Consider the following 72,089-nt stretch of genomic DNA (forward strand, 5'->3'; position numbering starts at 1 on the left):
TGCAGCACCATACCACTATGTTCAAGAACAGCTGTTTTCCTTCAACCATTCAGTTCTTGAGCTGACTGTCCCAACCCTAATCATTACCTCTATGACCACTTTATTCACTTCCCACTTTGTTGTAATTGGGGTGCCACAGTGGCAAAAGCAGTTGGCATGATGGTATTACAGCTCAGGGATTCAGAGTTCAGAGTTCGATCCTGATGTCCTCCTTAAGGAATCTTTGTACGCCCTTCCTGTTAGTTTTCTCCGGTTTCTTCCCCCAGTCAAAAGACGTACCGGAGAGTAGGTACATTGGTCATTGTAAATTGTACCATGATTAGGTTAAGGTTAAATCAGGATTGCTGGATGGTGCAGCTCAAAGGGCTCCAAATATTTTTTTTAAATTATCTTTTTCTCTTGTAAAAACTGTGCATGCTTGCAATTATGTTCTTCTTGTGAATATTGGATATCTGATCCAAAGCATCTGAGATCTCCTCCTTCTTGGATGTTGCATATCTGATGATTTGTGTCTGTGATGCTACTGCAAGCAAGTTTATCATTGCAACTGTGCACACATGTACTTGTGCATATGACAATGAACTTGACCTCAACTTTAAAATAGAAATGCATGCATGTGTAGTACTTTGTTTGACTGCCTGCAAAATGCCAATGATATATGTGAGACTGGCCTGGCGTGACCCTTCACACATGTGCACCCTCCAGCAGCGAGTAACATGAGAGCAGTTGACAATCAGAGTACTGGATGGTCTCTGTTTTCTTTCTCTTTCTCCAAGTGACGGTGGCCAAGTATAACAGCCAGTTCAGCCAACAACACACACAGCAAGCTGGTCATTCCAGTGAGTACGTCTTCTCTTTTCATGGGATGCATTTACCCAACAGAACTTGAAAAATAATCATATCTATTTGGTATAAGCTTGTATTATAAGCCAGTAATATAAGGTTGGTGAATTAAATTTGCCGATAACATCATTAGATTATGATGTGCAACCAGTAAAAGAAACTTAGCTCTAAAAGAGACTTGTCCAAATATAAAATATTATTTTTTACTTAACCCCATGACTCCTACTGGGGCATAGGCCACCAAAAGTCGCTCACTAAAGTCCTGCGTCCTTGGCCAGTCTTTCAAGTTGTCCTCAGGTGCAGCCCATCTTCTTGGTGCATCCTTCCTCTCCCAGGGATGAGGTCTTTGGAGCTTCCCTTGATGTTTTTGTAGCTCTGTGTTTTTATGGGTTGTGTTACTAGGTTCATGCCCAGTGGTATTCCTTTTGCAGCCAGGCCTGGGACCATGCAAGGTGGAATTATGAAATATTCACGGATACTAATATATAAGAATCATAGGAAAAAATAAGGAATAATAACAGTATTAATTCAAGGGAACATTACAGTACAGGAGAGAGAAGATTCTGAGAGCTATGAAATGGAAGAGAGAAGACTAGTCCAACCTTGTAGACACTACAGCCAAGAAAGTTCACCAGCACCTCTGGTTTGTAGATCTTGGTGCTTTAGTGACCCTGGGGTATGGAAGTCAGGAATGAGGCATAGAATTTGTTCCCTACAGATGTTTTATTGAGTGTTAGAAGAGCAGAGAATGAACAAAGGGAAGTAGAGAAGAACAAAGAAGTCCTGGAACCTGTGTGTCAGAGTGGAGATACGTCTCTACCAACGGAGGTGTAAGGTGCTCCTTCCCTCCACTAGCCTGCAGGTCACCCTTGGGCAAGGTGTAACACCTGTTTAGCTCCCTCCCCGATCAGGGTTATGTGAAGCCATGGGAGCAGGTGGTGGATGGTCGTATGAGCAGCTGGTGCATATCACACGTCCTGGTTATGCGACCACTGACACCAGGCAGACAATCTCTGAAGAGTATTGATAATGGCTGAGGCTAGCCGTCTTGTAAAGACACAACCCAGAAGAAGGCAATGGCAAACCACTTCTGTAGAGAAATTTGCCAAGAACAATTATGGTCATGGAAAGACCATGATCACCCATGCCAAATGATGTAGCACATAATGAACATTTTTAAAAACTTTTAAAAACTTATAGAAGGACACTAAGAAAGTCATTAGGAAAGAAAAGATGAATTATGAAAGGAAGTTGGCAATTAACATAAAAAGGATACTAAGAGTTTTTTTAAATATATGAAGAGTAAAAGAGTGACACAGGTAGATATAGGACCGATTGAAAATGATGCTGGAGAAATTATAATGGGTAACAAAGAGATGACAGAGGAACTAAATGAGTATTTTGCATCAGTCTTCACAGTGGAAGACATTTACAACATACCTGATAGCCAGAGGTCTCAGGGAATAGAATTAGGTGCAGTCAAGATTACTAGAGAGAAAGTGCTTGGGAAGCTAAATGGACTAAGAATAGATAAGGCTCCCAGACCGGATGAGGTACACCCACGGGTTCTGAAGGAGGTGGCTTTGGAGATTGTGGAGGCATTGGAAATGATCTTCCATTAATAAATAGACTCTGGCATGGTTCCGGAGGACTGGAAGGTCGCAAATGTAGTTCTGCTGTTTAAGAAAGGAGGGAGGCAGCAAAAAGAAAATTACAGATCTATTAGTCTGATATCGGTAGTTGGAAAGTTATTAGAGTCGATCCTCAAGGACGAGGTTATGAAATACCTCGAGGTGTATGACAAGATAGGCCCAAGCCAGCATGGTTTCATGAAGGGAAGATCCTGCCTCACCAACCTATTGGAACTTTTTGAGGTAACCTCAAATAAGATTGACAAGGGAGAGGCTGTGAATGTTGTGTATTTGGATTTTCAAAAGGGCTTCCATAAGGTGCCGCATAAGAGGCTGCTTAATAAGATGAGAGCCCATGGAATTGCAGGAAAGATATTGGAATGGGTGGAGCATTGGCTGATAGGCAGAAAGCAAAGGGTGGGAATAAAGGGATCCTATTCTGATTGGTTGCCGGTTACTAGTGGTGTTCCGCAGGGGTCGGTGTTGGGGCCACTTCTTTTTACAATGTATATCAATGATTTAGATTATGGATTAAATGGTTTTGTGGCTAAGTTTGCAGATGACACAAAGATAGATGGAGGAGCAGGAAGTGTTGAAGAAATGGAAAAGTTGCAGAGAGACTTGGTCAGTTTAGGAGAGTGGGTAAAGAAATGGCAGATGAGATACAATGTGGAGAAATGTATGGTTGTACATTTTGGAAGAAGAAACAATCGGGCAGATTATTATTTAGATGGGGAGAAAATTCAAAAATCGGAAGTACAAAGGGAATTGAGGGTCCTCGTGCAGAATACCCTAAAGGTTAACCACCAGGTTGGATCAGCAGTAAGGAAAGTGAATGCTATGTTGGCATTCATTTCAAGAGGAATAGTGTATAAGAATAAGGAGGTGTTGGTGAGGCTCTATGGGGCACTGGTGAGACCTCATTTGGAATACTGTGTGCCGTTTTGGGCCCCCTATCTTAGAAAGGATATACTGATGTTGGAGAGAGTTCAGAGAAGATTTACGAGGATGATTCCTGGAATGCAGGGGTTAACATATGAGGAGCGTTTGTCGGCTCCTGAACTGTATTCATTAGAGTATAGAAGAATGAGAGGGGATCTCATAGAAGTATTTCGACTGTTGAAAGGGTTGGACAGAGTAGATGTGGAAAGGCTGTTTCCCTTGGTGGGTGAGTCCAGGACAAGAGGCCACAGTCTTAGAATTTGAGGGTACCCATTTAAAACAGAGATGAGGAGATTTTTTTTTAGCCAGAATGTCGTGGATTTATGGAATTCATTACCACATACAGCTGTGGAGGCCCAATCGTTGAGGGTATTTAAGGAGGCGATTGATAGGTATCTAATTAGTCAGGGTATCAAGGGATATGGGGAAAAAGCCGGAAATTGGAACTAGATGGGAGAATTGTTTAACTCATGTGGAGTGGCGGAGCAGACTCTATGGGCCAAATGGCCTATTTCTGCTCTTTTGTCTTGTGATCTTGTGAAATCATCAGCAGGTCTGGCAGCATCCATGGAAATGAATGAGATGTCGAGGTTTCAGGCAGAGGCGCTTCTTCAGGACTGGAAAGGAAGGCAGCAGAATAAAAAGTTGGGGAGAAAGAAAGGAGAAGAATAGAAGAATAGAGTAGTACTGCACAGTACAGACCCTTTGGCCCACAATGTTGTGCCGACCCTCAAACCCTGCCTCCCATATAACCCCCATCTTAAATTCCTCCATATACCTGTCTAGTAGTCTCTTAAATTTTACTAGTGTATTTGCCTCCACCACTGACTCAGGCAGTGCATTCCACGCACCAACCACTCTCTGAGTAAAAAACCTTCCTCTAATATCCCCCTTGAACTTCCCACCCCTTACCTTAAAGCCATGTCCTCTTGTATTGAGCAGTGGTGCCCTGGGGAAGAGGCGCTGGCTATCCACTCTATCTATTCCTCTTAATATCTTGTACACCCCTATCATGTCTCTTCTCATCCTCCTTCTCTCCAAAGAGTAAAGCCCTAGCTCCTTTAATCTCTGATCATAATGCATACTCTCTAAACCAGGCAGCATCCTGGTAAGTCTCCCCTGTACCCTTTCCAAAGCTTCCACATCCTTCCTATAGTGAGGTGACCAGAACTGGACACAGTACTCCAAGTGTGGCCTAACCAGAGTTTTATAGAGCTGCACACATCAAAGTTGCTGGTGAACGCAGCAGGCCAGGCAGCATCTCTAGGAAGAGGTACAGTCGACGTTTCAGGCCGAGACCCTTCGTCAGGACTAACTGAAGGAAGAGTTAGTAAGAGATTTGAAATTCTTTTCAAATTTGAAAACCAAGCTTATTGGTGCCCCTGGGGTTGTTGTAGGTTAGGCCACTGAAGATTGCTCGTTGTAATTCAGCATCCTAACCATGACTGTATCTTGTACAGCTTACACAAACCTCAGGCTAACCTTGAACTGTGCCTGATCATCCCTTGACGTATATTGCACCATCTGAGATATCCATACACTTCACATCACGGGCACTGTAACATGATATGAAAAAGGCAAATGAAAGCAGGGCATGTTGAGGGCCAAATTCTGCTCCAGCACTTAAGTGAGTTTTAAAAGCAAATAAAGTTCAAAGCTTTGAGTTTGGCTGTTTCTTTTTTTTTTCCTTAAATAATACCTTTTTTTTGAAAGGTTGATGAGGATGTCAGGCCCATTAATGGAAAACTTGGCGACATAAACACTGGCTTCAATCGGAGCTGAGAATAATGTGAGCTCTCCCACTCCATCCTGCAGTCGTTCAAACGCTTTAGCTTCAATGATTGTGGTGCACATCAGTGGAAAGGCCACACCCTGAACAAAATTACAGCAACACATCTGCAGGTCCACAGACGACCCAGCTCTGCAGCGCCTCCTTTGGGTATAGTGCAGTGTTGCATCACTGCATCAGAGACCTTGGTTTAATCCTGGCCTCGGGCACTATCTGGGTGGGGTTGGGAGTTCAACAGCAGCTAACATGATACTTCACAGCACCAGTAACCCAGGATCAATTCCAGCCACAGTCTGTAAACACCTTGTACGTTCTCTGCAAACACCTTGTACGTTCTCTGCATGGGAGAAAATGAAAGAGGAGAGGGAACAGAGTGGATGCAATAGACAGTTGAAGAGATGGGGGGGGGGCGGGTTGATCGGACTGGGGAATGAAAGAAGAGGGAAAGGGCACTGGGAAAAGTGACCTCCGGGTGCTCTGGTTTCCTCCTACATTCCAAAAGCTGAACAGGTAAGAAGCTTAATTGATTACATGGCACACCAGAGAGAGGTGATAGGCAGGTGAGGGATTAGAATCAATCCTGGTCATTTTTACCAGTCCCCGTTCCCTCTTCTTTCATTTACCACCCCACTTACCTCTTCTCTTCAATTATCACCTCCACCCTGTTTCCCCTCCTCTTTCCCTTTCTCCCATGATCCACGCTCCTCTCCTATCAGATCCCTTCTCTTTCAGCTCTTTACCTTTTACACCTATCACTTCGCAGCTTCTCAATTCATCCCCCTCACCTGGTTCACGTATCACATTCTAGCTTATATCCCTTGTCCTCCTTCCACCTTCTTATTCTGTCTTCTTCCCTCTTCCTTTCCAGTCCTGATAAAGAATCTTGGCCTGAAACATCGACTGTTTCATGTTTAAGTTCAAGTTCAAGATCATTGTCATTCAACCATGCACATGTACACCATAAAACCAAACAATGTTCCTATGCACAACACAGTACATAATAACACACACACAACTCTTAAAATAATATTACCACAAATAAATTAACAAATATTAAAGTGCATTTACAACACAAGTTATGAAATAAACAGCATATGCTTCTGCAACACACCCAAAATGTTGGAGGAACTCAGCAGCCCAGGCAGCATCTATGGTCTTGATAGTCCTGATGTAGGGTCTCGGCCTGAAATGTCAACTGTTCACTCTTTTCCATAGATGCTGCCTGATCTGCTGAGTTCCTCCAGCATTGTGCGTGTATTGCTTGGATTTCCAGCATCTGCAGATTTCCTCCTCTTCTTAAGTATATGCTACTGACCAGGGAGTTCAGTAGCCTCACAGCCTGGGGGAAGAAGCTGTTCCCCATCCTAACAGTCTTTGTCCTGATGCTATAGTACCTCCTGCCTGATGCCTGATGGTAGGAGGACAACGAGATTGTTGGATGGATAGGAGGGATCATTAACAATGCTAAGGGCCCTGCATGTGCAGTAGTCCTGATAAATAATCCAGATGGGAGTTTATACCTCTCCATAGATGCTGCCTGGCCTGCTGAGTTTCTTCGGCATTTTGTGTGTATAACAAGGGAACCTGTTGTTGGGGGTGTTTCCCTAAGCATGCTACCCTTGGCTTTCTGCCTGGTGGAAGTTGCATTTTGGGAGGAGCTTTGGCAAGTGAATGGACATAGACTGATTTCAGGCACAAGTCAGAATCAGAATCAGGTTTATTATCACCGGCATGTGACGTGAAATTTGTTAACTTAGCAGCAGCAGTTCAATGCAATACACAATCTAGCAGAGAGAGAGAAAAAAAATAAAAATAATAATAATAATAATAAATAAACAAGTAACTCAATTACGTATGTTGAATAGATTAAAAAACATGCAAAAACAGAAATACTGTATATTAAAAAAAGTGAGGTAGCGTCCAAAGATTCAATGTCCATTTAGGAATCAGATGGCAGAGGGGAAGAAGCTGTTCCTGAATAGCTGAATGTGTGCCTTCAGGCTTCTGTACCTCCTGCCTGATGGTAACAGTGAGAAAAGGGCATGCCCTGGGTGCTGGAGGTCCTTAATAATGGACGCTGCCTTTCTGAGATACCGCTCCCTGAAGATGTCTTGGGTACTTTGTAGGCTAGTACCCAAGATGGTGCTGACTATATTTACAACCTTCTGCAGCTTCTTTCGGTCCTGTGCAGTAGCCCCTCCATACCAGACAGTGATGCAGCCTGTCGGAATGCTCTCCATGGTACAACTATAGAAGTTTTTGAGTGTATTTGTTGATATACCAAATCTCTTCAAAGTCCTAACGAAGTACAGCCGCTGTCTTGCCTTCTTTATGACTGCATCAGTATGTTGGGACCAGGTTAGATCCTCAGAGATCTTGACAGCCAGGAACTTGAAACTGAAAAGTAATGAAGTAATGATTTGTGTGGAAGGGATGCTAAACTGTTTCCCAGCAATAGTAAACCAACTTAACAACCACCATCATTGAAAACAAAATATCCAGTCTTAAGTTACAGACAGTTTGGACCTGCCTCTCAATTGCTCCATTTATGCTACAAGAATATTATTCCTTCAATAGTTAAGAGCGCTGCTGATTCATTTGTTCATTATGTGCTATGTCGTGTAATATAGACGATCACGGTCTTTTCTATGACCATGATTGTTCTTGGCAAATTTTTCTACAGAAGTGATTTGCCATTGCCTTCTTCTGGGCAGTGCCTTTATAAGATGGATGACTCCAGCCATTATCAACACTTTTCAGAGATTGTCTGCCTGCCTACCTTGTGGCGTCCATGGTATATAGCAAGACTTGTAATCTGCACCAGCTACTCATGCAACCATCCACCACCTGCTCCCAAGGCTTCACAAGACCCTGATGAGGTGGGGGGTGGGGGCGTGCAAAGCAGGTGCTACACCTTGCCCAAGGGTGACCTGCAGGCTAGCGGAGGGAAAGAATGCCTTACACCTCCTTTGGTAGAGAGGTATCTCCACTCCGCACCCAAAATCCCTGATTAGGATATAAATAAAGTACTTGAAATTCCATAACAGCTTTGAGAGGCACACAGCCATTATAACTGTAGGGAACACAGCATCCACTTTGTGAAACTCCCATGAACAATAATCGGCATTGGGATTGGTTCATTATTGTCATATATACCCGGAGACAGAGAAACGCTTGTCTTGCAATACTAAACTAGAATAAGGTAAAACAATAGCAATGCAGAATAGAGTGTAAAAGCCTCTGAAGGGGTGCAGTGCAGGGAGATAATCAAGTGCAAAATCATAATGCAAAAGCTCATAAGGTAAAGAGCTCATCTTATTGTCCAAGATGTCTGTTCAAGAGCCTGATAACAGTGGGATAGAATCTGTGTTTGGTCACCTTCAAGGGAAAACATATTTCCAGTGCCAACAGCTTCCTGAGCCAGACCTGCAAGCCTTTGGAATGTGGGCAGAAATTGAAGCACCAGGAGGCAACCCATGCGTTCATGGTGAGGAATGTACCAATGCCTTACAAACAGCATCAGTAATTGAACCTGAGTCGCTGGTGCTGTAAAGCACTGTGCGAACTGCTATGCTGCCATGCTGCTTTAATGTTTGAGAGGGAGAGGGATTTGATTGTGCTGTGTCCAGCTTTGAGGAGAGAGAGTTCCTGCTGGAACAAGCGGGATGCAGCAAACAAAATCCCACGTCAGGACCACCAAACACAAAAACAATTACTTTCTCCAAGCAGTAAGGCTGACCACACCTCCACCCACTAACCCACTCCTCCCACACCCCCAATCAGCACTACTTTATCATTTCCTGTCAGATTCGCCCTACATACAGACACTACTGTGCCTAGTGTCACTTTATGGACATACAATCAATCTATGCACATAATCTATCTTATATATACTGTATACTGTGTCCAAGTGGTTAAGGCATTCGACTAGCGACCTGAAGGTCGTGAGTTCGAGCCCCAGCCGAGGCAGCGTGTTGTGCCCTTGAGCAAGGCACTTAACCACACAATGCTCTGCGACGACACCGGTGCCAAGCTGTATCGGCCCTTGCCCTTCCCTTGGACAACGTTGGTGTCATGGAGAAGGGAGACTTGCAGCATAGGCAACTGTCAGTCTTCTATCAACCTTGCCCAGGCCTGCACACTGGAGAGTGAAGACTTTCCAGGCGCAGATCCATGGTCTTGCAAGAATAACGGATGCATTATTATTATTACATACTGTATATAAATTGCTTTTTTATTATTGTGTTCTTCATCTTTATTATGTCATTTTGTGCTCCAGCAGATCAGGAGTAACAATTCTTTCGTTTTCCTTTACACTTGTGTATTGGAAATGACATTAAACAATCTGCTCAATGTTGGGGTATCACATTCGCATAGCGGTTAGCGTGTTGCTATTACCACTTGGAGCATTCCAGAATTTAGAGTTCAATTCCAATGCTGTCGGTAAGCAGTTTGTACATTCTCCCTGTGGCCACATGTCTCCAAAGATGTAGTAGTTAGTAGGTTAACTGGTCATTGTAAATTATCCTGTGATTAGGCCAGGGTTAAATAAGTAGGCTGCTGGTTGGTGCAGCTCGCTGGGCTAGAAGGGCCTGTTCCACACCGTACCTCTAAATAAAAAATAAAATAATCTTGAATCTTGAGCAGAATTTGAAAAAAAATAAACGACCTATTGCTGTTTAATGGAAAAGAATAAATCTCAGTTACACCCAAAAGGTTCCCCACAGCAGCGTGGGGAGGTGTAAGAACTGCAGAAGAAAGTGCAGGCTCCGAGCCAAGTTATTTCCTTTCTGCAGCCCACGAGGAATTTAACAATTACCGTGACATTGCTGCTTTGAGGCGAGGATACTGTGGTCACTGTTATTAGTCAGATGATCTGTGGGGAGATGTGGAGGTGTAACACTGGAAGCTCTCTATACCCTTGAGCCCATGTTCAGGAAATCAGATTTACAGCATGGAGCTGTTTGCATTTCCTTTGGAAGTATCGGTGTGTTCAGTTGTCAGATATCCAGCAGTCATTCAGAGGATCGCACTGCTGGTCCATCTGTGCGTAAATATGTGTGTGCGCGCGCGAGCACGTGCGTGCATGTGTGCACATATAGGTGTGTGTATGTGTGTGGGAGTGTGTGTGTGTGTGTGTGTGTGTGTGTGTGTGTGTGCTTGTGCATGTGCACCCATGTGTATGCATGAGTGTCTATATCTCAATCTGCATGAATACGTGTCTGCATCAATGTGTGTTTGTGTTTGTGATCACGTTTGTGAGTGTGTGTATGCCTGTGTTTGTCAGAGTCGTAAAGCACTATAGTACAGAAACAGGCCCTTCAGCCCATTTAGTCCATGCCAAACTGTCATTCTACCTTGTCTCATCAGCACACACATGGACCATTGCTCTCGATATTCCTCCCAAACATATACCTTTCCAAACTACTCTTAAATGTTGCAATTGTACCCACATCCACCACTTCTGCCTGCAGCTCGTTCTACACTTGTTTCCCCCAATTCCCCTTAGACATGTATGCATGTATGTTTGTATCAAGGCGTGTGTGTGTGTGTGTGTGTGTGTGTGCACATGCATATGTCCTTGAAAACAACGCACTACCAAAAATTGAAATTCTTGTAAATTCCAAAAAGTCTTTGTTAATCCCAACATCTTTATACCCTACTCTGCCTCAATCTCCAGCAGTTCGGGTTCGATCCTGGCCTCAGGTGCAGTTTATGTGGTTTTAGGTTCTCCCTTTGACAGAATCGACTTCCTCCAGATGGTCTAGTTTCCTCCCACATTCCAAAAGCGCATGGATTGATTGGTTAACTGGATGCTGGAAATTGTCCCAAGTGTATAGGTGAGTGGTAGAATCTGGGAAGAATTGATGGGAATGTGTGGAGAAAGAAAACAGGTTGGTAAGGGATTAGCTCAAAGTTCAAAGTAAATTTATTATCGAAGTACATATATGCCACCATATAAAACCCTGAGATTCATTTTCTCGCAAGCAATCACAGTAAATACAAGAAACACGATTGACTCAATGAAAGATTGTATCCAACAATATACAAGGAAAAACTTACAAACTATGCAAATACAATAATAATAGTAATAGTATAAATAAGCAATAAATATTGAGAACATGAGCTGAAGAGTCAAAAGTGAATCCATAGGTTGTGGGAAGAGTTCAGTGATGGGGCGAGTGAAGTTAAGTGAAGTTATCCCCTTTGGTTCAAGAGCCTGTTAGTTAAGGGGTCATAACTGTTCCTGAACCTGGTAATATTGGTCCTGAGGCTCCAATACCTTCTTCCTGATAGCAGTAGTGAGAAGAGAGCATGTCCTGGATGGTGAGGGCCTTAATGATAGATGCTGCTTTCCTACAACAGCTCTCCTTCCAGATGAGCTCAATGGTTGGGAGGGCTTTACCCATGATGGACTGGGCCGTATCCACTGCTTTTTTTTGGCATTGATGTACAAGGGGATTGGTATTTCCATACAAGGGCATTGACATTTTCATACAAGGGCATCATACAACCAGTAAATAAACTCTCCACCATACATCAATAGAAGTTTGTTTAAGTTTTAGGTGGCATGTTGAACCTTCAAAAACTTCTAAGAAGTAGAGGTACTGCCATGCTTTCTTCATAATGGCACTTACATGCTGGGCCCAGGACAGATCCCCTGGAATGATAACACCGAGGAATTTAAAGTTGCTCACCCTCTCCACCTCTGAGCCCCTGTTGACAACCAGCTCAGAGTCCTCTGGTCTCCTTTCCTGAAGTCAATAATCATCTTCTTGGTTTTGCTGATATTGAGGGAGAGGTTGTTCTGGAACCATTCAGCGAGATTTTCAATCTCCTTCTTATATGCTGATTCGTCACCACCTTTATTTTGGCCAGCAAATTTAAATACAGTATGGCATTGGAGCCTCAGTCATTTTTATAAAGCAAGTACACAACTTTGTGGTGCACCTGTACTGATGGAGATTGTGAAGGAGATGTTGCCAGTCTGAAATGACTGAGGTCTGCAAGTGAGAAAATCAAGGATCTAGTTGCACAGCTATATTGAGACCTAGGTCTTGAATCTTATTGATTAGTTTTGAGGTGATGAGAGCATTGAATACCGATCTGAAGTTAATGAAGAGCATCCTGATGTATGAATCTTTGTTATCCAGAGGTTGTAAGATTGAATGAAGAGCCAATGAAATGGTATCTGCTGTTGATCTGTTGTGACGGTAGGCAAATTGGAGTGGACCCAAGTTGTTTCTCAGGTAGGAGTTGATATGTTTTATCACCAACACCTCAAAGCATATCATCAGAGTAAATGTAAGTGCTACTGAATGATCGTCATTGAGACAGGTTACCACGTTCTTCTTGGGCACTGGTATAATTGAAGCCTGACTGTAGCAGGGGTGTACCTCTTACTGCTGAAGTGAGAGGTTAAAGATATCAGTGAACACTCCAGTTTGTTGATCAGCAAATGGCCAGGTACTCTGTCCAGGTCAGATGTTTTCTGTGGGTTCACCCTCAGAAGGATGCTCTCACATCAGCCTGAGAGACTGAAGTCACAGGGTCATCGGGGACTGTGGAAGTTCATGATGATTCCTCCATCTTTTGATGGTCAAAGCAAACATAAAAGGTATTGAACTTATCTGAGAGCGAAGCCTTGTTGTCAACAGTATTACTTTAGTGTCACTTTGTAGGAGGTGATAGCATTCAAGCCCTGCCACAGCTGTTGATCATCCTTCAGTGGTTCAACTTTGGTCCAGATATCCACTTCACATGTGAGATGGTTTTCAGGAGATCGTACCCTGACCACTTGTATTTAACTTGGTCGCCAGACCTGAATGCCACTGATTTGGCCCTCAACTGTTTGTGAACATTATGGTTTGTCTGGGGCCTCTTGTTGAAGAACACTTTGAATGATTTTTTGGGGACTCACTTGTCTATGATTGCTTTAACAAAGTCCATGATACCTGCGGTGTATTCGTTCAGTCCTTGAACACAGCTCAGTCTACTGACTTGAAGCAATCCCATAACCATTCCTCGGTCTCCTACAACCACCTCTTTTTTGTCCTTATCTCTAGAGTCTTGCTCCTTAACCTTTGCCTGCATGCAGGTAGGAGATGGACAGCTAAATGATCAGATTTCCTAAAAAAGTGGTCGAGGCGTGGAACAGTAGGCATCCCTTATATTAGTGTAACAGTGGTCAATTGTGTTGGGACACTTGGTGCTGCAGGTGATATGTTGATGATAATTGAGGAAGAGATTTCTTCAAACAAGTCTAATTGAAGTCCTTGATTTAAAAGATGTTGGGGTAGCCTGTTTCTTGTATGTTAATCAGAACACTCTATACATAAAGTGCTTTCTTAATATCTGCCCTTGGTGGTATGTAAGCTGTGGTAAGGACCACAGAGAAGAATTCTCTTGGTAAGTAGAATGGTCGGCACTTAGTCATCAGATGTTCCAGGTCAGAGGAACAAGAGTGTGACCCAACTGCTGCCTCCCAACACTGCAAATTATAAACACAAGAGATTCTGCAGATGCTGGAAATCCAGAGCAACGCACACAAAATGACAGAGGAATTCAGCAAGTCAGGTAGCATCTATGGAGATAAATAAACAGTCAATGCTTTGGGCCAAGGGCCTTCTTCAGGACTGGAAAGGAAGGGAGAAGACACCAGAATAAATGTGGGAGAAGGGGAAGCATAAGGTGCTTGATGGTTGACGTGTTCAATCGACTGAAGGGCCTGTAAGCTCTGACTATCTATGATATTAAAATTTATAAAGGTGTTAAAACAAAAGTTACATGCACAAATTAATTCAAATCAATGCTAATTCTATTTAGCTGTTACTTTTCTGTTGGAGTTTAGAAGAATGAAGAGGGAGCTCATTGAAGCCTACCAAATTTTAAAAGGCCTAGATGCAGTGGATGTGGGGAGAATATTTCCTATAGTGGGGGGGGGCACAACCTCTGAATACAAGGACATCCTTTGGAACAAAGATAAGGCGGAATTTCTTTAGCCAGAGAGTGATGAATCTCCAGGATTTATTGCCACAGATGGCTGTGGAGGCCACCTTATTGAATATTTCAAAGTGGAAATTGATAGGTTAATAAGGAGGTCAAAGGTTATGGGCAAAAGGCACGAGAATTAGATGAGAGGAATAATAAATCAGCCACAATGAAATGGTGGAGCAGACTCAATGGGCCAAATGGCCTAATTTTCTCCTATGCCTTATGATCTCCACATCCTCCCAAAGAACAGTTTGACTGAAATTGGATCATCCAAACCTGACAACAATTTAGTGGAAAGGTTTCCATAAATGTCGGGAAATTTGCGGATGTTCATGTCCCTGTTCTGGAACATGGAGCCCACTCTGAAAGCCACTGGAGATTAGCTGTGCGGAAGTTCAGGAGTTTGGCACTGAAGTGGGCTCTCTGCTTTATGGGAAACATTGAAACCTGTTTCCTTTAATTGAATACACCGCAGAAGTTTAAACGTAAAACAAAATGAATGGCATCATTGTCAGGCTGTGACAACTACCCATATCATCTATGAAGCATAATATAGGTGCGTATCTGGTGACAGGCTAATCTTTGAGAATATGTTGTTGTGTTGTTAATTATACATTAGTCAAGATTTTAAAGATTCCATATCCAAGATTGTTTAATGTCATTTCCAGTATACAAGTGTAAAGGAGAACAAAATAATTGTTACTCTGGATTCAGTGTGGCTCGGATGTCCATAGAGCTGCACTAGGCACAGGAGGGTCTGTATGTAAGGTGCCTCTGGCAGGAGATGATAAAGTCGTGGTGGTTGGGGTGTGGAGGGGTAATAGAGTCACTGCGGAGGGAAGCAATCAAAAAGGAAATCCTAGCAGACTGTGGTGGTCTAATCCTAGAAGGCTAGGTTGACACATGCTTGCTTCCTGCTCCGTGGTAGGGGTATTTTCAAAACCAGCAACAGTCATTTCCCCCTCAGTGGTGGGCGGATGGACGGATGGCCTTGAGATTGCCGCACAGATGGTTAAAGTGTGCGGTGCTGTGCGTTGGAAAGTGGATGCAGGAAGTCACGGCCGGGAGTTGAGAGAGGATGGCAAGGTTGTCCTGGATTACTAATTGGGAGTGTCAAATATCTCACTGGGGATTCAAATTGGGCGTAGATCTTTCTTTCATTCAAATCTACAGGAAATCCTGAACAATCAAGTTTGCAAGTTGGAATGAAAAGTTCAGCTCTTGGTTTTTTTTTGTAAATTTTTAAATTTGTTACAGTTTTCTACACTGTTTTCTTTGTACCACTGATTGAATCAACTGTGCTAGCTCCTTCAAGATTCAGGACTCAAGAATGTTATTGCCATTCTTCAGTACACAAGTCTAAAACAGAACAAAATTATTGTTACTCTGGATCTCATGCAGCACAAAAAACACAATAAACATAAAAAGCATAATTTAAAGAAAAATTTAAATAAAGAACCTAGAGGAATCCCATTCGGTCATAGGGAGGATGTGCAAACTCCTAACAGATAGTGACAGAATTGAAGCTGGGTCACTTCTTCTTAAGCCCTACAGGTGCATAGGCTGCCAACAGGTTTGCACGTTGTCACCTGGCATAGCCCATCTTCTTGGTATCTTTCCTCCCATAGGGATAGGGTCTTTAGAGTTTCTGTTGGTATTTCTGTAGCTTTGGGTTTTTACAGAATAAGGTTGCTATCCACATGGTTAACCCTCCTCCTTTTGCAGCCGAGCTTGGACTATCCATAACAGAATTTACCAAGGTCGTTGCAAAGATATTGTAATTACATTGCAAAGATATACGCTACAATGCTGGTTAGGCCAATGGTTATTGCACATCTGAAATATCCTTTCAGGGAGGTTTGTTAGTGCTATTGGGGAGGCTTTAAACTAGATTTACAGGGGGATGGGAACCAGAGTGCCAGAGCTGACAGTATGGCTGGGGTGAAAATAAATGATGTTGAAAGTTTAAGCAAATCCGCTGATAGAAAGGTTGTGAGTGGTGGTAAAAATCTTCTGAGGTGTATATATTTCAATGCTAGGAGTATTGCGGGGAAGGCGGATGAGGTGAGGGCGTGGATTGACACGTGGAATTATGACGTTATAGCAATTAGTGAAACTTGGCTACAGGAGGGGCAGGACTGGCAGCTTAATATTCCAGGGTTCCGATGTTTCAGATGTGATCGAGGCAGAGGAATGAAAGGTGGGGGAGTAGCATTGCTTGTTAGGGAAAATATTACAGCAGTGCTCAGGCAGGACAGATTAGAGGGCTTGTCTACTGAGTCCTTATGGGTGGAGCTGAGAAACAGGAAAGGTATGGCCACATTGGTGGGAATGTATTACAGACCACCCAATAGTCAACGAGACTTGGAAGAGCAAATCTGTAGAGAGATAGCAGGCAACTGCAGGAAACATAAAGTTGTGGTGGTAGGGGATTTTAATTTTCCATACATTGATTGGGACTCCCATACTGATAGGGGTCTAGATGGTTTAGAGTTTGTAAAATGTGTTCAGGAAAGTTTTCTAAATCAGTATATAGAGGGACCAACTAGAGGGGATGCAATATTGGATCTCCTGTTAGGAAACGAATTAGGGCAAGTGACAGAAGTCTGTGTAGGGGAGCACTTTGGTTCCAGTGATCATAACACCATTAGTTTCAATTTGATCATGGACAAGGATAGATCTGGTCCTAGGGTTGAGGTTCTGAACTGGAAGAAGGCCAAATTTGAAGAAATGAGAAAGGATCTAAAAAGCGTGGATTGGGACAGGTTGTTCTCTGGCAAAGGTGTGATTGGTAGGTGGGAAGCCTTCAAAGGGGAAATTTTGAGAGTACAGAGTTTGTATGTTCCTGTCAGGATTAAAGGCAAATTGAATAGGAATAAGGAACCTTGGTTCTCAAGGGATATTGCAACTCTGATAAAGAAGAAGAGGGAGTTGTATGAAATGTATAGGAAACAGGGGGTAAATCAGGTGCTTGAGGAGTATAAGAAGTGCAAGAAAATACTTAAGAAAGAAATCAGGAGGGCAAAAAGAAGACATGAGGTTGCCTTGGCAGTCAAAGTGAAGGATAATCCAAAGAACTTTTACAAGTATATTAAGAGCAAAAGGATTGTAAGGGATAAAATTGGTCCTCTTGAAGATCAGAGTGGTCGGCTTTGTGCGGAACCAAAGGAAATGGGGGAGATCTTAAATAGGTTTTTTGCGTCTGTATTTACTAAGGAAGCTGGCATGAAATCTATGGAATTGAGGGAATCAAGTAGTGAGACCATGGAAACTGTACAGATTGAAAAGGAGGAGGTGCTTGCTGTCTTGAGGAAAATCAAAGTGGATAAATCCCCGGGACCCGACAGAGTGTTCCCTCGGACCTTGAAGGAGACTAGTGTTGAAATTGCGGGGGCCCTGGCAGAAATATTTAAAATGTCGCTGTCTACGGGTGAAGTGCCGGAGGATTGGAGAGTGGCTCATGTTGTTCCATTGTTTAAAAAAGGATCGAAAAGTAATCCGGGAAATTATAGGCCGGTGAGTTTAACGTCAGTAGTAGGTAAGTTATTGGAGGGAATACTAAGACAGAATCTACAAGCATTTGGATAGACAGGGGCTTATTAGGGAGAGTCAACATGGCTTTGTGCGTGGTAGGTCATGTTTGACCAATCTGTTGGAGTTTTTCGAGGAGGTTACTAGGAAAGTGGATGAAGGGAAGGCAGTGGATATTGTCTACATGGACTTCAGTAAGGCCTTTGACAAGGTCCTGCATGGGAGGTTAGTTAGGAAAATTCAGTCGCTAGGTATACATGGAGAGGTGGTAAATTGGATTAGACATTGGCTCGATGGAAGAAGCCAGAGAGTGGTGGTAGAGAATTGCTTCTCTGAGTGGAGGCCTGTGACTAGTGGTGTGCCACAGGGATCAGTGCTGGGTCCATTGTTATTTGTCATCTATATCAATGATCTGGATGATAATGTGGTAAATTGGATCAGCAAGTTTGCTGATGATACAAAGATTGGAGGTGTAGTAGACAGTGAGGAAGGTTTTCAGAGCCTGCAGAGGGACTTGGACCAGCTGGAAAAATGGGCTGAAAAATGGCAGATGGAGTTTAATACTGACAAGTGTGAGATATTGCACGTTGGAAGGACAAACCAACGTAGAACATACAGGGTTAATGGTAAGGCACTGAGGAGTGCAGTGGAACAGAGGGATCTGGGAATACAGATACAAAATTCCCTAAAAGTGTCGTCACAGGTCGATAGGGTCGTAAAGAGAGCTTTTGGTACATTGGCCTTTATTAATCGAAGTATTGAATGTAAGAGCTGGAATGTTATGATGAGGTTGTATAAGGCATTGGTGAGGCCGAATCTGGAGTATTGTGTTCAGTTTTGGTCACCAAATTACAGGAAGGATATAAGTAAGGTTGAAAGAGTGCAGAGAAGGTTTACAAGGATGTGCCAGGACTTGAGAAACTCAGTTACAGAGAAAGGTTGAATAGGTTAGGACTTTATTCCCTGGAGCGTAGAAGAATGAGGGGAGATTTGATAGAGGTATATAAAATTATGATGGGTATAGATAGAGTGAATGCAAGCAGGCTTTTTCCACTGAAGCAAGGGGAGAAAAAAACCAGAGGACATGGGTTAAGGGTGAGGGGGGAAAAGTTTGAAGGGAACATTAGCGGGGGCTTCTTCACACAGAGAGTGGTGGGAGTATGGAATGAGCTGCCAGACGAGGTGGTAAATGCGGGTTCTTTTTTAACATTTAAGAATAAATTGGACAGATACATGGATGGGAGGTGTGTGGAGGGATATGATCCGTGTGCAGGTCAGTGGGACTCGGCAGAAAATGGTTTGGCACAGCCAAGAAGGGCCAAAGGGCCTGTTTCTGTGCTGTAGTTTCTATGGTTCTATGGTTCTATCTTCTTTTCCATCTCAGATTGTCCCTTTAGTGCAGAGAGATCAGACAGCCGCTATGAGTCTGGAAAAAAAGGCAAAGTTAGGAGGTCAAAGTTAATGTCAAGTTTATTGTCAAAGTTCAAAGCTCAAAGCACATTTATTATTAAAGTACATATATGTCACCATTTACAACCCTGAAATTTATTTTCTTGTAGGCATCTTCAATAGATCCAATACCATAATATAATTTTAAAAATACAACTAGTGTACAAAAGGGAACAAACTGTGCAAATACAAAAAGAAAGAAATAACAATAAGATTGATTTAAGAGTATATTGCTTAAAGGGGCATTATTTGCTGCACATTGCTGTGGGAGTAATTCAAAACAGGTATACTTAGAAATATTGCACGTAGCCTGCAGAATGCTGCTATGGTTCACTGATGCTATTGTGTACAAGTACATGTAAAAACTCACTTGCAATAAAAAACTTACTGCAGTAGCTTCAATTAGCTTCAGATAGACAGCATTCACAAGAAAAACACAAGGCATTCTTCAGATGCTGGAAATCCAGAGTGAAAATTATGTTTAATTTATGAAGTGGATTAAAAAGTCAATGTTTTGAGCTGCAACTCTTCATTAGGGCTGGAAAGGAAGGAGGCAGAAGCCAGAATAAGAAGGTGAGGGGAGGTGGGGGGATACAATCTGGCAAGTGGTAGGTGAGACCAGGTGGGAGGTGGGGAAGATGGGTGTGTGGGGGGAAGAGGAATAAAGTATGAAGCTGGGAGGTGAGAAGAGGTAAAAGACTAGGTGGTAGAAGAGGTAAACGGCTAGGAAGGGAGAAATCTGATAGTAGAGGAGAGTAGACCATGGCAGAAAAGGAAGGAGGAGGGGCACCAGAAGGAGGTGATGGGCAGGAGTGGAGAAGGAAGGCGCAAGAGGGGAGCCAGAATGGAGGATGGATAAAGAGATTGCTGGAAGTTAGAGAAATCAATGTGCCCTTAAACGTGGTGGTGTGTGTCATGATGTGTGCTGGTAATATCAGAACCCAAGTGCAGAAGAAAGGTAGACTCTGATGTGGAGACGGCGGCAAGAGTTTATTCATAATAATTCTGAAAGAACATCTGTGGCTTGGCCGAGCGACACCACAAGAAGTAACTTCCTCTAAACTAGGACCCTGTGATTCGTGCTAATCAGGCAGCCACTTAAATAATGCATGTATCACGGAATCCCTGAGCCTATCAAATTAAACTTAGCATGTTTAAACAGAGAGCACCAGGAGATCGCATTACACAAAACGGAAAAACACAAGGAACTCTAAGTGATCAACAACTCTCGTTAAACAACAATTAACGTGCTCTAAAACCCTTGGGGCGAAATGCTCCCTAGCACCCTGCACAGGATCGAAGAGCGCATTACAATGTGCCCTTAAGCTTTTCTATCTTCTACCCAATGGAAGGGGGCTGAGAAGAGAGCACGAGTGTAATGTGCATTGTTATTAGGACATTAGGCTTTTTCTTCCACTAAACTCACTTAACCTGTGAGATCTTTCTATGCAAGTAACATGCACTCCTAGCAAAGTGATCAGAATACACTGGACAGTGCAGTGAGTGCAGATATGACTGAAGAAGATTATGGGATATCTGGGGCGGGGGGAGACAGTGGGGGGACAATCTTGAGGGAGTTTGCTTTGGTCAATATTTTACAGCAAACCACTGTAATTCTTGTTCCTTCATTGCTGACTCTGCAGTGGAAGCCTTCATGATACAATAATACGAATGAAGACCTCGGCACAACTCTGTCGCAGAAATGGAAAATCTTCTCACCCGCAGCTCTAACAACTCTTGCCATCATGAGAGAGAAAAACAAAATCCCACAATTAATTTTCCAACCTGATAAAAGGATTTTTAGCTTCAAAGGGACCAAAATGAAAACTTTTTAGGATTGTTCCTTCTGCAAGCCTAATATTAAAAAGGTTAATTTTGACAGAATGCTTTTAGCCCATAGATTCCCATTTGGATTTAATTCCTGGGTCTGGCCTAAGGTGGCTTTGATTAGGAGTGCCACATGGTGTAAATTAAAAAAAAGTTTGTGAGTGTTGCTCAGACAGGCCACATCTCATGAATAACCAGATGAGGCAGCACTGCTAATGTCTATTTGCTCATGCTTTCAGAACCTCCATGGCACTTAATGTAGAAACGGGAACATTTCCCATACTGGATTTGTTTCTGTGTTTTCTGTGATGGTTTGGCTGGGTGAAGTGCGTAATAAGACCATCAGATTTCAGATTGGTCGTCAAGAAAAAAAATTCCCAGACTGCAGTCACAGACTGTGATGTAACCAAGGTAACAAACCCATAAACTACACAGTGCGTATTATATTTTCCTTCTCTTTAAAAATTAATAAGACCATGAGACATAGAAGCAGAATCAGGCCATTCAGTCCTTTCAGTTTTCTCCTCCATTCCATCATGGCTGATTTAAAATCCCTCTCAACCTAATTCTCCTGCATTCTTCCCATTATATTCAGAGCCCTTATTAATTAAGGTGGGCAGTAGCAGTCTTTTTCCCCAGGGTAGGGGAATCCAAACCTAGGAGGTATAGGTTTAGATTGCAGAAGGCAGAGGGTTGTGGTGGAAGGAGTACATTCAGGTTGGAGGATTGTGACTAGTGGTGTCCCACAAGGATCTGTTCTGGGACCTCTACTTTTCGTGATTTTTATTAACGACCTGGATGTGGGGGTAGAAGGGTGGGTTGGCAAGTTTGCAGACAACACAAAAGTTGGTGGTATTGTAGATAGTGTAGAGGATTGTCGAAGATTGCAGAGAGACATTGACAGGATGCAGAAGTGGGCTGAGAAGTAGCAGATGGAGTTCAACCCGGAGAAGTGTGAGGTGGTACACTTTGGAAGGACAAACTCCAAGGCAAAGTACAATGTAAATGGCAGGATACTTGGTAGTGTGGAGGAGCAGAGGGATCTGGGGGTACATGTCCACAGATCCCTGAAAGTTGCCTCACAGGTGGATAGGGTAGTTAAGAAAGCTTATGGGGTGTTAGCTTTCATAAGTCGAGGGATAGAGTTTAAGAGTCGCGATGGAATGATGCAGCTCTATAAAACTCTGGTTAGGCCACGCTTGGAGTACTGTGTCCAGTTCTGGTCACCTCACTATAGGAAGGATGTGGAAGCATTGGAAAGGGGACAGAGGAGATTTACCAGGATGCTGCCTGGTTTAGAGAGTATGCATTATGATCAGAGGTTAAGGAAGCTAGGACTTTACTCTTTGGAGAGAAGGAGGATGAGAGGAGACATGATAGAGGTGTACAAGATAATAAGAGGAATAGATAGAGTGGATAGCCAGCGCCTCTTCCCCAGGGCACCACTGCTCAATACAAGAGGACATGGCTTTAAGGTAAGGGGTGGGAAGTTCAAAGGGGATATTAGAGGAAGATTTTTTACTCAGAGAGTAGTTGGTGCGTGGAATGCACTGCCTGAGTCAGTGGTGGAGGCAGATACACTAGAGAAGTTTAAGAGACCACTAGACAGGTATATGGAGGAATCTAAGGTGGGGGTTTATATGGGAGGCAGGGTTTGAGGGTTGGCACAACATTGTGGGCCTAAGGGCCTGTACTGTGCTGTACTATTCTACGTTCTATGTTCTATTGCGAGGCAACAACTTTAAAGGAGGTAACTTGTTCATGCTAATAGTGGTGAGTATATGGAATGAGCTGCCAGACGAAGTGATTGAGGCACATACATTCATATCATTAAAGAAGCACTCGGTTGGGTACATGGAGGAGTGGGGCTCTGTGGAATATGGGCTGCAAGGAAGAAATTGGGCAGCTCTATGGTTGGCATGGATTTGTTGGGCCAAATGGCCTGTATCCATGCTCTATTGCTCTTTGATTCTATGACTCTGTGAAGGACAACCACAACCCCACAGGCTTTGGTAACGTCTCCATCCCGTTCTCCAGGTTATTGTCACACTACATTGTTTCTAGCATCTCCACTGAGGTTAGAGCGGGCAGAAATTGGAAGAGACCATAGAGGTAGAGGTGTGCAAGAGATAAAGAGATATAGATAGAGTGGATAGTCAGAGACTTTTGTCCAGGACATCAATGGTTAATGCAAGAGGGCTAACACGGAAGCTGCTCTTCAGCAGACCGGAAGGCTCTACAGTGGATAGTCAAAACTGCCTCATGCATTTCCGGCATCAAGGACATTTATACAGGAAAGTGCCAGAAAAGGGTCACTGACATCATGTAGGATCTCACCCACCCTGCTCATGACAGTGTGCCCCACTCACATCAGGGAGGAAGCCTTGTAGCATCTACGCCAGGACCACCAGACTCAGACACAGTTACTTTATCCGAGCAGTAAGGCTGATGAACAACTCACCCACTAACCCATCCGCCACACATCCTCACCACCCTTACTTAATCATTTCCTGTCAGAGTCACCTTATGTATAGTCACTGCTGTGCCTAATGTTGCTTTATGGACATAAAATCAGTCTATGTGTATAAACTAATCTTATGTATTTATATTTATTGCTTTTTTTATTATTATTGTGCTCTTTATCTTACTTTTTTTTGTGCTGCATCAGATACAGAGTAGCAATTATTTTGCCTCTCTTTACACTTGTGTACTGGAAATGAATTTGAACAATATTGAATTATCTTGAATTGGATTCTCATAATTTTAAGATGATTGGAGCAGTATGTAAGTGGCTGTCAGAGGTGGGGTTTTAACAGGGAGTGGTGAATACATGGAAAGTGCTGCTGAGGAGGAGGTAGAGATAGATACATTAAAGACTTTTAAGAAACTCATAGATAGGCACATGGATGATAGAAAAATAGAGGGTTATGAAAGCGGGAAGGGTTAGATGGATCTTAGAGTAAATTGTAGGGTTGGCACAATACTGTGGGCTGAAGGGCCTGTACTGTGCTCTAATGCTCTATATTGTATGTTCTATCACATAGCTGAAGTGTGAACATGGAAATTCCATGCAAACAAGCATTGAACCTGGGCCGCTGGATCTGTGAGGCAGCAATGTTACCAGCTGCACCACTGCACTGCTCCAATTTGGAAATAAGGTAACTTTCAGGACCATATAACCATATAACAATTACAGCACGGAAACGGGCCATCTCGGCCCTTCTTGTCCATGCCGAACTCTTAGTCTCACCGACCTGCACTCAGCCCATAACCCTCCATTCCTTTCCTGTCCCTATAGCTATCCAATTTAACTTTAAACGACAACATCGAACCTGCCTCAACCACTTCTGCTGGAAGCTCATTCCACACAGCTGCCACTCTCTGAGTAAAGAAGTTCCCCCTTATGTTACCCCTAAACTTTTGCCCTTTAACTCTCAACTCATGTTCTCTTGTTTGAATCTCCCCCATTCTCAATGGAAAAAGCCTATCCACGTCAACTCTATCTTTCCCATCATAATTTTAAATACCTCTATCAAGTCCCCCCTCAACCTTCTACGCTCCAAAGAATAAAGACCTAACTTGTTCATCTTTTCTCTGTAACTTAGGAGATGAAACCCAGGCAACATTTTAGTAAGTCTCCTCTGTACTCTCTCAATTTTATTGACATCTTTCTTATAATTTGGTGACCAGAACTGTACACAATAAATTGGCTAATAGGATTATTAGACCATAAGACCTGGGAACAAAAATAAGCCATTTCACACATTGAAACTGTTCCGCCATTCCATCATGGCTGACTTATTATCCCTCTTAACCCCATTTTCCTGTCTGTCTTCTCCCCTTAAGCATTGACACCCTGACTAATCAAGAACCTATCAACCTGTGCTTTAAATATACCTGACAACTTGGCCTTACAACCATCGGTGGCAAAGAATTTCACAGATTCACTACCCACTGGATAAAGAAATGTTTCTTCATCTCTGTTCTAAATGGGCGTCCCCTATTCTGAGCCTGTGTCCTCTGGCCCTAGGCGCCCCACTATAGGAAACATCATCTCCACATCCACTCTGTCCAATTCTTTCAACATTCAATAGGTTTCAATGAGATCCCCCCCTTATTCTTCTAAACCCCAGCAAGTATTGGCCAGGAACCATCAAGTGCTCCTCATATGTTAACACTTTCATTCCCAGGATCATTCTCGTGAGCATCCTCTTGATATTATTGTTGTAGGGGAAAGAATTGTGAGTGCTAATATTTAGAAAATGGTGATGTGGACTGTTGCTAATGTGGTAATGGGGAGCCATCAGACAAAACCAGAAACATGGAATGGAGTAGCCACAACATCCAAGTTTCAGGAAATTCACTAATTACAATGTGCACCTATTTTGTAATAGAGAATTGGATTTGCTGTTGAATCTGTGGATAATCATTTTATTCTGTAATCAGTACCTGGTCTTAGTTAAGTCTTCCTGTAGCTACCATTCTGTTAGCAAAATGTAGTTTTACTGGTAATCTCATCAATTGATAGTGTGAAAGCTCTACCAAATTCTGCTCAGGTACTGGCGAACAGCGTTGGCTGGTCTCATCATGCCTAGCAGGTTTTAATAAATTGCCTGCTATTTCAAACACCAACTCCATTTGAGCTTTCCATTTGCTCCTACAATAATCCACAGAGAGAATCCCATTTCTACTGCCATCTCCTCAGCTTCTTTGCTTTCACATCATTGTCATCCTATCACGCAGCAACAATTCCAACCCACCATTACCATCAATCACTACTGTCCCTGAACTGACACACCCACCAACAATATGTGGCCTTGAAATTCCGATCCTATTAAACATTGCAAGAAAGAATACATGAATAAAGGTCCATAAAACCAAAAGATACAGGAGCAGAATTAGGCCATTCAGCCCATCGAGTCTGCTCCACTGTTTCTTATTTCTCACAGCCCCATTTTCCCCATTTAATTTTATTGTTTGCACAATTTGTTTTTCCTTCTGCACATTGGGTGTTTGACAGACTACTTTTTAATCGGTTCTATTGCATTTCTCTGTTTAGGGCTGCCTGTAAGGAGGCAAATCTTAAGGTTGTATATTGTGTGTATACTTTGATAATAATGTACTTTGAACTTTGATGCACATTGTATATCCATTAAATGATATGGCAGCATTGGTGAAGATCTGTCCTGGGACCAGCACGTAAGTGTCATTGCAAAGTAGGCATGACAGCACCACTGCTTTCTTAAAAATTTGCACAGATTTGGCATGTCCCCTAAAACTTTAACAAACTTCTGTAGGTGCACAGTGGAAGGTATCCTAACTGGTTTCATCATGTCCTGGTATAAAAACACCAATGCCCAGAATTTAAAAAAAGGCTGCAGGAAAAGATGGATTACAGTCCATTCTATCGAAGGAAATCCCTCCCCACCACTGAGCACATTTTCAAGGAACATTGCCACAAGAAAGCAGCTTCCATCATCAAAGTACCCCTCCATCTAGGTTATGCTCTCTTCTCAATACTTGGGCAGAAACCTTAGAAGTCACACCACCATGTTCAGGAACACTACAACCATCAGGCTCCTGAATCAATGTGAATAATTTCACTCACCTCAACATTGAACTGATTCCACAAACTACAGACTCACTTTTAAGGACTCTACAAGTCATGTTTCCAAAATATATATATATATATATATATATATATTTATTTATTTGTTTGTTTGTTTATATTTGCATGATATGCCTTCTTTTGAACATTGCTTATTTTTGTCAGCCTTTATTTATGTGTAGATTTTCATAAATTCTCTTCTATTTCTTTATTTTCCTGTAAATACCTGCAAGAAAATGAATCTTAAAGTAGTATATGGTAACATGCACATACTTTGATAATAAATTTACCTTAGAATCAAAATTAGAATCATATTTAATATCATTGAAATATGTCATACAGCAGTATATTGCAGTACATAATAATAAAAACAATAAATTATCATGAGAATAATAAATAAAAAGTAAATTAAATTAAATAAGTAGTTCAAAAAGAAAGGGAAAATTACTGAGGAAATGATGATGGGTTTATTGTCCATTCAGAAACCTGGTAGCAGATGGGTAGAATTCATCTCTGAAACATTGATTATGTGCCTTCAGGCTTCTGTACCTCCTCCCTGATGGTAGCAATGAGAAGAGGGCATGTCCTGGATGATGGGGGCTGTAATGATCGATGCCACCTTTCTGAGGCATCATCTTTTGAAAGTGTTCTGGATGCTGGAAAAGATGGTGCCCATGATGGGGCTGACTGAATTTACAACTTTCTGCTGCTTTTTCTGATCCTTTGCAGTGTCCCCCTCCATAATAGATAGTGATGGAACCAGTTAGGATGCTTTTCACGGTACATCTGTAGAAATTTGCAAGTGTCTTTGGTGACAAACTAATTAACTATTAATGATATCCGGCCACTGTTGTGCCTTCTTTGTAATTGCATCAATATGTTGGGCCCAGGACAGATCCTCAGATGTTGACACACAGGAACTTTGATTTCACCTTTGAATTTGAGAGTTTTAAAGATATTGACCAGGTTAATTCCTGGTCTGACAAGTGGCTAAAAAAGACAGAGGCTGATGGGAGACGACAGTGGACAATGGAATAAAGGGAATGAGGTAAGGATGAGAGCAGGAGGAAGATACATCTGGGTGACGGGTGGATCAATAGAGTGGGGGAGGGGCAGAGAGATACTTGGGATACAAAAAAAATGGGAGACAGAGCAGAGTGGTTACCAGAAGTTAGAAAAACTGATGTTCATGGCATCAGATTGGAGACAATCAAGGTGGAATATCGGTACACCTCCTAGGTGTCATGAATCAACTTCAGCATGAGAATTCTGAATTAGCAATCAGAATCAGAATCAGATTTATTATGGTGATCTCACAATGCCCATAAAAATGAGTACAACCTCTTGGAAGCTTTCATGTTTTATTGTTTTACAGCATTAAATCGCAGTAGATTTAATTTGACTTTTTTTTTGACATTGATCAACAGAAAGACTCTTTTGTGTCAAAGTGAAAACAGATCTCTACAAAGTGATCTAAATGAATTACAAACATAAAACACAAAATAATTGATTGCATAAGTATTCCCCACCTTTAAGGTGACACATCAAATCATCACTGGTGTAGCTAATTGGTTTTAGAAGTCACATAATTAGTTAAATGGAGACCTGCGTGTAGTCAAGGCGTTTCAATTGATTGTGGTAAAAGTCACCTGTCTCTGGAAGGTCCAGCTGCTGGTGAGTCAGTATCCTGGCAAAAACTACACCATGAAGAAAAACGAACACTCCAAGCTATTCTGCAGAAAGGTTATTGAAAAGCACAAGTCAGGAGATGGATACAATATCATTTCCAAGTCACTGAATATCCCTTGGAATACAGTTAAGTCAATAAATGGAAAGAATATGGCACAGCTGTAAATCTGCCTAGAGCAGGCCATCCTCAAAAACTGAGTGACCGTTCAAGAAGGGGACTAGTGAGAGAAGCCACCAAGAGACCGTTGACAACTCTGGAGGAGTTTCAAGCTTCAGTGGCTGAGATGGGAAAGACTGCATATACAACAACTGTTGACCTAGTCCTTCACCAGCCACAGCTTTATGGGAGAGTGGCAAAGAGAAAGCCATTGTTGAAAAAAATGTACATAATATCTCAGCTAGAGTTCACCAGAAGGCAAGTGGGTGAGTCTGAAGTCAGCTGGAAGGAGGTTCTACAGTCTGAAGAAACCAAAATTCAGCTTTTAGGCCATCAGACTAAATGATATTTTTGGCGTAAACCAAACACTGCACATCATCAAAAACACACCATCCCTACTGTGAAGCCTGCTGGTGGCTGCATCATGCTGTGGGGATGCTTCACTGCAGCAGTCCTTGAAAGCTTTGTGAAGGTAGAGGGTAAAAAGAATGCAGCAAAATACAGGGAAACCCTGCAGGAAAACCTGATGCAGTCTGCAAGAGAAATACGACTTGGGAGAAGATTTGTTTTCACGCAAGACAATGATCCCAAGCATAAAGCCAAAGCTACACAAGCATGGCTTAAAAACAACAAAGGTAATGTCCTAGCGTGGCAAAGTAAGTGTTCAGAGCTTAATCCAATGGAAAATTTGTAGCTGGACTTGAAAACGGCTGTTCACACATGATCGCCATGCAATCTGACAGAGCTGGGGCAGTTTTACAAAGAAGAATGGGGAAAAATTCAGGGTCCAGATGTGCAAAGCTGATAGACCTATCCACACAGACTCAAGGCTGTAATTGCTGCCAAAGGTGCATCTACTAAATACTGACTTGAAGGGGGTGAATACTTATGCAATCAATTATTTTGTGCTTTATATTTGTAATTAATTTAGATCACTTTGTAGAGATCTGTTTTCGCTTTGACATGCAAGTCTTTTACTGTTGATCAGTGTCAAAAAAGGCAAATTAAATCCACTGTGATTCAATGTTGTAAAACAATAAAACATGAAAATTTTCAAGGGGGCTGAATGTTTTTTATTAGCACTGTATATGACATGAAATTTGTTCTTGTCGAGTGCAAATACATAAAATTAGCAAAAATTATAGGATAAATATATAGTGTAAAAGAATAGAATAATGAGGTTCTGTTCATGCATTCTTGGACCATTCAAAAATCTGGTGGTGGAGGAGAAGACGCTCTACTGTAATTTCATCTCTGGGTCTTCAGGTTGCAGGTCTTCTTGTCTGTTCCTTTTCCCTGATGGTAGTAACAAGAAGATGGCATCTTCCAGTTGGTGAGAGTCCTTAGTGATGGAAATTGGCTTCTGGAGGCAGTGTCTCTTGACAATGTCCTCAGTAGTGGGGAGGTTTGTGCCTATAATGTTGTCTACAACTCTCTACAGCCTCTGGTGATTTCTGAGCCACCATGCTAGGTGATGAAGCAAATTTGCCGTAATGGATAGGGACACGTCAAAGTGGGAATGGGATATGTGAGATCCTGGACAGAATAATGGATGGTGAGGAGGTGCTCGACAAAGTAATTTCTTAATTATATTAGTTCTCACCAATGTAAAGGAGGCTGCAGTAGGAATAGCAGACGTGATAAATGACACCAGCAGATTTACAAGTGAAGTACTTATTCTCCTGGTAGGACTGTTCAGAACTCTGAATGATGGTGAGGGACGAGGTGTAAGGGCAGGTATAATGCTGAGCACAGTTGCTAAGTGGAGGCTGTTCAGTAGGGAGGGACGAGGAAAAATGGACGTCATGGAGGGAGTGATTGCAGTGAAAAGCTGAGGGGAGAGGAATGGAAATTGTGCCTGATGGTGGAATCCCACTGGAGATGGAAGAAGTTACAGAAAATGCTATGTTGGATGAATAGATTTGTGGGTGGTAGGCAAGGACAAGGGAAACTCTGTCCCTGCTGTGTGTGTGTGTGTGTGTGTGTGTGTGTGTGTGTTCGGGGGTGAGGTGGTCACGGGAGTGTGGATGTGGCAAAGGCAGAAATAGAGGAGATAATGTGTGAGGGCTACATCAAAATCAGTTGGGAGAGTGACGCATTTCCCAAAAAATGGAGGATACCTCAAATGTCCTGAAGTGGAAAGCCTCATCATGATCTAGAGAGATGAAAGAACTGAGAGAAGGAAGTAGAATCCTTGAAAGTGACAGGGTGGGAAGTGGTGTATTTGAGGTAAGTGTGGGAGTAATTGGGTTTGTAGAAGAGGACAGTGGAGATATGTGATAGTCATGACGCACAGAATCAGGACATTCGTCCTATTGTGTTTATGCTGACAAGTGTCTATCTATTGTTTGTTCGTTCATTATGTGCCATGCTATATGACGTAGGCGATCATTGTCTTTCCATGACTATGATTTTTCTTGGCAAATTTTTCTACAGAAGTGGTTTGCCATTGCCTTCTTCTGGGCTGTGTCTTTACAAGACGGGTGAGCCCAGCCATTATGGATACTCTTCAGCGATCGTCTCCCTGGTGTCAGTGGTCACATAACCAGGGCTTGTGATATCCACCACGTGCTCCCATGGCTTCATGTGATCTTGATTGGTGGGGGGAATTGTGCTAAGCAGATGCTACATCTTGACCAACGGTGACTTGCAGCCTAATGGAGGAAAGGAACGTCTTACACTTCCTCGGGTAGAGACATATCTCCACCTCCTATATTAATCTATACTAATTCTATGTACTGACACACAGAGGGAATGTATTGTAGTAATGGTTGATAATGTTGTTGGCTTTGATTCCCTGGTGTCCTGTCACTTGGGTGATAGGTCTCTGCACTCCAGCCATTCACACAACACAGCCATGATTAACCCACTGCACCACACTGCCCACCACCACTACTTTATCATTTCCACTCAGAGTCACCTTAGGTAGAGACACTCCTGTACCTAGTGTAACTTAATTTACATACAATCAGTCTATGTACATAAAATAATCTAATGTATTTATATTTCTTACAAAAGGTAGTAAAGCCCAGTAAAGCTCTCCCTATTGAGCAGATCTACATGAAATGTTGCCATAGAAAAGCTGCATCCACCATCAAAAATCCTCACCACACAGACCATACTGTTTTCTCGGTGCTGCCATCAGGTAGAAGATACAGGAGCCTCAGGACTCCACCACCAGGTTCAAGAGCAGTCACTACCCCTCAACCATCAGGCTCTTGAACAAAAGGGGGATCGCTACGCTCACTTAGGACTCTATTTTGTTATTTCGTGCTCGTTATTTATTGCTATTTACTTACTATCTGCATTTGTACAATTTGTTTATAGTTAACAGTTCCTGATGTTTACTGTTTACAGTTACTGTTCCATAGATTTGCTAAGTATGCCTGCTGAGAAAGAACCTCAAGGTTGTTTGTGGTGTCATATATGTACTCTGATAATAAATTTTACTTTGAAATTTGATTTATTATGTGTTTTTAAATTGAATTCTTTTGTCTTATTGTGCTTATTATGCTGCATTGAATCCAGATTAACAATCATTTTGTTCTCCTTTACACTTGAGTAGTAGAAATGTGATCACTCAAATCCAGTGTGATGTCTCCTCAGGGATTATTCTTTTAATGAAGGACGCCTGTGCGTGTCTTTGTTTAACGTGAGGAGGCTGATACATGGGCAGCCACCACACGATCCTTGACAGATCGGAATCAGGGTCTAGTGGCCTGGAGTACAAGATGCCTGGGAGACCCTTCACTGCTGCAGCTTCCTCGACCTTCACTGCTGTTTTGATGTGCCATCATCTTCTGCCAGCTCCACTGTTGTGGTCTTGGTTGGATCGCTTTTTGTCTGGAAACTTCCCCTTCACCTTACCGCCATGGGAGACCCCACCAGAAGCTAAGTTCCAGACGGCATTGCTCTTGGGATCTCAGGAGCTCACAAGCCTCTCCACCTTGGCAAGGTGATGATCCACATGTGTGCTGATGGAAGGCAATGAAGCCGTCTTGCAGGGATGCAGGGACATGGGCAGCAGAGTGCCAGAACAGATAGTGGAGAGGTGTGGAGACAGATATTGGTAAGTCCTCAGACTAAGTCAGGAATCAAATGGTGGGACTAGGGTTCTGAGCTGTGTATATTTCAGTGCTATAAATATTGTAGGAAAAGGCACTTGAGCTCAGGGCATCGGTCAATACATAGAGTTATGATATTGTAGCCATCAGTGAGACTTAGTTTTAGGAGAGGCAGAACTGGCAGCTCAATATTCCCAAGTTCTGTGGTTTTAGATGTGACAGGGCAGGAAGGATTATAGAGGATGGTGGCGTTACTAGTCAGGGAAAATGTCACGGCAATGCTCAGTCAGGACAGACTGAAGAAATCATCTATTGAGACTTTATGGGTGGAAATGAGAAATAGAAATATATGCCCCTGTTAATGGGCTGTGTTATAGTCCACTGGGACTTAGAGGGACAAATTTGTGGAGAGATTGCAGATTTGCAAGAAACATAAGATTGTGATAGAGTCATACAGTTATAGAACAGTACAGCACAGAAACTGGCCCTTCTGCCCATCAAGTCTGTGCCGACCCATTTAAACTGCTTATTCCCATTAATATGCAGCAGGACTACAGCCGTCCATACCCCTATGGTCCATGTACCCATCCAAACTTCTGTTAAACATTGAAATAAAGCTACCATATCTGTACACCTCATAATCTTGTATACCTCTGTCAAATCTCCCCTCAGTCTTATATATTCCAAGGAATAAAGTCCTAAGCTACTCAATCTTTCATTTTAACTCAGGTCCTTCAGTCCCAGCAACATCTTTTCAAATTTCCTGTCTACTCTTTCAACCTTATTTACATCTTTCTTGTAGGTAGGTGACCAAAACAGCACACAATACTCCAAATTAGGCTTCACAACACCTTATACAAATTCATCATAAAATCCCATCTCTTCTGCTTAATACTTTGATTTATGAAGACAAACGTGCCAAAACAACCCTATCTACCTTCAATAATTGATAGAACACACTCCCAGATCCCTTTGATAAAAAGTAATTTCAATTTTCCACATATTGACTAGGACTCCCATACTGTAAAAGGCCTAGATGGGATAGAGTTTGTCAAATGTGTTCAGGAACGTTTCCTTCATCAGAACATAGAAATCCCGATAAAAGAGTGTGCAATACTTGAACTCTTATTAAGGAATGATACAGGGCAGGTGACAGAAGTTGGAGGAATATTTTGTATCTCATGATCATAATACCATTAGCGTCAAGGTAATTATAGAAAAATATACATCTGGTCCCCGGGTTGCATTCTAAATTGGAGAAAAGGCAATTTTAATGGTATCAGAAAGAATCTGCCAAGTGTGGATTGGGATAGGCTGTTTCCTGGAAAATGTATACTTGGTAAGTAGGAGGCATTCAAAAGTGAAATTGACAGTACAAATCTTGTATGTGCCTGTCAGAATAAAAGGCAAGGATAACAGGGTTATGGAACTTTGGGTTTCAAGAAATATTGAGGCCCTAGTTATGGAAAAAAGGAGGTGCATCACAGGTATAGGCAAATAGGAACAAATGAGCTATTTGAGGAGTATAAGAAGTGTAAGAGAACTCTTAAGAAAGAAATCTGGAGGGTTAGAAGAAGGCATGAGATTATTTAGCTTATTTATTCAAAAATAGGAGCAGGAATAAGCCATCTGGCCCATCGAGCCTGCTCCACCATTCAATAAGATCACGGCTGTTGTGTCCATCTTCACCTACCTGCCTTTTCCCCATAACCCTTAATTCTCCTACTATGCAAAAATCCATCCAGCCTTGTCTTAAGTATCTTTACTGAGATAGCTTACACTACCTCATTGGGCAGAGAATTCCACAGTTTCACCACTCTCTGGGAAAAGCAGTTCCTCCTCATCTCTGTCCTAAATTTATTCACCTGAATCTTGAGGCAATGTCCCCTAGTTCTAGTCTCCCCTACCAGTGGAAACAACTTTCCTGCCTCTATCTTGTTCATCCCTTTTATAATTTTATATGCTTCGATAAGATCTCCTCTTATTCTTCTGAATCCAGTGAGTACAGTCCCAGGCGACTCAATCTCTCCTCATTGTCTAACCCCCTCATCCCTGGAATCAAACTGGTGAAATCCTCTTAACTGGATTTCTTGTATCTGTATCTACTCGGGAGACAGACACAGAGTCTATAGAAATGGGGGAAAGCAGCCGCAAGATCATGGAATCTTTGCAGATTACCGAGAAGGAGGTGTTTGCTGACTTGAGGTAAATTCGGGTGGACAAATCACCAGGGCCTGATAAGCTGTTTACTCAGACCATATGGGAGGCAAGTGCAGAAATTGCCGCAGCCCTAGCAGAGATATTAAAATCATCCTTAGTGACAAGTGAAGCTCCAGAGCATTGGAGAATAGCTAATGTTGTTCTGCTGTTTAAGAAAAGCTCTAAGAATAAACCAGAAAATTATAGGCCTGTGAGCCTGACTTCAGTAGTGAGAAAGTTATTGGAAGGTGTTCTAAAAGACTGGATATCTGAGTATTTGGATAGACAGTGATAGCCAGCATGGCATTATGTGTAGCTGCTCATGCCAAACCAATCTTAAAGAATTTTTCAAGGAAGTTACCAGGAAAGATATACATAAGATTGAAAGAGCACAGATAAAATTTACAAGGTTCTTGCCAGGACTAGAGGACCTGAGTTATATGGAAAGATTGAACAGGTTTGAACTTTATTCCCTCAAATTTAGAAGATTGAGGGGAATTTGATACAAATTATGAGGGGTATAGGTAGGGTAAATGCAAGCTGGCTTTTTCCACTGAGGTTGGGTGAGACTACAACTAGAGGTCATAGGTTAAGGGTGAAAGGTGAAATACTTAAGGGGACCATGATAGGAAACTTTTTCACTCAGTAGATGGAATGAGCTACCAGTGCTAGTGGAGGATGTGAGCTCCATTTCAACGTTTAAGAGAAGTTTGAGTAGGTGCATGTGTGGGAGAGTTATGGAGGGTTTTGATCTGGATGCAGGTTAACAGGACTAGGCAGTTTAGAATAGATGGGCTGAAGGGCCTGTTTCTACGCAGTAGTTTTTTTTAACTCTATAACTCTATGACCCTAATCTTGAACTGTGAATCTTGAATTGTGGGTGGCAATACCAACAGTCGACAGTGCGGGTCCAAAGCAAATCTATACTCTGATATGCAGCCCGCACTTCAAGTGAGATCATTGATAGAATCAAAGAAGCTGTGAAGAATTAAATGCATTGCAGCTCTCTTGATATCCCGACAGATTAATCTGATTCAATTAGGGAAACAGAAAGCGTGTTTATGTTCTGGTAACTTGAAGCCTGCCACATGTTTAGGCTGGTGGTCATTGTGAAATCCTGCTGGGAATTTATAATGCCTTCGCCCAGCTGCTGAAAAAACTTGGTGAAAAAGAAAAGGCTTTGGTAACTGAATCACATAACTTTGTTTATATTTTCAATGTTATGGAATGGGACATTGTTTTATTTAGGAGTAAACTACAATAAAAATTACTTTCAGGTCACTTTGCGAAACACAGGATATTCACAAGGTATTAACTGGTGTGAGTCAGGAGATTAGAACAGATTATAGAGTTATACAACACAGAACCTGGCCCCAATCTGTCACAGACCACCTGTCCACCAGGCTCCCCATGTTAAGCAATGTCACGTACAGGCATTCTCGTTAAGAGAATCCACCCTAACATCCCACTTATGTGGATCCCGGATCAACTTCTACAGCCACCTGAGGACCTACCAAGAGACCAGCTCTTAGGAGAACATCTTGCTCCACTTGAGTAACTGCACTGTATGACTACAACACAGAACCAGGTTTTGTGGCCCAGCTGGTTCAAGCCAACCAATATTACCATGCCATCTACACTTGGTTCATTTGGGATGTTGTGTAGGTAGAAGGAATTAGATTAGTTAGGCATTTAATTATTGTTCTATGTTTTATGTTCTGTGGCAAGTCCTGCAGTGACCAGAAGATCGAAGCCAGTGACCTTTTCTGCTGAGCTAACAGTTTGCTGTAGTTTTTGTATGTTGTGAGAGAATATTGCACCATTTCAGACAGTAATGGCTGATGTGAGGATGCTCTCTGTGATGCCAGCGTAGAATTGCACCAATATGTTCAGGGGAAGATGGAGTTTTACCAACTGCCACAACAAGTACATCTTCTGTCAAGCCTTTCTGTTAAGGAAGGAGATATGGATCTCCCACATGAGGTCCTTTGAAATCTTGATTGCTCAGGAACGTGAATGTTGAAAGGACGCTAACTGTAGAGATGTTGATGATCAGTGGAGATGGTTCCATCTTCCCCAGAAAACTGTGTAACCCCAGTCTGAATGGACAGTTTTAATATTTGAATGTGTTACAATAGCCCTTCGCTTTGCCATCAAGTAGTGTCAACTTTTGGTATTCCAACAGTCACAGCCTGAAGCAATAATAGACTCTGGCTGCCTGGAAATATTGGGATAGTAATCGCTATTTGTTGCTTTCCAAGTGAGTCACAGCTGATGAAAGAATATTCTGGCAAGCCAACGTTTTAATGACACAAGGCTGAAAAAAACAGATAGTGCTTCTTTTTTCCGAAGCTGCTACTTCAGGCCTTCGACTTTCTCGAAGTGACAGAATGTTCACCCACATCCTTCCAGTCCCTGTCAGGGTCATGAGTACTACTGGCACCAGTAACCTCCAAGTGGCTACTGTATTATCAGTGAGATATTTCAATCTGGCGTTTCCTTTCAAACCTCAGGCGTCTGTCACAAAGTTCCCAACAACTGCTGTGGTCAGTTATCTCCTTTGAGAAATGCTCAACTCAAGGTGAAACGGAATTAACCGGATTTATTATTACAGTGGTCTATGATGTCAAATTTGCATTTTTGCAGCAATAGACTTTAAAATTTACTCTAAGCAGTACAGTGCAAAGATACACTCTAACATTACCAAATGGAATAATGAAGCAGTATTCAGCAGGCCAGGCAGCATCTATGGAAAAAAAGTACAGTCGACGTTTCGGGCCGAAACCCTTCGGCAGGACTGGAGAAAAAAAATGCTGAGAAGTAGATCTAAAAGGTGGGGGAGGGTGGAGAGAAGCACCAGATGATAGGTGAAACCGGGAGGGGGAGGGATGAAGTGAAGAGCTGGGAAGTTGATTGGTGAAGGAGACAGAAGGCCATGGAAGAAAGAAACAGGGGGGAGGAGCTCCAGACGGAGGCAATGGGTGAGCAAGGAGATAAGGTGAGAGAAGGAAAAGGGGATGGGAAATGGTGAAGGGCGGGGGGGGGGCCTGAAACGTCATCTCCATTTTTTTCCATAGATGCTGCCTTGCCTGCAGAGTTCCTCCAGCATTTTGTGTGTGTTGCCTGGATTTCCAGCATCTGCAGATTTTCTCTTGTTAATGAGTTGGTATTCATGGGTTCATGGACCATTCAGAAATCTAATGACAGGGAGGAAGTAGCTGTTCCTAAAACACTGAGTGTGGGCCTTCAGGCTCTGTACCTCTTCCCTGATGGTAGTGATGAGAAGAGGGCATGACCAGAGTCTTTAGTGCTGGATGCTGCCTTCTTGAGGCACAGCCTTTGAATTATGTCCTCAAAGTGGGGGCGAGGGGGGAGATTGTGGGCATGAAGGAGGTAGCTGAGTCTACAATCCTCTTGTAATCTTGTTTATCGGAGCCTCCATGCAAGGCTGTGATGCAGCCTATCAGAAAGCTCTCTAATGTACAGTACGTGCATAAGTTTTAGGCACGTATATTTCTATATTTGTATTTCCATATTTCTATATTTATTTATAACATATTTCATTGTACTGTTAACAAGTTTCATGACATATGCCGATGATATAAAACCTGATTCTGATTCTGATATACTGTATAGAGCTAGGGCGCCTAAAAATTTTGCACAGTACTGTATTTGTCAATGTGGAGCGGAAAGCGGCTCTATAAATCTGGCTGGAGCAAAGGTTGTTCAGAATGGCGAGGGTGGAGCACCATGGGAGGGGTGTGGGACACGTAGCAGAGAAGGAGTGCTGATACGAGTACAGACACACTCAGCCCTGAGACACCAGGCAAGTTCATTTGATTCCACACAATTGGTTTATTGATCGTTGCACAATTTCTTGATGCAGGTTCTCACTTTATTCAGCACTCCTGCAATATGGTAAAGAGAGCAGAGGTCTACGCGGATAGTTGGACGTGTCTGCTCCTTTTCCTGTTGTGGTCAGATTTATCATCAGAATTTAACTCTTATAGCACATGAAACTTGCTGAAGGATTAAAAGGCTCAGTTTCTTTAAATTGACCATGAAGTTGCATCACCATCTGATATGGTGGAGCCACTGCACAGGATTGGAAAACCCTGCCAAAAATAGTGGGGGCTTATATGGGAGGCAGGGTTTGAGGGTGGGCACAACATTGTGGGCCGAAGGGCCTGAACTGTGCTGTACTATTCTATGTTCTATAAAATTGTAAACTCAACTGCCTCCAATATGTGCTCTAGCCTCTCCAGCATTGAGGAAAACTTCAAAAGGTTATGCCTCAGGAATGCAACATCCAACATTAAGGACTCCCATCATCGAGGACATGCTCTCTTCTCATTGCTACTATCAGGTACAGGAGCCCGAGGACAGTAGAACTACTAGGACTTGATGTTTCAACCCCTATGGTAAGTTGGCACGCTTGATGTTGGCAGTGGGTTTGGAGTGGTGACAAACAGGGAGGGTAGGTACGTCATCGGGGTCATCAGGTGGGCACCCTCCTTTGACGTTTCGTTGATAAGCCCACGTTGTCTCCAGAAGGCTCAACGGTGCTACCTGGTGTCCCAGATACACCCCCCTCAGTTCCATACCCTCCTGTCTTCATCTTGCAGCCCAGTTGTTGTCTTTCCTTTTAATCCAAATCCAGTTGCTGCTTTCTTCTGCTGTGTTTGACAAGGACTTGATTGCTTGTTGGATGGAGTGACCCCTCACCCCCATCTTCTTCAATAGGCTGGTCGTAGATGTAGCAACGAATCCCCTGCATCCCACTTCTACAGGGAAAATCTTGGCCTTCCAGCCATTCTAGGCAGCTTCAGTTGCCAGTTCAGAATACTTGGTCTTTTTCCTCTCATAAGCTTCTTCGACACCGAACTCTCAACAAGTCAGGAATAGCTTCTACCCATCTCCCATCAGATTGATGAATGGACAATGAACTCATGTCACACTAATTTTTCATACCTCACTATTTTTCTCCTCTTTTTGTACTATATATTTATTTTTATATATACTTCTTATTGTAATTTATAGCTTTTATTACTATGTATTGCTCTGTATTACTGCCATAGAACAACAACATTCATGAAATATGTCGGTGATATTAAACCTGGTTCTGAACCAATGAAATAACTTTGGAAATTGCTGAGTTGAATTGGTAAGTTGGTTTAATATTATCACGTGTCAAGGTACAGTGAAAAATGCGTCCTGCATTCTGTTCAGACAGACCAGTTCATGACATCAGTGCATTGAGGGAGTACAAGGGAAAACAATAACATAATACAGAATAAAGTGTTACAGTCCGAGAGAAAGTGCAGTGCAGGTGGACAATAAGGAGCAAGACTATAAAGAGGTAGATTGTGAGGTCAAGAATCCATCTTATTGGAATAGGGAACCATTGAATTGTCTTATATGAGCAGATTAGAAGCTGTCATTGAACATCTGGATTGCTGCCTGTGCCACGCGCCAGTGGGGATAGAGACAGGATGATTTGGCAGATTGATGTGTGAATGAGAAGCTGGTGCTAGGGGCAGGGCTTCAGGTTCGTGGATCATTGGGATCTCTTCTGGGGGAGGTATGACCTGTTGAAAAGTGATGGGCTGCACCTGAACCTAAGGGGTACCAATATTCTCATGGGTAAGTTTATTAGAGCTGATGGGGAGGGTTTAAACTAATTTGGCAGGGGGGTGGGAACTGGAGTGAAGAAACTCAGGATAGGGTGGATGGTGAAAAAGCAAAGATAGAGTGCAGCCAGACCGTCAGGAAAGGCAGGCAGGTGATCGGATATAATTGCAGCCAGCAGGGTGAGCGTCAGTGCATTAGGGTTGCAGAATCAAAAAGGGTAGCAAATACAGTACTCGGAGTGTTATATCTCAATGCATGGAGTATAAGAAATGAGGTGGATGATCTTGTTGCACTATTTCAGATTGTCAGGTATGATGTTGTGGCCATCACTGAATCGTGGCTGGAGGATGGTTGTAGTTGGGAGCTGAATGTCCAAGGTTACACGTTGTATCAGAGGGATAGGAAGGTAAGCAGAGGAGGTGGTTCTGCTGGTAAAGAATGGCATCAGTAGAAAGATGCCGCATAGGATCGGAAGATGTTGAACCCTTGTGGGTTGAGTTAAGAAACTGCAAGGGTGGGTCCGGCTGGTGGCACAGTGATACTGACGCTGGACCCGGGAGCGGAGGTTCCCGGGTTCGAAACCAGTTGGGTCCACTTCAGAGTATGCTTTCCATCCGTGCCAAGTTGCGTGTCGAGATCGCAACTTGACCTCGTAAAATAAAGGGAAAATACTGCAAAAATGTCTGTGTGAGGAATGGCACCCCACACAGTCTCTCTCTCTCTCCGCGCCTTGTACGAGCCATGAAAAAGACATCATCACGGACGCACGCACGCGCACGCACATGCAGACGCAGCGCACAGACGCACACGCACACAGGCACATGTCAAAAAAAAAGGAACTGCAAGGGTTAAAGGACTCTAATGACAGTTATATACAGGCCTCCTAACAGTAGCTGGGATTACAAAAGGAAATAGAAAAGGCATGTCTAAAGAGCAATGTTATGATAGTCATGGAAGATTTCAACATGCAGGTCAATTGGGAAAATCAGGTTGGAAATAGATTTCAAGAGAGTGAGTTTGTTGAAATCCTACGAGATGGCATTTTAGAGCAGCTTGTTGTCGAGCTTACTAGGGGATCAGTTATACTGGATTGGGTGTTATGCAATGAACCGGAGGTGATTAAAGTAAAAGAGCTCTTAGGAGGTAGTGATCACAATATGATTGAGTTCAACTTGAAATTTGATAGGGAGTAAGTAAAGTCTGATGCAGCAGTCTTTCAGTGGAGTAAAGGAAATTATGGTGGTATGAGAGAGGAGATGGCCAGAGTAAATTGGAAGGGGATGCTGGCAGGAATGTCAGCAGAGCAGCAATGGCGAGAGTTTCTTGGAAAAATGAGGAAAGTTCAGGATAGATGTAATCTAAAAATGAGGAAATACTCAAATGGCAAATTAGTACAACCATGGCTGACATGGGAAGTCAAAGCTAATGTAAAAGCAAAAGAGGGCATACAACAAAGCAAAAAATAGTGGGAAAGCAGAGGATTGGGAAGCTTTTAAAACCCTACAGAGAGCAACTAAAAGAATCATTCGGGAGGAAAAGATAAAATATGAAAACAATGTCGCAAACAGTATCAAAGTGAGTAGTAAAAGCTTTTTCAAGGATGTAAAAAATAAAAGAGAGATGAGAGTGGATATAGGACCATTAGAAAACGAGGCTAGAGAGATAATAACAGTGGCCAAGGTTTGGCAGATGAACTAATTGAGTATTTTGTATTAATCTTCACTGTGGAAGACACTAGCAGTGTGCCAAGTGTTGAAGGGTGTGAGGGAAGAGACGTGAGTGCAGTTACTATTACAAGGCAGAAGGTGCTCAAAGAGCTAAAAGACCTAAAGGCACATAAATCACCTGGACCAGATGAACTGCACCCTAAGGTTCTGAAAGAAGTATTGGTAGAAATTGTGGAGGCAGTAGTAATGATCTTTCAAAATTCATTGGACTCTCGCATGGTGCCAGAGGACCGGAAAATTGCAAATGTCATTCCAGCGTTTAAGAAAGGAGAAAGGCAGCAGAAAGGAAATTGTAGACCAGTTAGCCTGAAGATGTTGGAGTGAATTGATAAGGATGAGCTTATGGAGTACTTGGTGACTCAGGACAAGATAGGACAAAGTCAGCATGGTTTCCTTAAGGGAAAATCTTGCCTAACAAACCTATTGAAATTCTTTGAGGAGATTACACGTAAAATAGATTAAGGGGATGCAGTGGATTTTGTATATTTGGACTTTCAGAAGGCCTTTGACAAGGTGCTACACACAAGGCTGCTTAACAAGTTAAGAGCCTGTGGTATTACAGGAAAGTTACTGGCATGGTTAGAGCATTGGCTGATATATAGGAGGCTGCGAATGGGAATAAAAGAATCTTTTTCTGCCAGTGACTAGTGGTTTTCCATAGGGGTCAGTGTTGGGCCTACTTCTTTTTATGCAGCGTATCAGTGGTTTAGATAATGAAATAGGTGGCTTTGTTGCCAAGTTTGCAGATGATACAAAAATTGGTGAAGAGGCAGGTAGTGTTGAGGAAACAGGCTGCCGAGGACTTAGACAGATTGGGAGAATCGGCAAGAGATTGGCAAATGAAATACAATGTTGGAAAATGCATATTTGTGGACTTTAGTAGTAGAAATAAATGTGCGGACTATTTTCTAAACGGGGAGAAATTCCAAAAATCTGAGATGCAAAGGGACTTGGGAGTCCGTGCGCAGAACATCCATGAGGTTAATTTGCAGGTAGAGTCAGTCGTGAGGGAGGCAAATACAATGTTAGCATCCATTTCAAGAGGTCTAGAACACAAGAGCAGGGGTGTGATGCTGAGGCTTTATAAGGCACTGGTGAGGCCTCACCTTGAGTATTGTGAACAGTTTTGGGATCCTCACCTAGGAAGAGATCTGCTGGCACTGGAGAGGGTTCACAAGGATGATTCTGGGAATGGAAGGGTTATCATATGAGGAAAGTTTGATAGCTCGGGGTCTGTACTCATTGGAATTTAGAATGATGAGGGGGGATCTCATTGAAACCTCTCAAATGCTTAAATGCCCAGAATGAGTAGATGTGGAAAGGATGTTTCCCCTGGTGGGGGAGTCTAGGACAAGAGGGCACAGCTTCAGGATAGAGGGATGCCCATTTTAAACAGAGATGAGGAGAAATTTCTTTAGCCAGAGGGTGGTGAATTTGTAGAACTTATTACCACAGCCAGCTATGGAGGCCAGGTCATTGGGTGTATTTAAGGCAGAACTTGATACGTTCTTGGTTGGACACAACATCAAAGGTTACGGGGAGAAGCCGGGGGAGTGGGGCTGAGGAGGGTAAAAAGCTTGCTATGACTGAATGGTAGAACAGAGTTGATGGGTCAGATAGCCTACTTCTGCTCCTATGTCTTATGAGCTTATGGATATCAAACTTTCCAGAATTGGACAATTCATGTTGCTATGGCAGGGAATCAGAGTGGTGCAACAAAAGATAAAGTTTCAACAGATTGAAGATTATAAAAAAAGGAGCATTCAGGACAATCTTTGGCAATTTGTAAGGTAATCGCATATACTAGAATAGGCTGAGAAACATACAGATCATTCCATACATGAGTACGTCAATAGCAATCATCAAGCAACTATCTGCTCAAATTCCTTTCACATTCCCCCTTAATTTGACCTCCCTCTACAAAGCTTTGTATTTCTGGTCACCTGCAACAGAGTTAATCTTACAACAGGTAGCATGTATTGACATATGGGAAGAAACCAGAGCACTTGAGGGGCACACGTATAGTCCAAAGAACATAAAGATAAGGATTACCTTTATTTGTCACATGTACATCCAAATCGGTGGATAGGGTCAGCAACTTTCAATTCCTCAGTGTTATCTTTTCGGACGATCTGTCCTAGGTCCAGTGCCATTATGAAGGAAGCACGGCAGCACCCCTACTTCGTTAGAAGTTAGTGAAGATTCAACACGACATCTAAGACTTTGACAAAGTTCTGACTGGTTGCATCATGGACTAATATGGAAACACCAATGCCCTTGAACAGGAAATCCTACAAAAAGTAGTGAATGGTAGCCCTTCCTACCATTAAGTTCATCTACATGGAGCGCTACCATTAAATACATCTACATGCTCACACGAAAGTAGCATCCATTGTCAGGTACCCCTTACCATCCTGACCATAGCTTTTTCTCACTGCTGCCATCAGAAAGGAGGTACAGGAGCCTCAAGACACACACCATCAGATTTAGAAACAGTTATTATCCCTTAACCATCAGGCTCTTAAACCAGAGGGGATAACTTCACTCAACTTCATTCACCCCATCACTGAACTGGTCCCATAACCTATGGACTCATCTTCATAGACTCTTCACCTCATGTTCTCAGTATTTATTGTGCATTTATTTAGTTATTTATTATCAACATTATCTTTTTCTATCTTTTTGTTTTTGCACAATGGTTGTTTGTCTGTCCTTTTGGGTATGGTGTTTTATTGATTCCAATGTGTTTCTAGTATTCGCTATGAATGCTCGCAAAAAAATTAATCTCAAGTTTGATTAGTGATACATGTGCACTTTGATAATAAATTTAATTTGAATTTTGGACTTACTTTTAACTTTAAAACATCAAAGCATACGGTGATATATATTGTCAATGTCTTAGGCAAACAGTCTGAGATGTGCTGGGAGCAGCCTGCAAGTGTTGCTGTGGTTCCAGTATCAACATAACATGCCCACAACTCACTAACCCAAACTAATTTGTAAGGCTTGAATGTGGGAGAAAACCAGGGGACCTGGATGAAGCCCATGAGATCATGAGGAGAACGTACAATCTCCTTACAGATAGCAGCAGGAATTGAACCCCAATCAGTGATTCCCAGTGCAGTGCAGTGACTGTGTTAACAGACCCCGCTACTGAGCCTTCCCTTTTCGGTCATGTGTGCTCTATAAGACCATAAGGTAAATCAGAAACAGCAAAATGGGCCATGGACGATTTGAAATTATATGCTCTTTCATCAGTTAAGCTAAAGCAATTAATTCAAATAGAACTGTTTTTCAAAGATATAAATATGAACTTTGGATTGGATAAATGCAGAACATTAAACATAAAGAAAGGAGCAAAAGAGCTAATAGAATACAAAACAGAGCAGCAGGATACAATACAATCGATGATCAGTATGAAACATATAAGTGTCTGGGATATTAACAAGGAATGAAAATAGATCATAGTGCGATAAAGGGAAAATTTCTAACAGAATCGACTTCAAGACTTAAGAAAACCTGCCAAACCGAGCTCAACAGTAAAAATATAAAAAAGGCAATAAACACTTTCACTATACTTGTATTAAAGTACTCTTTTGGCATTATATCTTGTTCTGAAACCGATCTGGTAAATTTACCAGGAGCATAAAGGTTCTTTGCGGCAATATAAGACCAGGTGGTTAACACAAAAAAATATCAAAAATGAATAATCAAAAAAACAACAAATTCAAGATGACAAATGTAGAAACTGCAGAGAAAATCCAGAACTGTACACAATACTCCAAATTTGGCCTATAAGAAAACAGTTCTGGTCACCGAATTACAGGAAAGATGTTAATAAAATTGAGAGAGTACAGAGGAGATTTACTAGAATGTTACCTGGGTTTCATCTCCTAAGTTACAGAGAAAGGTTGAACAAGTTAGGTCTTTATTCTTTGGAGTGTAGAAGGTTGAGGGGGGCCTTGATAGAGGTATTTAAAATTATGAGGGGAATAGACAGAGTTGATGCGGATAGGATTTTTCCATTGAGAGTGGGGGAGATTCAAACAAGAGGACGTGAGTTGAGAGTTAAAGGGCAAAAGTTTAGGGGTAACATGAGGGGGAACTTCTTTACTCAGAGGGTGGTAGCTGTGTGGAACGAGCTTCCAGCAGAAGTGGTTGAGGCAGGTTCGATGTTGTCATTTAAAGTTAAATTGGATAGATAAATGGACAGGAAAGGAATGGAGGGTTATTGGGGGAGTGCAAGTCGGTGGGACTAGGTGAGTGTAAGAGTTCGGTATGGACTAGAAGGGCCGAGATGGCCTGTTTCCGTGCTGTAATTGTTATATGGTTATATGGTATAGGAGCAGAATTGGGCCATTTGGCCCTTCGCATTTCATCATACCCATGACTATTAGACTTTGATGTTAAAATTTAGCATTAATTTATCAGATTTAAGTTCAAGTTTATTCTCATTCTACTGCCAAATGAAACAATGTTCTTCCAGACCAAAGTGCACAACACAGTACATACAACTCACAAACACAACACATAAAGTAACATTACTACAAATAAATTAATAAATAATAAAATTTATTTTAAAGATTGGAAATGTCTGCTTCAGTTGCAGGAGTATTAGTGTAATATTTAGTCATGCTTGTCAGCAGTGGATTGAGGGGTTAAACAGGCCATGTGAACCATTAGATTAACAACATTGTTCTAAAGCAAAAAAAAATTCTTCACTATCAGTCAACTACATTGTTTTCTTTTTGGTGAATGGACAGTGTGGTGACTTCATACACTGACCTCTCTGCCGTGGGACCCGGGCATGAATCCAGCCTCGGCTGACGAAAGCATTCCTCTCAATCTCTCTGAGTTCAGCCTGAAGGGAAATGGATTTAACCTTTATGAACCTTCCTCATTTTGCAACCAGAGCTGTGTGTGAGGTGGGAATGTACCAGTATTACTACTTTGAAAGTGTGGAATGTCGCAAATAATCTATAGTTGTGGGAAACATGATTAGAAAGCACTTTAAGGGGATAATCCTCAAATCCAGTAACACTGCATAGAGTCATAGAGTGCAATAACACAGAAACATGTCCTTCAGCCCGTCTAGTTATGCCAAACTGTTATTCTGCCAAGCTCAAGTGACCCACACTGGGACCATAGCCCCCCCATAGCCCTCCCATCCATGTACTTATCCAAACTTCTCTTAAATGTTGCAGTCAAACCTGCATCTACCACTTCTACTGGCAGTTCACACTCACACCAGCTTCTGAGTGACAAATTTCACTCTCAGATTCCCCTTAAATATTTCACCATTCACCCTTAGCCTATGTCACCTAGTTCTAGTCTCAACCATCTTAATCTTACCCTATATATACCCCTCATAATTCTGTATATCAAATTTCCATTGCTGTCCTACACTCTTGGGAAAAATGCCCCAATCTATTCAACCTTTCCCTACGAACTGGGGCATCAAGTTCTGGCAACATCCTTGTAAATTTTCTTTTGACACTTTCGATCTTTTTGATATCTTTCCTGAAGGTGAGTGACCAAAACTGTTCACAATACTCCAAGTTTGGCCTCACCAACATCTTATACAAATTCAACATAACATTCCAACTCCTGTACTCAATACTCAATTTATCAAGGCCAATGAGAAAAAAAAGCTCTCTTTACAAACCCGTCTACCATTCAAAAAGTATCTCTCCAGCTTAGTGGCACCTCTGTGTTCATACTTAGCTGGTGTGAAGACAAATTGTTTCTTTCTCTGCTACATGTCCTTTGGCTCACGGGAATGGGATATTCTCAGACTGCCCCTGGAAGTACCAAACTCTCAGTGTTGTTCTGAAGAAGTAAAAGCTCCAACACTGACCAACACTGGACAGAACAATAGACTGTCAATGGTTTGGGGTGAGAGCCTTCATCGTGACTGGACTGCAGTCCTGCTGAAGAATCTCAGCCTGCAATGTCGACTCTGTTTTCCCTTCCATTGATGCTACCTAACCTGCAGAGTTCTTCCAACATGTTCTATGTGTTGTTCTGGATTAAGAATCAGAATCAGATTTATTATCATTGGCATATGTCATGAAATTTGTTAACTTTGCAGCAGCAGTAGAATAAATACATGAAGAAAAGAAGAAGGCATCCATTAGTCTTGTGAGACCATGCAGATCACACCTGGAAAGTCTTCACTCTCCAGGGCGCAGGCCTGGGCAAGGTTGTATGGAAGACCAGCAGTTGCCCATGCTGCAAGTCTCCCCTCTCCACGACACCAATGTTGTCCAAGGGAAGGGCACTAGGACCCATACAGCTTGGCACCAGTGTCGTCGCAGAGCAATGTGTGATTAAGTGCCTTGCTCAAGGACATAACATGTTGCCTCGGCTGGGGCTCGAACTCACGACCTTCAGGAAGCTAGTCCAATGCCTTAACACTTGGCCACGTGCCCACACAATACATGATAAGATAGGGAAAACTGTGAATTACAGCACAGTGTGTGTATGTATATGTATGTGTGTGTATATATATATATATATAATAGTTAATTTAAATAAGTAGTGCAAAACGGAAGTAAATAAGTAATGAGGTAGTGTTCATAGGTTCAATGCCCATTCAGAAATCAGAATCGCTGAGTGTATGCCTTCAGGCTTCTGTACCTCCTTCCTGATGGTAATAAGAAGAATAAGAAGAAGACATGCCCTAGTTGGTGGGAGTCCTTAATGATGGATGCCGCTCCTTGAAGATGTCCTGGATGCTATGGACGCCAGTGCCCATGGTGGAGCTGACTAATATTACAACCCTCTGAAGCTTACTTTGATACTGCGCAGTAGCCACTACCCCATGCCAGATGGTGATGTGGCCAGTCAGAATGCTCTCCATGGTACATCTGCTGAAATTTCCAAATGTTTTAGGTGACACACCAAATCTTCCCAAACGTCTAATGAAATAGTGCCGCTGTCTTCCCTTCGTTGTAGCTAATCATTATATTGGGTCCTCGTTAGGTCTTCAGAGATATTAACATCTAGGAACTTGAGATTGCTCACCCTCTCCACTTCTGAGCTGGGGTATGTTCCCTCGTCTTACCCTTTCAGGAGACCACAATCAGTTCTTTACAGCATCTGCAGAAAATCCTATGTTTTTGTCTTCCCTACTCGTCACAGTTGCCTGTGATCAGCCCTTAACCCTCCAAATCCTTCCCCAACATGTACCTATAAGATGTCTCATTGTTGAGTCCAGACTCTGCCTGAAGTGAATACTTTCCCCTTGAGTCTGCAAGGGTTTCCACAATGTGCTCTGTTTCCTCCCACATCCCAAAGATGTGCATAGAATGGGCTGCCAGCAATGGCGGTAGAGGCGGATACAATAGGGTCTCTTAAGAAACTTTTGGATAGGTACATGGAGCTTAGAAAAATAGAGGACTATGGGGAAGCCTAGTAATTTCTAAGGTAGGGACATGTTCGGCACAACTTTGTGGGCCAAAGGGCCTGTATTGTGCTGTAGGTTTTCTATGTTTCTATGTGCATGTTGGTAGGTGAATTGACCATAGTGCACAGGTGACTTCAGACTCATGGAACATAGAAAATTGAGGAGTACAGCACAGGAACAGGCCCTTCCAATTAAATTAGTAATCAAATGGCTAACTAATCACTTCAATCTGTACAATATCCATATCCTTCCATTTTCCTCACTTTCATGTGTATATCTAAATGTCTTTTAAAAGTCCCTAATGTATCTGCCATCACCCCAGGCAATGCATTCCAGGCACTCTCCACTCTGTGTATAAAGGTTTTATGATTCAAATTTATATATCACATGTACCTACAGTAAAAATTTATTTTTATGTTATTGAGATATAGAGCACAATAGGCTCTTCTGGTCCTTTGAGCTGTGCTGTCCAGCCATCCCCTGATTTAGTCCTAGCCTAATCACAGGGCAATTTATAATGACCAATTAACCAACTAACCGACATGTGTTTGGACTGTGGGAGAAAACCAGAGCACCCAGAGGAAACCTCCGTGGTCACGGGGAGAACAATACAAAACTCCTTAGAGGCAGTGGTGGGAACTGAACCTGGGTCACCTGTACTGTAAAGTGTGGTACTAACCACTACCACTACCATGCTGCTAACAAACAACCAAGGCTTTGCTCGGAGCGGCCTGTAGGTGGCGCCACATATTCTAGTGCCAACATAGCAAAATGATCTGTGAGAGTTTGATGAGACTGTGGAAAGAATGAAAGTGGGATGATTGTAGGACTAGAGCAAGGGTTCCCAACCTTTTATAAGTTATTGACCCTTACCATTAACCGAGGGGTTTGTGGCCCTTAGGTTGGGATCCCCTGCAGTAGAGAAAATGGGTTCATGATGTCCAGGGTGAATTTGATGGGCTGAAGGGCCTTTTTCCTTGTTGTACAACTCTATGATGGAAAAGAACAGTAACGAGCTAAACTTAATGATGTCATCATTTGCCTGCCAGGTTTAAGAAACATTATGTTTGATTAAGGGATCGGAAATGCCAGCTTAATTTTTAGCACATTTGATTCAGTTTAGTAGATTTCCCGTGGTGGATGCTTGTAACAGAACAATGTGTTGCGTGCCCACGGGAAGTGATCTCATTCTTGCGTCTTCTTGGCCTTGGTCTCAAGTGCCACCCGCAGTTCTCAGCAATGACACTGCCTTGGGAAAAATCTCTGTCACTGTACAGAGGAAATGATGCCCAAATTAGCTGCAACCAGTGTGGTTACACAGATTTCTGTTTGTGTCAGGTCCTCTCGTTGTCCGAGCCCAAGAGATTTCAGGAAAAAGCCATGTACATACATCCCATTGATGGTATAATAATTGTTAGATTACAACAGACTGGATTATTTAGTTCTGTAGTGACCTGCTATTGATTTATACTTGCGTAACTCATGGCCAGTGCAAAACCAAAATGAAACCTAGTAGCTTGTTTTGCAGCTCAAATTGTCCCAAATTCTTTCTACGTGTCTTATTGCTTGTGGTGTGGAAGCATATACAAGCAGTTTGCCAACAGAGTATAACCCTGAAACTGGAGACATCAGCGGCTCTTCCTTCATCAGGACTGGATGCAATTAGCTCCGTTAGTGTCTGCCGGAGTGACTGATAGGATTTATGCTTCAATCATTTGGTTGTGATTAAAGACTGGTATTTGTGTCGCAATTTTTCAAACTCCGGATGCCCTGAAGTCGTTGATGTTACCTTGTTGAAATGCAGGAAGAATGGCAGCAACCTCGATTTGTCAAGAGTCTTCACTCTGCCCGCCACGACAGAGAGGATTTCTCAGGGCCAACCTCTTTAATTCCATTCACCACTCCCATTCCAACATGTCGGTTCGTGGCCTCCTTTACTGCTACAATGGGACCTCTCTCAGGCTGGAGGAACGACACATCATATTCCTCCTAGGCAGCCTCTAACCTGATGGTACGAACATCGATTTCTCCAACTTCAGGGAGTTTCTCACCCCTTCTTCCTTCTTCTTTTCTATTCCCCATTCTAGTTACCCTCTTCCCCTTCCCTTCTTCTCACCTGTCCATCACCTCCATCTGGCTTCTCTCCTCCTTCACTTTCTCCCATGGTCCATTCTGCTTTCCTATCAGATTCCTTCTTCTTCAGCCCTATACCTCTTCCGTCTATCACCTCCCAGCTTCTCACTTGATCCCCCACCCACCTTCCCCCTCTTCTGGTCCCACCTGCCAACTTGTACTTTTCCTCCTCTCCCCACACCTTCTTAACTCTGGCTTATTCCCCTATCTTTTCCAGCCTCAATGGAGAGTTCGGTCTGAAATTCCAACTGTTTATTCCCCTCCATAGATGCTGCCTGTTGAGTTCCTTCAGCATTTTGTGTGCGTTGCAACAGCTTTGTATTCCTGGGTATTAGTGTATCAGATGACCTCTGCTGAGCTCAGTACATAGATGCACCATTTGACTGGTTGCACCTTTCTCTGGTCCAACAATTCAAGTGCACGGCAACATACTGGAAGAAGCTGCAGGGAGTAGTGGACTCTGCCCAATACATCACGGGCTCATCCCTCCCAAAAGATTGATAGAATCTGCAGGAAGCACTGCCTCAAGAAAGCAAAGTCCATCAAAGATCTCCACCATCCGGCCATGCCATCTTCTTACACCTACCATTGAGCAGAAGGTACGGAAACCGGAAGTCCTACACCACTAGATTCAGGAGCAGTTACTCACTTTCAACCATTTGTTTCTTCAACCAACCGGCAAAACCCTAATCACTACAGTTTACATCCACAACTCCACAATTTCTTGCGGTCACATCCAGAGCAGTTACTATAAAAAGTCATGATACATCCAGAAAGAATGCTTTCTGTGGTGCACTCTAAAGGTTGATAAGGTCATACCAGTTTTATTCAGCCTCCTGAAAAAGTGGAAAGTTTGGCGAGTTTTCTCGCATCCTGAATCACATGGCGGCAAGAGAGCATTTTTTGCTGAGATCCTCCCGATCTCCGGATGAAGTGTCTCATCCTGAAAGAGTGATTCTTTATTTCTTTCCGTAGATGCAGCCTGACCTGCAGAGTTCCTCCAGCATGTTGTGTTGTTACTCTAGATTTCTAGTATCTGCAGAATTTCTTGTGTTTACGTTTTGCTGTTCCATGGTGTCCATGTTCTTCAGAGGATTCATATTATATATTTAATCTGTGGAATTCTCTGCCACAGGAAACAGTTGAGGCCAGTTCATCGGCTATATTTAAGAGGGAGTTAGATATGGCCCTTGTGGCTAAAGGGATCAGCGGGTATAGAAGGAAGGCTGGTACAGGGTTCTGAGTTGGATGATCAGCCATGATCGTACTGAATGGCAGTGCAGGCTCAAAGGGCCCAATGGCCTACTCCTGCACCTATTTTCTATGTTTCTATGTTTCTTTTCATTTATTCAAGTTCAATAAAAAACTTATTTGAATGGACAACTTATTCAGTAATAGGAACCATTTTTTTATATATATACTTAAATTAAATACTGTAAGGAAGACAAAAAAAGAAGTGGGGTAGTGTTCATGAGTTCATTGTCTATTCAGAAATCAGAAGACAGAGGGGAAGAAGTTGTTCCTGAATCATTGAACCTTCTGGTTTCTGTACCTCCATCCTGTTGCCCGACGCTGGCCCCCTAGGCCTGAGTTGACGGAGTAGTAGTATTCTGATGGTAGCAATGAGAGGAGGGCATGTCTTGGGTTATGGGGGTCCTTAATGATGAATGCTGCCTTCTTGAGGAATTGCTGCTGGATACTACGGAAGCTAGTGCTCATGATAGAGCTGACTAAGTTCACAATTTTCTGCAGCTTGTTTTGGCCCTGTGCAGTGACCCCCTCCCCAGTACCATTTCATATAAGAAAGAGCTTGCTTCATAGGTTAAAGAGTTTGCTCATGTGCTGTACTTTTCTATGTTCTGAGTTTGAAGAAGAGAAATAATTTCCCAAGAAGAGCAAAGGCAAAACAAACTGAAACAATAGCTGCTGGAATGATCTGCTTACTGCTTTCAGTCCAGTTCAGCTTCATTAGAAATACCAGGAAGAAACATTTCCTATCAGCATATAATATCAACATACATTCCATGGACTCTGAGCTACAAAATAACTCACATTTTTCCCCTTCAGCACTCAGTCCCTTCTCACAAAAACTCCAAATTAATCACATTCACAGTCCAAACAGAAACAGTCTACGCTTAGCGGCCACTTTACAAGGTACCTTCTGTACCTAATATAGTGGCCACTGAATGTATGTTCGCGGTCTTCTGCTGCTGTAGCCCATCTGTTTTAACGTTCAATGTGTTGTGTGTTCAGAGATGCTCTTCTGCAAACCACTGTTGTAATGTGTGGTTATTTGAGTTACTGTCACCTTCCTGTCAGCTTGAACCAGTCTGACCATTCTCTTCTGACCTCTCTCATTAACAAGGCATTTACACCAACAGAACTGTCATTCACTGGAAGTATTTTTGGTTTTTGCACCATTCTCTGTACACTCTAGAGACTGTGCCCGTGAAAATCCCAGGAGATCTGCAATTTCTGAGATACTCAAACCACCCCATCTGGCACCAACATGGTCAATGTCACTTAGATCATATCTCTTCCCCATTCTGATGTTTGCTCTGAACATCAACTGAACCTCTTGACCATGCCTGCATACTTTTTATGAATTGAGTTGCTGCCATATGATTGGAATATTAGATATTTGTATTAATATCTGGGAGGAGGGAAAGCAGTGCACCGCGTGTGCGCAGCCCTCCGGTGAAAAATGATATTGTATCCATTAAATAGGGGCCGTGGACAATTCTGATTTGATGGGGACGGACGTGAAAGCACAGAGGAACATCTGGAGAAATATCTGAAACGCTTGTTCGCTGCTGTCGTTACTGCGCGGTCGGGAATCTTTCGGAGGGAAGGCCTCCAAATCCCCGGCTTTGCCTGCTGCTGGCGACCGAGATGGAGGTCAAATCGCTCGGATAGAGATGGCGCTCAGTACTCAATGTCGGAGAGCTGATCAGATCTCGAAGTTTTCCGATGACTCAGAGTCGGACCGTGGTCGGGTATGGCAGGGAGAGTTTGTCTTCCTTCTCCCGTCTGCGTGAGATGTGGGACATTTGAGAAACTTTGAACTTTACTGTGCTCATGGACTTCTTCTTCAAGCTATGGTATTGTTGCACTGTTGTAACTATATGTTATAATTATGTGGTTTTGTCAGTTTTTTCAGTCTTGGTCTGTCCTGTGTTTTGTGATATCACACTGGAGGAAATATTGTATCATTTCTTAATACATGCATTACTAAATGACAATAAAAGAGGACTGTGTGTCTTCATAATTTAATGAGCAGTCGTACAGATGTACCTGATAAAGTGGCCACTGAATGTGTAATGGAAACAAACTGTAATATATAACCTGATCTGAAATGCAGATCTCCCTCTATCTTCACAACTGAAAGACCAGTTGGTATACCTACATGCAAACACATAATATTCTGTAGATGCTGGAACTCTTGAACAACACTCATAGAATGCTGTCTGTCCATGGCTTCCTCTGCTGCACTGATGTAGCCTAATTCAGGTTGGAGGAACAACTCCCCATGTACCTCTGGGTAGCTTCCAACCTGACGCATGGATATCATTTTCTCTAACTTTCTCTTCCTTTCCCTTTGCTCTTTCTGCAGTTCCCATTGTGGTTCCCATCTCATTCCTTCTCTTCTCACTTGCCCACTACCTGCCTCTGCTTCCCCTCCTCCTTCCCTTTCTTCTAGGTCTACTGTCCACTCCTATCAGATCTCTTCTTCTTCAGCCGTTTACCTCTTTCACCTATTCCCTCTCAGCATCTTAATTCATCACCTCCCCCAACAACTTGCTGTATGTTCCCCCTCAACTGGTCTCACCTATCACCTGCCAGCTTGGACTCCTTCTCTTTCCCCTAACTTTTTATTCTGACCTGCTTCCTTTCCTTTCCAGTCCTGATGAGGTGTCTCAACCCCAAATCCCTTTCCTTCCCATAGATGCTGCCTGACTTGCTGAGTTCCTCCAACATTTTGGGTGTGTTGTTCAAGATTTCCAGCATCTTTAGAAACTCTTGTGTTTAGATCAGGGGTTCCCTGCCTTTTTTATGCCATGGACCCCTACCATTAACCGAGGGGTCCACGGGCCCCTAGATTGGGAACCCCTGGTTTAGATTGATTCTATGAAAGATAGCACGGTTGAGACTCAATAACAATGAGTTGGAGTACAGGAGAGAAATAGAGAGTCTAGTGGCCTGGTGTCATGACAACAGTCTCTCCCTCAATATCAGCAAAACAAAAGAGTTGGCCATTGACTTTAAGAATGTGCAGATACATACACCCCTGTTTACATCAATAATGTTGAGGTTGAGAGTGTAGAGAACTTCAAATTCCTAGGAGTGACATCACCTGCCCTGGTCCAACCATATAGTTGCCATGTTCAAGAAAACTTACCAGTGCTTATACTTCCTTAGGAGGCTAGGAAAATGTGGCTTGTCCCCGTTAACCTTCGTCAATTTTAATACAGTAGGTAATCCACAGAAAGCATAATGCCAGTTATACCACGGCTTGGAATGGCAACTGCTCTGCCCAAGACTACAAGAAACTGCCGAGAGTTGTGAACACAGCTCAGTAGGTCAAGGAAACCAGATTCACTTCCATGGACTGTGTATATACTTCTTGTAGCCTACAAAGTCAAAGACCTCACCCACCCAAGATTTTCTCTCCTCTTCCTCTTCTCGTGGCAGTAGATACGAAGGTCTAAAAGTGCATGCCATCAGGCTCATGGACAGCTTATATCCTACTGTTATAAGCTTATGAAAGGGTCTTCTTGTACTGGGAAATGGACTCTTGACCTTACAATCAAGCTTCTTGTGATTGTCTGCCTGCACTGCACTTTGTCTAGAACTGTAATTCTATTTCCTGCATTCTGTTATTGTTTCCCTTCCACTTAAATAAGAATTTAATTTAGCAATATCCACTATGTTAGTAAGAACTCCTTACTTTCAGTGAAGCAGGAATGACCATTGGCCATCATGTTTTGGAATATCGTTTCCTTCTTTACCAGCTAATCAACTACATCCAAACATTAACTTTGATTTCCAGAACATCTGTTGATCTCCTGCTTAACTTAAGTGTAACCTTCAAATTCCAAGGTTCATTCTAAAATGTTGATCATCGGAGTCGATACGTCATACTCGTTTTTTTTTCCTTGGAGCGATGGAGGATGAGAGGTGACCTGATAGAGGTGTACAAGGTAATGAGAGGCATTGATTGTGTGGATAGTCAGAGGCTTTTTCCCAGGGCTGAAATGGTTAGCGCAAGAAGGTACAGTTTTAAGATGCTTGGAAGTAGGTACAGAGGGGATGTCAGGGGTAAGATTTTTATGCAGAGAGTGGTGAGTGCGTGGAATGGGCTGACGGCGACTGTGGTGGAGGCAGATACGATAAGGTCTTTTAAGAGACTCCTGGACAGGTACATGGAGCTCAGAAAAATAGAGGGCTATGGGTAACCCTAGGTAACTTCTAGGGTAAGGACATGTTCGGCACAGCTTTGTGGGCCGAAGGGCCTATATTGTCCTGTACCTTTTCTAGGTTTCTATATTTATTTATTTATCCTGCTGATTACTGTGATAAATAAATTTCTGTAACTGAACTGCGTTTAAGTACCAGTTGGGGTACCAGGAAGCTGATAAAACTTCAGCTTAATGTGATCAGATTATTCCAGGGCATGTTTGTGTTATTATCTTCTGCCAAGGTGAAACGCAAGCAGCTGAGTTTACTGTAAGGCAACTGGGGTTCTATAGCTTACCACAGCACACGTATCCATATAATGGCAAGATCCCCATTCACAAGTAAAACCAGATGGACTGAGTTGGAGCACTTGAGAACAGTATGTTGCATTAACCACTTGATGACGTCTACGCATCCATGGCAGTAATAGTATAGCCCAGTTATTAATGCAAGTGCACTTCCGAAATAAATTATTAAATACCTTTCTTAATCTAAAAGCCTGGAATACATTGAAGTAACGACAGCTTTAATTAACATTTTTAAATCTTAATCCAACTTTTAGTGCAGGTCTGTTCAGGATTTGGGACAAATTCTTGGATAATACTTGGTTTTGAAAGAAAATGAATCTTTACATGTTCGTCACTATGAGGGACTTGCTGGGAAACTAATACCATTTGGGAAACCAATACACTATACAAGCATTAGGAGTTTCCAAATGAGATTCACCATAAGCCCAAAACTAGGTGGACAGCAGGACACTAGCACACTACCCTGAGGAACTCTTGCAGAAGTGTCCTGTGGCTAAGATGACTGAACTCCAACTACGACAATCATGTTTCTTTTGTTGCCCTCAGAGTTATCAAGGAACACTCTTATCTGTCTCAAAATCTTTTTGACCTCATACCATCAGGCAGAAGGTACCACAGTTTTAGAACAAGAGCTGTTAGGCTGGGTAACAGCTTCTTCTCCCAGGCCGTGAGATTTCTGAGCACTCTGCTACCACCCAGTACACATTATTTATGACAGCACTAGTAGCAATACACTGTTGTATTTTTCACTACATATATGTCGTATATGCACTTTATGTCAACTTGTACATCTACGTGTAAGGGGTTTCTTCTTTTATGTTACTGCTAAGGCTAATAAAAATGGCTTCTTTGTTATGTTAGAATAAAATGGCTTCTTTGTTATGTCAACTGCTGAGAAAGTGCTTCTCTATAGCAGCTTGTTTGGGTTATAATTACTGATAGAGAGAATTGTATTCATTTGCTATCCAATTGGGATAGATGTTATTCTTTCTTGTGTGTCTGTAAGCTATTGTTTTTGCAGGCTTTGGGGGAGAATATGCGTTGGGAACAGAAAGAAGAGATGCTGTAAGCTGGGCGACGGAACAGGACCTGAGCGGGAGTCTGAGGCCCAGGGTTTTTGGGAGGAGAACCGAAGAAGAAGGACATGCTGGACGCACTCTGGTTGACCACCGTGGTTGGTCCTAGGCGGCGGGTCGAGGGGGTCAGAGGAGATCGCATGGTGGAAAGAAGACCCCATTCATTGAGCTCCAACGGTTGTGCACGAAGTGGTTGAACTCTGATAAATTTGGCGCCCTTTACTTTACTTTTATATTGTATCTCTATTAATTACATAGTTCCAGTAAGATCTATAAATTGTACTCTGTAAATCGCATATGGTGTACTGTCTGTTATGTGGCGTGGTGGGGTAAATCACACAGCATCTACACAAACTTGATTACTGTGTTTGGAGGGGCCGAAGGCTGCCCCCCTAGACGAAAGTGAGCTGAGCGAGCCTGAGGCTTACCAGGGGGCTACATACAGATTTTTAAATTATTTGTTAGTATTGTTGATAATATTATTTTATGAGTTTTGCACCTTGGTCCCAGAGGTATGTTGTTTCATTTAGTTGTATACAGTACTGTGCAAATGTTTTAGGCACAGATATATATACCTAGGGAGCCCAAGACCTTTGCACAGTACTGTAGGTATTTTATATATTGCACTTTACTGCCGTCACAAAAAAAAACAAGTTTCGTGACATATGTGAATGACAACAAACCTGATTCTGATATGGGTCCCTATTGTGGACTGAGAGTGGGAAGCTGGTAGGGAGAGTGATTTGAGCGGGACGCACCAGAGAGTTATTCTGCAATGATCAACAAGCCAATTATTTGGAATCAAATGACCATTCCTGGTGTCTCAGGGCTGGGTGTGTCTGCATTCGTGCAACCCCACTCCCCCCAGCACTCCTTCTCTGCCACCTCTCCCACACTGCTCCACCCTCACCGTTCCCAGCATCCTTTGTTCCTGGCAGATTTACAAATTTACTCCCATAATACAGTACTATTGAATGACAAAAAATTGAACTTGAACTCAAAGTGGTTCATGGTGTCTGTTCTAAGCACCAGAAGATATTTGCTCTTGATTCCCATGGACTCCTGTTTAGCCAAGGCTTTTTGATCAAATCCAACTTTCATATCAAGGCCAGTTTTACTCACTTCCATGACTGTTGATCGAGAATAGATGGACGGGCAGTAATTTGTCAGGTTGGATTTGAGTTAATATGAAATTGGACTACTGTTACCAGTAAAGTCAGGGTAACTCCATGTGGCTGATCCAACTTTAAGTTCAAGTATATTGCGATAATAATATAATGTATAAATGGCATGAAAATTACTCTTTACAACAGCACAGTATGTTACAAACATGACATGAACATAACATAAATTATACATAACTTATAATTTTGTGGCGGCAGTGCAATACAAGACATAAAAATGTTGCAATAAAAAATAAACAAATAGAAGAATAGATAGATAAATAAATACATAAATGAATACATAATACTGCAAAAGAGGAATAGTGGGGTAGTCTTCATGGGTTCATGGACATCTCAGAAATCTGACAGTGGAGGGGATGAAGCTGTTTCAAAAACACTGAGTGTGTGTGTCTCTGCAGGCTTCTGTACCTCCATCCTGATGGTAGTAATGAGAAGAGGGCATGTCCTGGGAGGTGAAGGTCCTTAGTGATTCATGCTGCCTTTCTGAGGGAATTCCCCTAGAAGATATCCTCGATGGTGGGAAGGCGCATGATGGAGCTGCAGGTTTTGTTTCAATCCTGTGTACTGGAGCCCAATACCAGAGGGTGATACAAGAAGTCAGAAAGCTCTCTATACATTTACAGTCTTTGTTGACATATTTAATCTCCTCAAACTCCTAATGAAGTTTAGCCACTGGTCTGTTTTCCTTGCACAACCTAATTATCATGGTGCTTGTTGAGATAAGTGTACAATCTAACACCTGATATGCAATAAATACTGAGGGAATACTGAGTATTGTGGTAGTTCTGCTTCCCATATCTAAGAAATGATGTGCTGACATTGGAGTGGGTGCAGAAGATGTTTAGCAGAATGATTCTGGGAACGAAAGGGCTAATGTATGAGGAGAAGTCGATAGCTCTGGGACTATACTCGCTGGCGTTTAGAAGAATGAGGGGGATCTCATTATTGGCTATTGTATACTGAAAGGCTTAGATAGAGTGGACATGGAGATCATGTTTCCTGTATTGGGGAATCTAAAAGCAGAGGACACAGCCTCAGAATACAATGACATTTTTTTAGAACAGCATTGAGGAGAAATTTCCTTTGCCAGATTGTGCTGAATCTGTGGGATTCATTGCCACAGATGATTGTGGAGGTCAAGTCACTGGGTATATTTAAAGTGGATGTTGATCATTAAGGGGTCAAAGATTGTGAGAGGCCAGGAGAATGGATTTGAAAGGGAAAATCAATCAAGAAGATAACAGCACAGTACAGGCTCTTCACCTCACAATGTTGTGCTGACATTTTAACCTACTCTAAGATCAATCTAACTCTTTCTTCTTACACAGCCCTCTATTTTCTATGAGGAGCCAAATGGCCTAATGCTGCTCTTGTGTATGATGGCCTTATGGAAGGGAAGCTGTTGCTGTAGTTTGGAGCCTACTTCAACTGGAATCTATTCATGTGATGCTTTCCAAACTCAGAAACCAGCTGAGTTCCATCTACCTGAGCATAAGCCACTATTGAACCCAATACAAAAGCTCTGTAAAACTGTTCTGAAGTCTTTGGGATGTCAGCATTGTTTTCTAAAGGGGAAATCTTGCCTGACAAAGTTGTTGAAATTGTTTGTAGAAATAATAAGTGGGAAAGACAAATGCGAGTCAGTGGATGTTGTTAACTTGGATTTTCAGATGGCTTTGAACAAGGTGCTGCATTTTTAACATTATCTATTTTTATTCATTTATTTATTGAGATACAATATGAGATTCAAGTGCACATGCGCTGGTTGTGCATGCAGCCTGGTACAGCCGTTCCAATCTATTCTTACTTTCTTCTTCTTACGTTTTAACTTATGTTATTTTTTGTATTTTTTTTTCTCACGGTAACACATCGAAGCTGCACCCTCTCTAACATGCTGGTAGAGAGAGTTTTATTTGGGTTTTTAGTGCTGGAAATAGTTACATCCAGACACACGGGACAGAAGCATGGCCGCATTGTGCATTCCAGGGACCAGCTGCTTGCACTAATGCCGGCCGGTTTAGTGAGCAGAGCGGCAGACACCCCTGCTGAAACCTGGAGGAAAACACACAGAGGATACAGAGGGGGATCACAAAGGCGAGGAAAGAGGACCGGGTCGAGACAACAGAGACTTATGGAGAAGAGGACTTCGGTGGGTAATAAAATGGACGAGTTCACGGCGCTAGCCAGGCGTCAGAGAACATTTCGGGAGAGCAGTGTGATGTGTTTCACTGGAACGGGGCTGCACGAGGACATATCCGATCAAAACTTTTCCATGGACGGCTTCCAGACCATTCGGGCTGACCGGAAGTGCACTGAGAGCGGTAAGCATAAAGGAGTTGGGTGCTTACTGTTCTGGTTAACAACAGATGGTGCAATCCGGGTCATGTTATGATCGAGGAACGTGTTTGTAGACTGGATATGGACTTCAGCCACGCTCCACCGAGATACAACTCTGGGCGGCATGGGAGGTCGTTCTTGCCTGTGGCCATCGAACTTGCAGCTCCTCCTGTGGAGGGTCAGACACCCTGAGCCAATAGACTGGTCCTGGAATAATTTTCCATCTGGCATAGTTTGCATTTTGTTGTCTGATTGTTTGTGGTTTTTGTATTGCTATATTTACGCTCTATTCTTGGTTGGTGCGGCTGTAACGAAACCCAATTTCCCTCGGGATTAATAAAGTATATCTATCTATCTACCTATATGGAATAAGGCCTTCCAGCCTTCCAGCCCTTCGAGCCATGCCGCCTAGCAACCTCTGATTTAGCCCCAGACTAATCACAGGACAGTTTACAATGGCCAATTAACCTAACAACTGGTACACCTTTGGACTGTGGAAGGAAATCGGAGCACCTGGAGGAAACCCATGCAAGTCATGGGAAGAACTTTACAAGCTCCTTACAGACAGCAGACAGATTGAACCCAGGTCACCTGTACCGTAAAACATTGTGCTAACCACTACTCTACCATGCTAAGGCTGCTAAACAAGATAAAAGCTATTGATTAGTAAGGGTGTCAAAGGTGACAGGGAATGAGGTTGAGAGGGATAATAAATCAGCCACGATGGAATGGTGGAGAGGACTTGATTGACCAAATGGCTTAATTCTGTTCCTATATTTTATGGTTCAAAGAAGAGTAGCAAATTATTTCTTTACATGGTGTTTCTGGCTGCTGAATAACTGGCAAGAGATCATAATGGAAAAATAAATATTAACCTACTATAGATGTCTCCTTTCCCACTACCTCCCCACCCCTAACCACATATGGTTGCTCTGTGAAGATTCAGCTGGCATTGGCAAAATATCTGTTTGACCTTCAGTCTGCTGTACTGATTTTCTTTCCGGCCTGACCCTGATTTTGTTAACGTGCGTGAGGCTCTTGACAAAGATTCAGATTTTCAAGATCACACAGACACAAGCTGATCTTATTTTGACAAGAAATAAATCTTGGCCAAGGCCGTTTTGCAACTCTGATATGAATCGTATCATGAGATGCACAGCATTCACCTGAAGAGATACCTAGTTTTTCCCTATAAAGTCCCACCGGAAGCTTACATTTGATAACTCAGAAACTTGAACGCTGGATATTTGAAACACAAACAGTAAGTTCTGGAAATAGTCAATGTGATAAATTCCAGTGGAGCTCAAAGTAAGCACCTTACCTTCCAATTGGATACAATGCAGTCCTCAAGACCCAATAAAATTGGATCAAATCTCCAATTGGTTCAATTGGAGATGGTGAAAATTTCCGGCATTTTTATTCCAGATCACCTGAATTCCTTTCATATCCCTTCTATAACTTTAGATAAATATTCTGAACTTTCGCTCTTGTGAGACTTTTGCTACCCTGTACATGAATAATTCTTTCATTAATCTCTCTGTCCCACAGCCTGACACTATTAAAGAAACTCCTTTATGCTCTCTTTATTTTTTTCTGCTTCGTTTTCCAGCACAGGGCTTTTCCCTTTGGAGAGAAAGAAGATGAGAAGTGGGCTTGATATAAGCATAGAACAGGCGCTCCCAACTTTTTTTTTGTGCCATAGATCCCTACCATTAACCAATGGGCCTGTAGACCCCAAGTAGAGAACTCTGGAAGCATAGATCGGGTGGACACCCAAAGATCTTTTTGCCAGGATGGAAAATGGCTAATACAAGGAAGCATAAATTCTAGTTGTTTAGAGGAAACTACAGGAGGGATGTCAATGGTAGGGTTTTTTACACAGAGCGGTGGATGCAAGGGACACGCTGCCAGTTGTTGTGGTAGAGGTAGATACACTAGGAACATGTAAGAGGCTCTTAGATAGGAACATAGATGATAGAAAAGTGAAGGGCTAGGTGGGAAGAAAGAGTTAAATCAATCCTAGAATCAGGTTAAAAGATCGACACAACATAAACACGAGAAAGTCTGCAGATGTTGGGAAATCCAGAACAACACGCATAAAATGCTGGAGGAAGACAGGCACCATTTATGGAAAAGAGTAAATAGTCGACATTTCAGAACAAGACGCTTCTTCAGGACTGAGAGAGAAGGGGGAAGATGCCAGAATAAAAAAGAGTGGGAGGAGGGCAAGGAGGCTAACAGGACAGTGATAGGTGAAGCCAGTTGGGTGGAAAAGGTAAAGGGCTGGAGAAGAAGGAATCTGATAGGACAGGAGAATGGATCATGGGGGAAAAGGAAGGAAGAGGGGATCTAGGGGAAGTAATAGGCAGGTGAGAAGAGGTAAAAAGCCAGATTGGGGAATAAAGGAAGTAGACAATTTAACTGGTATGGATAAATTGAGTGAAAGAACCTGCTCCTGTACAACGAACATAGAACAGTACAGCACTGTACAAATCTTTGGCCCACGATGTTGTGTTGATAAAGAATAAGATTTCCTCTACTGTTTAATTTAAAATATGTTTATTTATTACCATTCACAGTTTTGATACAAGGTTGGAGAGTTGAACTGCTGACAGTGTTTCTCTCTTCTTGCCAGTCTGACCAGCTGAGTATTTCCTGCAATAACACACACAACGTGCTGAAGGTACTCAGCAGATCAGCATATCTATGGAAGCAATAGATACAGTAGATGATCCTAATAGATTTGCAGGTGAAGGATTGCTTTACCCAGAAGCTGTTTGGGGCCCAGAATGAAGATGAGGGAGGAGGTGAATGGGCAGGGGTAGCATTTCTTCTACCTGTTGGGATCCATGCCAGGAGAGAGATTAGCGAGAAAAGACGAATGGACAAGGGAATCACAGAGGGAGTATTCCCTGTGGAAAGTGAAGAGTGGGGGTGGTGGTGGAGGTAAAGATGTGTTTGGTGGTAGGATTTCTTTGAAGATTGCATAAGTTGTCGAAGATGATTTATTGGATGGAGAAGTACGTTTGAATTGAATTGATTTTATTACTTACATCCATCATATACGTTTGTACATGAGGAGTAAAAATTTTTAAATTACGTCTCCGTCTAAATGTGCAATGTGCAATCATAGTAATTTATAATTAATTTATAAATAAATAGAACAGTCAATGTAACATAGATATACACTCAGATCAGTGTGAGTTCATCAGTCTGATGGCCTGGTGGAAGAAGCTGTCTCAGAGCCTGTTGGTCCTGGCTTTAACGCTGCGGTACCGTTTCCCAGATGGTAGCAGCTGAAACAGTTTGTGGTTGGGTTTACTTGGGCCCCAATGATCCTTCATGCCCTTTTTTCACACTTGTCTTTATAAATGTCCTGAATCATGGGAAGTTCAAAACTACAGATGTGCTGGGCTGGTCGCACTACTCTCTGCAGAGTCCTGCGATTGAGGGAAGTACAGTTTCCATACCAGACAGTGATGCAGTCAGTCAGGATGCTCTCAATTGTGTTGGTATGGAAAGTTCTTATGATTTGACGGCCCATACCAAACTTCCTCAACTGTCTGAGGTGAAAGAGGTGCTTTTGTGCCTTTTTCACCACACAGCTGGTGTGTACAGACCATGTGAGGTCCTCGGTGATGTGGATGCTGAGGAACTTAAAGCTCGGGTGGTAAGTGGGGTGGTAGATAAGGACAAGGGGAACTCTACACCTGTTAGGGTGGCGGGAAGATGGGATGAGGGCAGATGTCCAAGAAATGGAGGAGATTCGAGTGAGGGCAGCACCAATGGTGGAAGAAGGGAAACCGTGTCTTTGAAGAAGCAGACATGTCTGAAAAGGAAAGCCTCATCCTGGGAACAGATGCAGCAGGGATAAAGGAACTGAGAAAAAGGAATAACATTTTTACAGGTGACAGAGTAGGAAAAGGTGTGGTCAAGAGGTATCTGTGAGAGTTGATAGGTTTATAAAAGTTATCAGTAAACAGTATGTTACTGGAGATGGAGACAGCGAGATTGAGAATGGGGCGAGAAGTGTCAGAAATAGACTGAGTGAATTTAAGGAAAGGATAGAAGTTAGAGGCAAAGTTGATGAAATTCACAAATTCCACACAGGTGTATGAAGCAGCACCAAAGTAGTTGTCAATGTAGCACAGAAGGAGCTAGGAATCAATACCAGAAATGGCTTGGAAAAGGACTGTTCTACATCACCTTCAAAAAGGAAAGCACAGCTGGGGCCCATGTGTGCGCCCATGGCTAAACCTTGGGTTTTCAATGGAATCAGCTGTTTTTAGCCTTACCAGATTTCAACCCTCTATCCCTCACAACAACCACAGACACAATGTGGTCTTCATCCCATGTGCAACTGTGATCTCTTCGTGATAAACAAACACTTGAAAAGAATGATAAAAAGTTCTAACCGAAGTAAACCATATGGAAAATTAACCTTATACAACTTCCGTGAATCTACTTGAATGTTAAAATGCATCAGTGAGTATAAAAACAGTTTTCTAAAGGAGCTTTCACATCTGTTTCTGCAGTTTTCATCTCTCAATTAGGCTTTCTCAATCTCATTTTCTGGCGCCGTACCTCCCTCCCCCACAGTCTCTCACGCTCTAGCACTTTCCATATGTTTTCTCTCTCTCTGCCTTCTAGAGATACACAGGTCTTCACTGCTTCATAAACAGGCACTGAACACCCTTAACCTAGCGTTCGTCATTCAACAGTAATAGGCACCATTTTGCACTCTTCAAGGGTACAGTGCACACTCTGTGTAAAGCTTAGCTTTATTTGTCACTTGTATATTGAAACATCAAAACATTATAGTAAAATATACCATTTCCTTCAATGGGAATGTGCTGGGGGCAGCCCACAAGTGTCAATAATCTTCCAGCACAACATAGCATGCCCACAACTTACTAACCCTAACACGTACATCCTCGGAATATGGGTGGAAAAGGAGTACCCAGTTTAGTAATTAAACACCTAACTACATTAATTCCTTCTGCCTACCAAAGATCCATATCCCTCTGTAGCAACTACTTGAAAGTTAACTAAAAGTTGTTGAGAGACGAAGTGAGGGAGTATCACACGGTATGACACTCTTCCAACTAACTGAACTCCAAGTCGAAAAAGTGCATTTAATCCTTTATTACAAACCAACAGCAAAATCACTCAACTCTTCTGCAGTTCATGTAAAACTAAAATGAGCAAGACGAGTGCAATTGGATCAAATTTTTTATTCAACAAAAAATATGCACTCCCTACTCATACCTTCTCTATGTCGCCATGCCCGTCGAACAAATACAATATAGACAGACAATAACTAGATACATGGCTCCTACGCCCTCCATTCTCTGCACGTCCTTGTGCCTATCTAAGGGCCTCTTGAAGAGAAGGATTAACTTTATTCACCATATACATTTACATGTATTAGGAATTTGCTGTGATGCATTGGTCAGGATACGACATGCAACAGAAAAACAACAATATACAACAAATACAAAAAAAGAATAAAAATATGGAATTAAATGTGCATAAATACATAAAAACCAGCGTGTATCTCAAACACTTTAATGGTACTTGCTTCCACCAGCACCTCTGGCAACACTTTCTGTGTAGTCTTCAAAACCCAATTACACCCAGGTTACCATTGAACCTACTAATCTGCATGTCTTTGGAATCTGGGAGGAAACTGGATCACCCAGAGAATGCAGAAATGCCTTATAGACAGAAGCAGGAATTGAACCTGGATCACTAGTACTGTAAAGTGCTATGCTAACCACTGTGCTACCATGCCACCCTGTGCTAAACATGTCTGGCGTAGGTTTAGTAACCTTAGCCACTGCACATTTGATCCCTCACAGCCTTCCACTCTTTCATGATATTCTCATATTATCTCAGCTAGTTTCTAACTATTTGCAGTGGGAAACCCTATTTAACCACCTGTGACCAAATTACGCAGCATTTCCAACACTACAGCAGTGAACACACATCACAAAAAACCTAATTAGCTTTAAAACTTCTTATCCTATATTCTAGATTTTCTTGCAACCTAGAAGGAGACTCTTTTGCTCTGTAAAATCTGTGGTAGTTCACACAGCAATCCCATTCCTTGCAACTTCTTCCTTACAACCATTTCTCCCCGCATTCCCATTAATTCCGAGGTCTGGCGGTTGAATCGGAAGTCCAGAAGTCAAGGGCAGCTGACCAGAGCCAAGCCTGCAAAACACTGGAGTCCTCTGGGGAAGTCGAGGCCTAATTTCTGCAGGCCCAAGTCCGAGTTTGAGTCCGCTGGAGGCTGGAGGCTGAAGAAACCAGATGGTTCCGAGGTTAAAGGACTGTGTCTGTGCGTGGGTGGGAGGGAGGAACAGAGCTTGTTTTGCTGTTGTTGTTTTGTTGCTTGTTGTGTTCTGTGTTGTTCTGCTGAGCATTAAGGGCATGATATGCTGGCACCGGAATTGTGTGGTGACACTTGTGCGCTGCCCCCAATGCAAATGATTCATTTAACTATAAATTTCAATGTACAAAAGGTAAATAAACTTGAATCTTGAATTCAGCTCAAATTCTCCAAAGTCCTAGATCTGACTCTATGTATTTATTTACTTGGATAGAAAGTACAGTAGGCTCTTCTGGCCCTTTCAGCTGCACTGCCCAGTAACCCCCGATTTAAAAACGCAAACACGAGGAAATCTGCAGATGCTGGAATTTCAAGCAACACACATAAAAATTGCTGGTGAATGCAGCAGGCCAGGCAGCATCTATAAGAAGAGGTACAGTTGACATTTCGGGCTGAGACCCTTCGTCGAGACCCTTTGTCCTGACGAAGGGTCTCGGCCTGAAACGTCAACTGTGCCTCTTCCTACAGATGCTGCCTGGCCTGCTGCATTCACCGGCAATTTTTAAGTGTGTAACCCCCGATTTAACCTTAGCCTAATCACGGGACAGTTTACAGTGTCCAATTGACCTACCAACTTGTATGTCTTTGGACTGTGGGAGGAAACCAGAGCCACTGGAGGAAACCCATGAGGGGAATGTACAGACTCCTTACAGACAGTAGCAGGAATCGACCCTGGGTCTCTGACACTCTTAAGCATTGTGGTAACCACTGCACTACTGTGTTTCCAAACTTTGACCTGGGACTCAACACCCTCCTTTGCAGCTCTATCTTTGATTTCCTGATCAATTGGCTGCAATGAGTAAGGATGGACAGCAACACCTCCACTGTGATTATCCTCAACACTGGTGCCCCACAAGGCTGCATCCTCAGAGCCCTACTTTACTCCCTGTACACTGATGACTGCTTGGCCAGAGTCTGCTCTAACTCCATTTAGAGATGACACCACAGCAATGAGCCATATTTCAAATAACAATGAGTCAGAGTGCAGGAAGGAGGGAGAGAGCCCAGTGACATGATGACATGACACTTAGTTAGCTCCATAATGGGCACTAGCCTCCATAGCATTCAGGACATCTTCAAGGAGCGATGTGTCAGGAAGGTGGCATCCATCATTAAGGACCCCCATCAGGCAGGATATACTCCCTTCTCATTGCTACCATCCGGGAGGAGGTACAGGAATCTGAAGGCACACACTCAATGATTCAGGAACAGCTTGTTCCCTTCTGCCATCAGATTTCTGAATGGACAATGAACCCATAAACACTATTTTGCTACATTTATTTCACTATTTATTTATATAATAATAATAATAATAATAATGGATGCCTATTATTATTGCTATATAATTGCTATATTTATGCTCTATTCTTGGTTGGTGCAGCTGTAATGAAACCCAATTCCCCTCGGGATCAATAAAGTATGTCTATGTCTATAATAATAATAATAATAATAACAGGCATCCGTTAGTCTCGTGAGACCATGGATTTGCGCCTTGAAAGGTTTCCAGGGCGCAGGCCTGGGCAAGGTTGTATGGAAGACTGGCAGTTGCCCATGCTGCAAGTCTCCCCTCTCCATGCCACCGATGTTGTCCAAGGGAAGGGCACTAGGACCCATACAGCTTGGCACTGGTGTCGTCGCAGAGCAGTGTGTGGTTAAGTGAGTTGCTCAAGGACACAACATGCTGTCTCAGCTGAGGCTCGAACTAGCGACCTTCAGATCACTAGACCGACGCCTTAACCACTTGGCCACGTGCCAACACATTTATTTATATATACTTACTGTAATTCACAGTTTTTATTATTATACATTGCATTGTACTGCTGCCACATAACAACAAATTTCATGACATATGCTGGTTATATTAAACCTGATTCAGATTTTGATCCTGATTCAATATCAGCAAAACTATAGAGCTGGTCATTGTCACTAGGAGACAGGGTGGTGCACATGTCCCTATCTACATCAACAGTACTGAGGTCAACAGAGTAAAGAACTTAAAGTTCCTAGGAGTGAACATCACCAATAGCCTGCAAAACACGAGGAAAGCTGTAGATGCTGGAAATTCAAGGAACACACATAAAAATTGCTGGTGAACACAGCAGGCCAGGCAGCATCTATAGGAAGAGGTATAATCAACGTTTCGGGCTGAGACCCTTCGTCAGAACTAACTGAAAGAAGAGATAGTAAGAGATTTGAAAGTGGAAGAGGCAGGGGGAGATCAGAAATCATCATTTCGGATCTCCCCCTCCCCCTTCCACTTTCAGATCTCTTACCAATAGCCTGTCCCGGTTCAACCACATAGACACGTGGGCAGAAAAGCACACCAGTTCCTCTACTTCCTCAGTAGGATAAAAAAGTTTGGCATGTTCCCTTTAACCTTCACCAATTTTTATTGGTGCCCCAGGGAAAGCATCCTACTTGGTGCATTACAGCTTAGTATGGCAATGGCTCTGCCCACTGCCACAAGAAACTGCAGGGTGTAGTGCACACAGCTCAGCACATCACGGAAACCAACTGACCCTCCTCCGTTGTCCTTGACTACTTTTCTCAATGTCTCGGTAAAGCAGCCAAAATAATCAAAGTCAAGTCAAGTCAAGTCACTTTTTATTGTCATTTCGACCATGACTGCTGGTACAGTACACAATAAAAATGAGACAACATTTTTCAGGACCGTGGTGCGACATGAAACAATACAAAAATGACACTGAACTATGTAAAACAACAGAAAAACTACACTAGACTTCAGACCTACCCAGGACTGCATAAAGTGCACAAAACAGTGCAGGCATTACAATAAATAATAAACAAGACAATAGGCACAGTAGAGGGCAGTAGGTTGGTGTCAGTCCAGACTCTGGATATTGAGGAGTCTGATGGCTTGGGGGAAGAAACTGTTACATAGTCTAGTCGTGAGAGCCCGAATGCTTCGGTGCCTTTTGCCAGATGGCAGGAGGGAGGAGAGAAGAAGACCCCCACCCATCCCAGACATTTGCCCTCTTCTTCCCCATCTCCACCCCTCATCAGGCAGAAGATACAAAAGCCTGAAAGCACATACAACCAAACCCAGACAGCATTACCACACTGATCTAAGACAACTAGTTGCCTAGCATGATGAGATGGACTCTTGACGTCACAGTTTGTTACACTATGACCTTGCACCCATTTGTCTGCCTGCGCTACCCCTTCTCTGCAGCTGTAACACTTTAATCTGCATTGTTAATGCTTTACCTTTCCCTCTCTCTCGATGAACTGTTGTAATGAAATGATCAGCATGGACAAAATGAGAAAGAACACTCTTCACTGTACCTTGGTACATGTGACAATAATAAACCAATTTACCAATTGTACACTCACACAACTAACGGTGATCAATTAATCATCCAACAGTGAGCTTCAGAGGGATTTTACCCACATTCAATCAACAGAAAGGATGAGCCACATTTTCATGGATTAACCAATACAGAAACGGCTAAGAGTATCTAGGGCATTGGGGTGGAGATATGTCTCGACCAAAGGAGGTGCAAGGTACTCCTTCCCTCCGCTAGCCTGCAGGTCACCCTTGGGCACGGGGTAGCACCAGCTTAGCCCCTGATCAGGGTCATGTGAAGCCAGGGGAGCAGGTGGTGGATGGTCGTATGAGCAGCTTGTGCACATTGCAAGTCCTGGTTACGTGACCACTGACTCCAGGCAGACAATTTCTGAAGGGTATTG

General features: G+C 42.6%; 1 long non-coding RNA gene across 1 annotated transcript; it reads left to right on the top strand.

Moving 5' to 3' along the window:
• The first annotated feature begins 14,645 nt into the window (after window positions 1-14,645).
• Window positions 14,646-54,842, top strand: LOC140199724 (uncharacterized). Its single transcript, XR_011886473.1, has 4 exons — window positions 14,646-14,755; window positions 24,051-24,164; window positions 38,980-39,144; window positions 54,350-54,842. It is a non-coding gene; the product is annotated as an uncharacterized lncRNA (long non-coding RNA).
• The last annotated feature ends 17,247 nt before the right edge of the window (window positions 54,843-72,089 follow it).

Source organism: Mobula birostris, chromosome 6 (genome assembly GCF_030028105.1).
Source record: "Mobula birostris isolate sMobBir1 chromosome 6, sMobBir1.hap1, whole genome shotgun sequence".
NCBI classification, from domain to species: Eukaryota; Metazoa; Chordata; class Chondrichthyes; order Myliobatiformes; family Myliobatidae; genus Mobula; species Mobula birostris.